Source organism: Wolffia australiana, chromosome 4, assembly GCF_029677425.1.
Source record: "Wolffia australiana isolate 7733 chromosome 4, ASM2967742v1".
NCBI lineage: Eukaryota > Viridiplantae > Streptophyta > Magnoliopsida > Alismatales > Araceae > Wolffia > Wolffia australiana.
This window is the reverse complement of record NC_135838.1, coordinates 12,242,957-12,314,485: the sequence shown is the minus strand read 5'-3', so window position 1 is coordinate 12,314,485 and position 71,529 is coordinate 12,242,957. Positions and strand designations below refer to the sequence as shown.

The following is a 71,529-nucleotide window of genomic DNA, read 5'->3' as shown; positions in this document are numbered from 1 at the left end:
TTCAAGAACAAGTTTAAAAAGCAAATTAAAAACTTATAACTTTCAATGGTGAACCAATATATGTTGACTTCCAAAGCATCACCTGGGTCCTTCATGGCCAATTCCTTGGGGAGAACTTTCAAAAGTGAATTTTCCCTTCTTTCCGACCTCCATTTAAAAATCCAATCACCTGGATCTCTGCGCCATATCATTTCTAGGATAATAATTTGCTCATTATGTCATCGTAGATTGTGATGCCATAATAAGCCAATAATGTCCTTTTTTAATGCATCCACTCATTCGCCCAAATTTTGAGCAAACGAGCAAATAAATAAATAAAAACATATAATACTATTTTAAATGCCAAATAAATAAAAATATATTCTTCAAATTCTAAAAATCATTACTTGGCTAAATAATGGTCAGAAAATTATAAAAATATGCATAAAATTCCAGAAAATTTGTTAAACCCTTACCAACCACTAGCCAATTATTTTATACCCTGTAAAAAATATTTCTTAAATGCACTGAGGTTAAATACCATGTAAAAAAAATACTAAAAATTATAAAAAATCATAAAATCACAGTGCAAGTCATTTATGTCCATTTATGTATGATAACATGCAAATATGGCCAATAAAACACACATATGTAACGTAATATACATCAATTTAACATTATAATTTGTAAGTTATCATAACCCCCCCCCCCACTTAAATCATTGCTAGTCCCTTAGCAATGTACCATTGTTACTTTAGATGACTTCTGCATCCATCAAGCCTCATTCATTTTCATGAAGTGTTAGAGATATCAATAACATGCTCAAAAGGAACTCCCCTTGATAATTTGGGTTCCACCTTGTCAGGAATATTGGCGACATCCCTCTTGGTTTGGGTAGAGCTAACGAAATTAGATAGAAAGATGTACTTCTCTATAGATTTCACACTATGATCTAAATGTTCCTCACTGCACTCTTTAAGTTGTGGACCTCTCACCTCTCATATAAAGGTCACTCTATTCCGGGTAGCAACTACTTTATGTTCAAATTCTCCCACTAAGTTTCCTCCTACTTTGTGATTAAAGCTAGGCATTCGCTGCCTCCCATTTAGCACAGAATATCAAACATTGTATAAGGGAAATATTCTGATGAGGTTTACATCAGAAACAATGACATGGGTAAGGGAATAAGAAAGAACGAAGGAATGCTCAAAGGAAAGGAGATGGATTGGGAGATGATGGTTTCACAATGGAAATATCCTTTCAAGTTGCCTTCTCCCAAGACTTAGACGAATGAGGTGGATATAGAAAGAAATGAAATCATATGTGATGCCCTCACTAGATTTAATGAGAAATACCTTGTATCAAGATTGATGTACTAGCATGCCTATCACAAAACAATCCCCCTTTTTTTTTACTCGTCAGGTTTTTCTTGAAGTTGAGGACCCTTTTCTTCTTCTTCTTCTTCTTTTTTTGTAAGGGGTAAAGAACATACTAAACCATCGTGTATAAGAAGAGGGTGATCATTGACTGTAGCAAGGGAATTATGTAAAATCATGGAAGAGAAGAGGAGGTATTAAGAAGTTGAAGAGTGAAATTAGACAGAAGTGGTGATAGAGATGGGATAAAGATGATCCCGTAGAAAGGGAGATAGAGTGGCTTGGGAGATGGCTACCATCCATGAAAGGCTGTGGGTTAGAAAAAATTCCAAATAAATGGAAAGGTGTATGGCATATGGAATAGCAAATGGAATGGCAAAGTGGATGGAGAATCAAGGAAAGGAAAATTCTGTGCTTTAAGACTTGGAGAAATGCCTATTATCCACCCTAAAGTAGAATTGACTCGATAAAAGAATAAAATGTTCAAGTAGGATCGGCTGAATGAATGGTTGCATGGTGGGGGTCCTCAATTCACTCAACTCTCTACCTTTTTGAGTCATAGTGCTTCAATCCTTTGATTTTCCTATACCCTTCACACCCACTAGCCATTTGGAAATTGACTCCCACATTATCCAAAGTCACGGTTTGTTTTATCCTTGCATGATCATGATGCGCTATAAAGCCCAACTTCCATACAAATGTAATTAATATTAATGGACGAAGAAGATCTCCTAAAGGTGGGTTTCAGTTTGTTGATGGGATTTATGAGGCAAAGACCCCAAAACAAATGTTTGCAATTCTAAAAACATGAAATGTTCTACCCCCCCCCCCCCACTAAACTATGCAGTGTCCTCAATGAATATGTATAAACATAAACATAATTCAGAAGTTAATTACAAACCTGCGTAGGTGTGATCCTTGAGTTTTGAAAGGCTTACTAATGTTGAGCCGACATCTCGTTGTTATTATTTAAGAATCGTGTTTCTTCTTGTTTATTCCTGGAAATTAAAATCAAAACAAAATGGCAAGCTAGGGAAATATATTAGTTCCCATTATTTATGAAAGTAAAGTGAAATCAAAGAAAATTATAATTAAAGAAAGAAACATTATAATTTGGAAGTTATCACTCCAGTGAACGGATCACTTATACAACCACATGAATCAACCTGATTGATACTAAGGTCTAATATCATTCAGGGACACATATGGATCACTTTATTTGAAATATTTCTCCAAAGAACACTCACTATCTGTGTAGTGTCTCCATACTAATTAAATAGGTAGGATCAAATAACGTTATTCTGCCCAGATAATTTGGTGTATGTCTTGACTATCCATTAAATAGGAAAATTTGGGATACATTTGATCCCTCTATTTTAATCTCATTATAATTCACAAGGTCATTGCAGGTATTCATGGAGTTTATTATAAACATTACAGGAGAATAATAATGAAGAAATATTTCATTCAATGAATTTAAATAAAAACATGATGTTGTGATTGGCTTGACTCGGCCACATAATATCCACAAAAATGTCCCCTTACCAAATATTACTGTAATATTATTATGATTATGAATGTCTGAAAGCTTTTGATTGTCTCTAACACCACTACTTAAGACCAAATTCATAAACTAAATTATACTCTAGTTCAGATAGATGTGTGTATATGCTAAATTTTTATTCATATTAATATGTCTGCATGTCTTTGGATTCTGATAAATTTACATATCATGCCACTTTATTTATAATGAGCATGTAGTTTTTTTGCACTCAACTCGTTTAAAATATAGAATGCACAATCTTCAGCTCGTGGAATTCTAGGTCCCATGATGACACTAAACTTCACCTCATTACCAGTCCCAATGCATTCTGATACCCCTTTTTCATTCCATCATTAGTTCAGATGGATCAAGGCCCTTGGAGTTCAGCTTGAGGAGTAGCATAGAGGAAAAAATGGAATTCAACTCAGCATTGATGTAATAGGTCTCAAATCAGATTTAAATTAGCGCACATAATAGGTTTCAAACTGGAATGATTAAATGATAGGTTTCATGTTTGACTTTAACAAGCTTAGAAAAACCATTAACATAATGCAATACAAGTCACCTAATTATAAACAAAAAATATAACTATAAATTTTAGAATAATATTTAAAATTTTATACATAAATGCATCAATAAATATACATCACATGTAATTTTAGGATTGAAAATCAGTAACACAAATCTCTCTTTTCAGTCCTCTTTCTCCTCTTCTTTTTTTTCCTTTCTTCACTTATCTGCATACTAGGGCGACAAGTTAAACTTCTAAGATTTGGAGGAATGTGGCTCAAGCACTTGAAGCTGCACATAGAATGGTAAAGTTTCTCATATGTCTGCATCTCAGTTAGTCTGCATCTCAATTGCTCTCGGTGGGAAAATTTTAGATTTAAAGAGAGATTGCGAGGTGCGGGCGGGGATCGGGGGCCTGGCGTGCGGGCATCGTCAGAGGAATGCTACCTGGTTGATCCTGCCAGTAGTCATACGCTTGTCTCAAAGATTAAGCCATGCATGTGTAAGTATGAACAAATTCAGACTGTAAAACTGCGAATGGCTCATTAAATCAGTTATAGTTTGTTGACACTTGATACATCTGCGATCTCTTTCTCTGAGTCTATTTGTGTAATTTGATCTGATGTAATTCATAATGTTTGACGGCCCACCACTGGACATATTGTCATGGCCTTAAGTGGGGGTGATGTCACATATAGAACCACTAATTTAGGGCCATGACAAGGCATTTTATGTTATTTTATTTTGTTTTGTGTTAAGTTTTCATTTTATAAATACTCCTATAATTAGGAGACTTTGAATTAGGGTTTTGACTTTTATAATCTCTCTTTTTCTTTCCTCTAGTGGCATCCCTCGTCAGTCTTCCCTCTTTCCTCAATACATATCAAGGGGGGTTATTTCTCTGTCAACTCAACATTATGCCACCACCTGTCAGGTATGTCCATTCGTCTTACTCTTAGGTAAGTACATCAAAAAATCTATTTTTGGTCATCAGATTTCTAGGTTGCATAACTCTCTTCCCATTTCTCTCTCTTTCCATTTCTCTCCCTTCTTATATCTCTCTGTCTTTTTATCTCTCCCCATGTCTCTTTCCATCACTTGCATTATTGTAATCTCTCTTTAAATCTATCCTAGTCTTTTTCAACCTCTCTCTCTAAATCTATTGCAATCTCTTTTAATCTAATATAATTCACTCTCAATATTTATCTCTGTAATCTCACATTCTCTCCGTCTATCTTGTTCATCCTTCATCTCTCTCTGAAGCTCTCTCTCATTTTCTTTAATTCTTTCTCTTAATATATCATTCTCTCTGTGTCAATCTTGTTCATCATCCATTTCTCTCTAAAAGTATCTTTCAAACTCTCTTAATATATCACTCTCTTTGTCAACCTCATTCATAGTTCAAGTATGTCTTTTAAGTGGGTGGACTTTGATGATGAAGCAGAATGGGAGGGATGACGGATGGCACCTAAAATGTTCATCCATTTCTAATCGTCAGCCGTACATCCTAGCCAGTTTCCATCCATTCAATGTATGAAGCAACTAGACGGGACGGATTTTTTGTCCTGAGACAAAATAACCATCCCACCTGCTTCCATGCTAGGGTTTGCCATTCAATGCCATCAGATAATCAACAAAACAAATTTTGGATACTGATATCTGGATATTGGTTCTTTTGTAAAGAGACATTATCCCATAGACTGTTTTAACAAATAAATTTTAACAAATAGTTTGATAGACTGTTTTTCTGTAGTCTGCTTCTCTATGAGACTTATTGCACACTTCAATATAGTTTAATCCTGGCTAGGCTAAGAGGTTATCTGCTAACATCAGCCATGGTCGTCTCACCTTGGTTCTTGAGTGGGCTGTTTTTCCAATTAATTTTGTCCATTGTTGACCAGGCTTGTTACATGTGGAGGTGAAGTGGGAACTCATATACACAATAGTGATAATACATGATTCAAAATTAACCTAATTACACGATGAACTAGTATTGTTGTATTAGAATAAATTAACATAATTATAATTATATATATATATTCATAGACTTAAGACAGTGAAGGTTCACTAAATTAGTTAGTTATTTATATTTTTCCCTACTCACATGAAAAAATATGTAAATACATTTTAAATAATAAGTTGGATGTCAGAAAAAGCTGCTACCCACCGCCAATTTCCGATATCGTCATCCACTAGTCAATATCGGAACAGATAACATTATTCGCTATCATCATCCAGTTTCGGGATATCGGTGAAGGAAAATATCCCATTTCCAGCTACCGATATCCCGTTCAGCATCCGTCCTGATATCGTCATCCGACACCAGTTTTTGGACAGGCAAGAACTAGTCCATGCACTAGGTCCCCTTAAATCCAGGTAATCGTGTCTTTAAATTCAGCCACCAGATTCTTTTTTTTCTTGAGGCTGTCGTTAAATCTGGTAATTTATACTCTCTCCTTCTTCGAACAGAGAGAGAGTGAGGGAGAGAGAGAGATGGCGAACGCAATTTCTCCGCTCTCTTCCTCCTGCTCGTCCTCTCGGCTTCCTGTAGTTCGTTCTCCTCCATGGCGCGCACAGGGAGGGCGATGCGTTCAATATCGAAACCTCGGGAGAGCCTCTCCTCGAATGATGGCGTCTTCCGTTGATGAGGTGGACGTAAAGAAGATTTCAGATGGGAAAGCCACAGTTGAGAAAGTTGTTGAGAAGGCCGAATTTCAGACTGGGTGATTCTTTCATTTCGTTTTTATGCTTTCCGCGTTTATGGGTTTGCTATGTTTTTTCTTAATTTTCTTCTCGATCAATATTTGGTTGCTTTTTGGGGAATTTTATGTCTTGCGAGGACGAGATTGTGTTTGTGGAATTCGTCGTATGATCTTATTCCATTCATTATATTTTCAAGTTTATTATAGGCAGGTATCATCCCAGTTCATCGTATAATGCAATGGTTTAGATTCGTGCTCAAATTTGCTCGTAATGTCATCAATGTCTTGATTGTTATCATTTTATTTATCTTAATTTTTATTTTTGTCTTCGCCACAGCGCGTGGAACTGGAGAGGTTATCCTATTCGCTATCAATTCGCCGGAGATTCGGGTCCCGCGTTAGTGTTAATTCATGGTTTTGGGGCGAATAGGTGAGCGTCCCAATTTCATGCTCGTTTCATTGATGGGAATTACTCCTTTACTCTTCCTTAATCGTCAATTCTCTGAAACTTCATAAGGCACAAAATCGTTTTAACTTCTTTGGCTGCCTGTTCTACTTGGGCGGAACTTCTGCGCTCTTCGTTTTAGGCGCATTGAAATATTGATTATCTGGAGTATGAGGGGGGATATTAATTCTCAACTCATCATGTTCACTACTATCTATTTAGTGCAAGTCCTCTCGAAAGACATCTTAATCACTTGGATCTTTGAACAATTTTAATCATTTTTTATCTAATTCCACAGATCTGAACCGACTCTTTGACATGTATGGAATAAAACCTTCTGAGACGGCATTAGTGATGAGAGCATTTTTGTCATTTTCTGGAGCTTTTCTTTTTATTTATTTTTTATAATGTCCCTAAGATTCGTTTGTTTAAATCTTTCTTTTTGCAGTGATCATTGGCGTAAGAATATTCCGTACCTTGCTAAAACTCATAGAGTTTTTGCCATTGATCTTATCGGCTATGGTTACTCTGGAAAGCCAAACCCCCGAGACGTCGGCGTTGATACATTTTATACCTTTGATACATGGGCATCTCAAATTAATGACTTTTGTACCGATGTCGTGAAAGAACAAGCATTCTTTATATGTAATTCGATTGGAGGTACATTTGTCTGCTTTTCAAAATGATTTAGTCCCCATAAGATTTTAGGTAGATTTGCCTCACGCTCTCTTTTCAGGAGTCGTTGGTCTTCAGGCTGCGATTGCAGATCCAAAATTATGTAGGGGGCTTGTTGTTTTGAACATATCCCTGCGGATGCTTCATATCAAGAAGCAGCCATGGATTGCAAGACCGTTTATAAGATCATTCCAGAACCTTCTTAGGTAACTATGTGGTCTGTTTTTTTCCTTGAATTGTAGTATTTTATTTACCCAATGAGAAACTTAACTGCAAGAAAACCCACAAATCAGGGACACTGTTCTGGGAAAGTTCTTCTTCAACTCTGTGGCCAGACCGGAGTCCGTAAAGAACATTCTCACCCAGGTAGCTCATCTAAAAGCTTCATAAATATTCTATTCTACAGATGTTGATATAATTTTTTCGACCCTCTTTCAGTGTTATCACGACCCTTCCAAGGTCACCGACGAGCTAGTGCAGAGCATTCTTCAGCCAGGACTCGAGCCAGGGGCTGCAGAAGTCTTCCTTGAGTTTATCTGTTACTCGGGAGGCCCTCTGCCTGAAGAACTCTTCCCCCAAGTGAAGGTAACTTCCTTGGTGCTCTTTGCAAAACTGTTTATCATCCCAGTGAATTACCTTCTTCTGTGGTTTCAGTGCCCTGTTCTGGTGGCCTGGGGTGAGAAGGATCCATGGGAGCCCATTGAGCTGGGCAGGGCCTATGGGGACTTTGACACAGTTGAGGACTTTGTTGTTCTCCCTAATGTTGGACATTGCCCGCAGGTCTCTTTCTCTCTCTATAAATATCAGTCTATCTTTCCATCCATCCATCCCTCTGTCAATCCACCCATCCCTACATCCTATTGTCTGTCTGTCTGTCCATCCGCTGGACTTTCCACCCCTCGATCGCTCCATTTGTATGTCTTCCTGTCTGTCCATCTGGTTGCCCGTCCATCCCTCCATTTGTATGTCTCTCAGTCCATCTATCCTCTTGCATGCCCACCTGTACATCCATTTATCCCTTTGACCATCCACCCATCCATCCATCACTCTTGTGCATCCATACAACCATCTTTCGTTCCATCTACCCATTCATCCACCCACCCATCCATCTATTCCTTTGTCCATCCACCCATCCATCCATTATTCATTTATCTATTCAACCATCCCGCAATCCATCCACCCTTCCGTGCATCCATGCATCCATCCTTCTGTCCATCAATCCTTCCGCATCCACCCATTCATCCCTCCATCTATACGTGAGTCCATCCACCAATTATCTGCCCCCCCCCCTTCCATCCATCCATCCATCCATCTGCAAGTCTGTCTGTCCATCAATCCATCCATTCATCTATGTTTCCATCTCATTGTTTGTTAAGAAACCTCTGTTTGTGCTGCAGGACGAGGCCCCCGAACTGGTCAACCCTCTCGTGGAGTCATTTGTCAAACGACATCAGAAACTTCCGTAGACAGAACAACTTCACACACCTTAGTCAAAATATACACATACAGATATTGAGAATATAAGTTAAACATCTCCTTGTACATTCTTTGTCCACAAGGTTTATGATTTCTCATCTACTTCACAGACTATCTGTTACAGGGGAAGGTGCTGTATAGGGAGAAGATGGCCTCTTAGATTCTCACTTCTCTCTTATTCATGATTTACTGTGAAGGTCATGTCAAAGAGAAAAAATTGTGATGCTGACGAACAAGCTTGAGATGAACTTTCCCCAGAAAGAATGAAGGAGATGGCCATAATTTTTAAGGTTAAAGAAGTTGAAATGCTCTGCACAAGATTCCTGATGAAGCTACTGACTCGGAATGAGGTAATGCATCCACATGGACAAAGAAACTGGCGGCGACGATCATGTAGCACAGAACAAGAAGCATCCCTTTGCAGTAATTGGAGTTCCCTTCCTGGAGACAGTGCAGAAAATATTTCATAATTCCACTGTCTTTCGTTAATTTGAAACCCAAAAACAAATAAGGGAAATACAGTAGTAGAATGGAGATGTGTCAGAAAAAGTAAGATCTCATCATCAAACATGGAGAATGATAATTAAGAATCCAGCAATCAGCCTGAATTATCTGGTTTTGAGGAAAAATCAAGAATATAATTGTGGCGGAACCATGATAGAGGATTGAAAATAGCTTTGAACTTTAGACAGATTAATCTAATCAGCTGACTCAATTTAGATCCGGCAAAGTTAACTAAGCTTTCGTGGGAATGGTGGATAATTATGATCAACTCTAGATTAGGATTGCACCATACAATATGAGATATTTCAGGTTATCAATGAAAAAAAGGAAAAGAGAACCACCTAAAAGAGAACACGCATTTTCATTGCACGACTTACACGGTACAAAAAACAAGGATTTTCCGTTGGACATATCAAAAAGATAGTAAACGAAAGAAAAATATGCAAATCAGAAAAACATTGGACTCTATTAAAGTATTCAAAAGTTGACTAAATATTAAAATTTAGAAATCAAAAAGTTACCCATGAGCAATAACACAAGAAATCATCAGAAAATAAGAGGGAGTAACTCAAAACCTGAAGAAGGATGGCCACCACTACCACTGTGATGAACAACACCGCCGTCTCAAACAACTGAAAATTCAAGTCCATGGGGTGCCCTAACATCCATCCCACAAGCACCGCAAACGGAATCTATTCACATTAAATCAGACAATATATCGAACTAAAATTTTCATGAAAATATTTTAATTTTGCACTGTAGTAAAATGGACCAACCCCAAACATTGATATCTGGGTGGATGATCCAATTGCAATGCCAAGAGTTAGATCCTGCACATCAATAAGGTTATTATCAATAGAATTTAATCATATTCCATGAGGAATTATAATAAATTCACTCACAAGTTTTCCCTTCATGGCAAACATGATTGCCGACGCATGCTCAGAAGCATTTCCCACGACTGGCAGCAAAATTGTGCTGATAAATGCAACTGGCATGTTCCACTCTTCTGCGGCTCCCTGCCAGATAAACAGCCAGTTTTTAGCTCCATTTCTTCATTAAATCCATCAAATTCCATGTTTTACATTAATTATCACTTTTACAATCCAGTGATTCCTAAAATAAACCATTTGCGACCTCTATAGCATCCACCAGATACTCTGATATCACAGAGATCCACCCAGTAAAAATCCCAAGCCAAATGATAGCTTCCCACATGGAAATCTCCGAGACTCCTTCCTCGTTCGACTCCTCAATGCCTTCAACAGCTCCCTTGAATCCAATTTAAGAAAGAGAGATAAAGAGAGAAAGATTCAATTAAAGAGCAATTCATGATCATGAACAAGACAGCAATCCTCTCATACCTCGTTCTTTGAATCGGTTGGGCTTTGGTGGCTCTTCAGGTGGAAAACAAGATAACCCGCGTAGCCCATGAGCATAATTACGCTGCTAAATCTAGAGAGAGAGAGCTCTGAATCTCCAAAGTGAGCTTCTGTGCGGGTGGAGTGAAGAACAGCAGGAAGAAGAAGCGCCATGACTGCCATTAACAGCATCCCCGAGCTTAGGACGGCCGACGCCTGCGCAGAAAGACGACCAAATGAACCAATGAATGAATCAATGGAGAATTAAAGCACTGAAATTTTACAATGATGCTACCTTATTGAAGAACTGGGTCTTCTTCGTGACCACACCGCCGCTGAAGAAGGCGAATCCGAGAACAAGCAGCATGTTCGACAGGATCGATCCCAGCAGGGACTGTTGAACGATGCGGGTCATCCCGTTCTTGAGCGCGAAGATCGATATCACCACCTCCGTGGCGTTTCCGAATGTACAGTTAAGCAATCCCCCGACTGTGATTCTTGGGATTGCGTTAATAAACGTGGATCTTCATCAAGTATCTAGATTTTTAAGTTACAAGAACCCAGAAGAGACTTTGAGCTTCGGATGAATGAAAAAGATTTGACTCTCAGATGAATGAATAAGAACCCAGATAAGATCTGAAGCTTCCGGATGAATTAACTAGAACCCAGAAGAGATTTTAAGGTTCAGATAAATTCATAAGAGCCCGGAGAAGATTTCAATGAATTTGAACCCAGATGTGACTTGAAGCCTCATATGAATGAAAGGAATCCAAAAGAGATTTGAAGCCATTTGGTGAATTAGTTAGAGCCTAGATAAGATTTCAATGAATTGGAAACCAGAAAAGATTTTATGTCTCCAGATGAATTAAAGGAACCCATGAGAGAATTGAAGCCTTTTGATGAATTAATAAGAACCCAGACAAGATTTGAAGCCCCCAGATGGATTTGTAGGAATCTAGAAGAGATTTGAAGCCCACAGATCTACTAATAGGAACCCAGAAGGGATTTCACACATCTGGATGAATCAACAGGATCCCAGATAAAATTTGATCTTTTTAGCAGAATTAACAGGAAGATAGAGAAGATTTGGGGCATTACCGGTGGATCCGGTGAAGAAGGCGAGCTGTCTGTAACACAAGAACAATGATTATCGCAGGAACCAATAACTAATTCCAAGAGACGAAATGAAACTCACTCAGTGGAGTAACCAATGCGCTCGGCCACGGGAATCATGCCGAGCAAGCTAAGGATGAAGACCAGACCCTGAAGAAAATGTCAAGCTCTTGGGATACTTCGCATGCAAACTCCACCTTCTGAGAGCAGATACTCACACTATTCCGACTTAATCTGCTGGCGAGGATAGCCACTGGTCCGAGAGGTAACAAAAGATTGAGTCTGGGCGTGAAGATCACCGTCTTCAAGCTCCTGCAGAGGCCACCCCGGATGAAATTGGCTGCATGTCTTCGTTCATCTGCTGACAATGGTAGAAGCGGAGCTTCCCATGCTTTGTCAACTGTTCTTCTCTCGTCACCATTCTCCAACCCGGCAGCACATATCTGCAGAATTCAGAGAAGAAGATTCAGATGAACCACATTATCTGGAAAAACACAGAGTTTGAAACCATACCAGCGATGAATTCGAAGAACTGATGATAGTCATTGAGCTGGAGGTGACGAGAGAGAAGAGAACGAGATAGTTGAGTTTAGATACACCGACATGCAGAGAGAGAGAGAGAGAGAGAGAGAGAGAGAGAGAGAGACTCCGATTATTTTTAATATCGTTCTATAAAGATGGCGCCAGCACCTATCAGCCAGTGAAGATGGTCCCACTCTCTGTCAATTTTAAGATGTCGTTTTCTATGTAAATATCGGAAGCAAGAAACGATCCTGGAGTAAGAGAGAATGCTCACTTGGATAGAAATATAAACCTGCTCCTAGGAGACTGTATTAGGTGAAGCCCACGGTTTTGGTTCTCGCTTATTGTTGAAACATTTTGATGGAGACACTACCGAACTCTGACTTAGAGGCAGGTGAACTTTGCTTTCAGCAGAAGTAAAATTCCTTGCCCTCCAAACAAGGATGCTATCCAGAAGCCATTCAATAGCTGTTATTGGGCCATTAGAGTTCTATGAACCGTTGAGTTCTTCCTCACATTGCTGCCTCCACTAAAGAGAAAATGATGGGTTACATTATTGAACCCATGCATGGGGGAGTTTTGCCTCTAGAGTAAAATAATTGATATAATCATCACTAAAGTAAGAATATTCTGTTTTTGGACACTAAATAAATTAATCAACCGTCTTTTCATTGATGGATTGGTAGACCACTTTCTTATTATCCATCATCCTTATATTCCATAGAGGGAAGAGTTTGTACTTAGTACACCCTAATCTTGCTCTAGTCCCCAGGGAGTATGATGTATTTTATGATATTTTCTTAATCTGAATGATTCAAATAGTTTACTTCATTTTGATTGGTTAGGAATTATTAGGACTGCCAGAAAGGCTTGCTTATCAAAATCCAACAAGATTAAGGTAAACCTAGTTTAATCATGGATGCATATATTTCATGATGGTATATGATAGCGAATGATAAAAAATAGCCAATAAGTCCATTAATGCATGAAAGATTCAATTTTAAATCCAATTATTATTATGAAATACTTAGAAACTACGATGTTAAAAAGCAAAAGATTATTAACAAGCCAAATTAGATGATTGGATATCATGATTAAGGCCTCATGCTCTTATGGATAGATTAAGAAGCAAAAAATATCGTGCTTAATGATTGATGAAAAAATATTCTCACTCAAGGATAGACAATAATATTCTTTAAGTTAATAAATTTTCGTTCAGGGATTTATTTCTCACAGCAATTGAATTTAGTAGAGAAAACTCAACATCCAATGAGCTATTATCATTGCATGTTACAAGACTCAATATTGGTATAAATCATTAATGATCCAATTTATATAAAAATATCATTTCTTGATTTAATATGTAAGATTGATGAATAAGTATTTTTTAACATTTAATCAATAAAATCTGAAGTCAAGAGTTGTGATATTATATTTAACATATTACATGTAAAATTTACATTTGATAGATAATCTATAAGAAATTTACAAGCTGATTTAAGATTTTTGACAAACATACATACATATATAAATTTGAATTTTACCTTGAATTATCTTACAAACAGATTGCTTTTTTAGATTATTTCTGTATCTTAAAACTTAACCAATGATTATATGTTATTTTGTTAAAGCATTGGTATAGAAAATAGATTATTATAGCAGATAGAAATTAGCTCTCGATTATATTAACCATGGCTCTCAATAAACCAGGAGGAACAGTGAGTTGTTGTTCATGTAAAAAGGGCTAGGATGTCAAGTGGATTGAGGAAAAGTAACAAAAATCAATGGGTGGAGTGGAGCAAATTGAATGAATAAATTTCAACATATGCACATTTTTCCCTATATTAAAGAGATAGTGTTTACATGTCTAGGACCATCGTTAAATCATAAAATTAGTTGACGAAATAAGTAGACATTGCATAACTTTCTAAAGCCATGTAATCCACCTATACTAAAATAGTCCTTTGTTTCATTTTCCACTTACATTCATTGAATAATAAGGGGTGTTGCCATTTCATATCTCTATCAAATTTTATCTATAATCCATCACTTTCACAAAAGTTATACTTTCACGTTGATAAGTATTACTCCTGTAAATTTTTTATTTAACTTAGAGTAATTGATATTTCAAATTTAGGAGTTTCACATCAATTTTCCTATTTAGTTTTTGTATATGATATTAGGTCACATAATGGGCTAATCCTCGGGGATGCAGAAATTTATTTTTGGAATTCAATAAATGGTAGAAATAGTATTGGAATGGAGAAATATAATTTAACAAGTATAGAGTTATAACTTGTTATTCAATTAAGTATTATTTATGTGCGAGCCCCTGGGGAAGAAATATGAATGAATAAAATTTCTAATAAGTTTCCTTATTTAATTGAATATTTTAAACAAAAGAAACAGATAAATGTCAAATAAAAATGTGCATGATATACGTTAGGTAGGTAAGGGGCCCAGCGCAGAAAAGCCTTAGCAAGCGAAGACGCGACGAGCATGAAGATGAAGACGAGCGTGAAGATGAAGATTCAGACGAGTGAGCGGCCCGACGCGCGACGGAGCGAAGTCAAAGAATGTTACGAAGTCAAAGGCGCTCAGGAGCGATGAAACGTTATCCAGCGGATAAATGAAGTCAAAGAAACGATGAATGATTTATAAGAAGTGTAGAAGTAAAGATTAAGAATGTAATAACTTAAGGTTCAGCATCTTCGCTCCGTCAGTCGCGTCTGAATCTTAATATTCACTGCTTCCGCGCCTTGAGTATTTGTCTCTATCTCGCGAAACTCATACTTGACATAGGTGGGCTGGATGCCGGCTCCTCTAGGGATCCTTCTCTTTTCATTCCCAGTATTCTTCTCCGGTCAAACCTTTGAATGCTGAACATTCGGTTCTGAAATAAATAGTTTGGATAGGGAACTTTTGTTTACAACTTTATCAAAGACTCCGTGAAGTATTTATTGGATTTTAATTTATGCTATTAATAAATAAAAAATAAGAATAACTATTTTCTTCTATAAATTTACTCAATGTTTTACTTTAAAAAAGAAAATAAATATTACTTGACCAGTGGTGCACAACAGTGGTCAGCGGCTGGGGTCAGCAGCAAGCAACATGGGGGGATAATCAGGGTGTGAGGTTGCTAGGAGCAAGGTCTCAAGGGATCGCCCAGGTTGAGGGCATTCAGATTCTTTCATTTTTTTTGTTTTCTGGTCAATCCCTTTCTCAACACAATATTTGGTATCAAGTAATGATAAATTACTCATATTTGCATGTTGTCAATCTTAAAATGATTAAATCCATTTTTTGAAAAAAATTCTGAATTTTCGATATTTTTTAGGATTTTTCTAACAATATATTCTAAAAGAATATAACTTTTGAGACAGAATATGTTTTTCGGAGAATTTTTTGATATTAAATTTGGAAAGACATGATTTTTATGAGTCAAAATATATATTTATACGTATTTTTTGGGCTTTTATTTTATTTAATATGAAATTTTAAATATTTTGGTTTTGTTATGACATAGGGTGATGTGGCGTGCCGATGCGCCACCACGTCAGGGTTGAGAAAGAGATTTTTTTTCATTGTTTTTTTTGTCCTTTTGTCATGTACATGTGGCACGGAATGCGAAAAGCCATCGAATACGAAAAGCCACAGAATACGAAAAGCGACGGAATATGAAAAGCTACGGAATAGGAAAAGCCACATAATACCACGTGCTTTGACTTCTTAACAGGCACGACATCGATGACATTGATGAGGAGAGAGAAGAAATTAAAGGCTAGGATTGCTTCAACTTCCAACAGCCATAACTTTTGATCTTCCCATCCTCTTTCTATCCATACCCTCTGATCTATAAATAGAGGCCTGGATCATTGTAAAAATCATCTTGAACTAGCTTCCTACTTTTGTGGGCTGATTGAAAGATAGTGAGTTTGAGAGATCCATCAAGAGTGTTCTCGGTGTCTTGGGTGTGTGGGAAGAGACATAAGAGAAGAGGGGGATCTTACCGGCACTTGCAAATTGCCGTGATCCTGGCAGAACGTAAGGATCTAAGGTAAGTGTCTTCGCCTTACATTGTTACTCTCCCAACATCATCGTTATCATAGTTATAATTTTTTATCAACATTTCATTTATCACCTCACTTGCTTACATCCCCATTCTCTCATCTCTCCATCCTTGCCATCGTACCACTCCATATCCAACCACTATCCTCGTTCATACCATTGTTCATCCTCATATCCATCACAAACACTTAATCTTCTCTTTAAGTTAAATTAGATTATAATTACGTATCTTTTATCGATATCACTAGCTCACGTCCTCAAATGTTGCTTTCGTCGATCCTCGTCCATCATCACCAGTATAAGAAAGTAATTCCTTAATCATCGTTCCATGTGGAGTCGATCCGTACTCATCACTAACTAAGTACTTTTAAGTACGGTTAAATATATTTTATTGAATAATCTCAATCACCAACGACAAATTTTAACCCTAAAATTGAGATTATCAGGTAATTAAGCTCAACTATAAATTTTATCACATAGTCGTGAATATAAACATGACGACTTTCACACTCAAAATCAACACAAAAAGTGGAAGAATGATGAAAACAAGATTTGGAGGGGCAGATTGAGGATTTTTTCTGAATTTTTAGAGACACAAACTACAAATCAATGAGGGTAATGGAGAGAAAATGCCATATTCTAGGGAGAGAAAGTGGTGAAATGGGGTGAATAAAGAGAGGAATCAGAGGAAAATGAGAGTAGATCAAAGTTCCAAAGGTCCTGATGATCGTATTTTGAGCAATGAATTCCTCATCCTGAACTTGGATCCTTATATTTTGCTAGGACCAAGATGTTTTCCCTGTAACAAGAGAATGAAGACTTCCAAACATTTACATCAACGATGTTGAACAATCAGGATCATGGAGAGCCTTCTCCCATTGGACGGTCACTGGTAAAGCATGTCTAGAATGAAAGAATGAGAAAGGAAGAGAATATTTATACATATGTATGATTATAAAAATACCTTTGACTCATGTTCTAGTTTCTGTCCATGCCATTTCCTCATATTTTCTGATTTATTGAAGTTCCCATGACTTCAATTTCATGCTTATCTTAGGAATGGAAGCTAGAGGGGTTAGTTGATGGATTCAGGATGTGACCAGCGCCCGGATAGCTACTCCTCTGAAGCTCAGAGCCCAAAATGATATATTTTATCTGAATAGCCCATTAATAAAAAGAAATTTCAAATTAGAAGGAGAGACCTCAGGAAAGAGAAAAACAGGCAGAAGGGAGAATAAGGAAAATTAAGAGATAGAGAGTCACATGACAAAACAAAGTGATAGGTCGAGAGAGATAAAACTGGGAGATAGAGAGAGATGAAAATTTGAGGGAAGTAAAGAAAAATAAAGAGCAAAAAAGATACCAGGAAAGTGACAGATGAATAAACTTAAGACAGAAGTATCGAAAGGCAGAAGAGAGACATACACATTTGGGAGATCCATAAAGAGAAAGAGAGACGAAGAGAGAAATAAATGGAGAATTTAGGACATATATTCTTTATTGGAGAATGAGAAAAGAGAATTTTGGAGGATACTAAGAGAGCTTAAGTCTTAAAGACAAAGAGTGGTAACATGCAGTATACTAATTTCATACATATTACATTTTTATTAGCACTAAAATAATTATAAGTACCTGTTACCAAAGTAAAAATGAAAAATATTTGTCTTTAACTTTTTGTTCCACATTTTTATGATTTTTTGGTATTTTTGGATTTTTCTTAAAATTATTGAGTGGGGAACATGAAGAAAAAGGCTCTAAAAATGCTCTCAGTTGCCTTTGCAGGCGTAAATCTCCAATTTCATAAAGTATTGTAACTATTTTTGGAAGAATAGAGGGCTTAGTCATAATTTTTCAGGAAAAATTGGAAAGATAATGAAATTATTAGAGGAATTTGTAAATATTTATAAGTCCGGCATCAAAATGAAGCTTCACAAAAGTAGAGGAATTTTTCTGAAAACTTTATTGAGAGAGAAAATGCCAAAATAATCCAATGCCCCAAATTACTCCAAATTCAAATATGGATATCTAAAGATCTAACTGTTGGATTGGACTCCAATTTTGATTCTAGTTCTTCAGTGTATCCTATTCCAACAGATACATCATCCAATAGAATCCTAAAAATACAGGAAAAAAGGAAAATCTAGCTGAAAAAGTGGAATTGTCTCACCCCTCTACTCTAGGTATAAAATTCTTAATTTTATCTCTCTTGTTCATTCCTGGATGCTTGAACAGAGTCTGCACTCATAGGGGAGCTCTCCTTGGATCAAAATATATCCTGGGATTGTATTTTATTTTCAGTGTCTTTCTTCAGTGTATTGATTTATGTTCTAATATCAGACATAAAGATACCCTGTAATGTGGATCTATTATCTATCTTTTAGACTTCTCTCAATCCCTACACTCTTCATCAATCCTTCTCGTTTAAAAACCATTTGTCGAGTACTCTCCCTATCTGATTTCATTTCTGACTCTAGATCTTCTTTTGAGGATCAGCTTGAACGACGTGAGGTCCTATATTATCTTCAAATTTTCTCATCTCGCCTACCTCCCTCTCCTCCATTCTTCGCCCTTATGATCTCTAAGGATCCACCCGTTGTTAGAAGGGAAATCAATAGAGAGCATCCCCATGTAATCTTGTCGATTTGATATTCTCTAAAGATCAGATCCAAGCAAGACTAAATCTATTAAAATTTTATTCAAGATAGCTTTAATTCAATCCTTGAACTGTGCCTCCAATGGATGACCCATCTAATCATCATGTACATCTTAATATAGAGGGTTCATTACAAATATTATTGTATAAGTTGATAACAAACAACAAAAGTAATTAACCAAGTTAATTAGAATAAATTTTATCTTATCAAGGAGACAGGCGAGTATATAATAATATTAATCAATATAATTTACTTTTGGAGTTCCTTTGTTAGAGTACATTATCAAGGATCATATGGTTGGGGTTCAAGTTCTGATTTCCACAAATAGACTACCAATACATATAATAAATAAATAAAAATATAAATATATTCTTAACATATTAACTATTTTGGTAAGAAAAATTTTATATAAAGAATTTTATTTTAATAAAGTAAATGATACATAAAAATAATAATCATATATTCATGTATAATAAAATATCCGCATAAGATGTATAAATAATGACATAGATATCATAGAGTATATCATTAACTACATTGGTAAAAGTGTACAAATCCAAAAGTAAGAAAAAACTAGAAAAGATTACACACTTGAAAATGAATTTCAGATGTTTTCCTATGAGAAAAAACGTTCAGGGGAATAATAAGGCATTTTAAAGACAGATAGGGAAGTATACTGGGTATTTGTTGGGATATTTTACTTACAAGGAATTGAAAATATATATATATAAATGTTTATCAAACTATCAACTTTTGTAAAAGTTAAACTTTGAATTTTCCCATGTATTAAATTTAAATACATAAGGGAGACTAGTGTGACCTATGTTTCCAAAGTTACAGTTAATAAAAAATAATAATTAACAATATATTGAAATAAAGATGATACAAATGTTGGATCAAATCTATCTAATTATTTTCAGAAATTCTAACCTTCAATAGATAACTAATAAAAAATTGCACAATATTTACGGAATTTATCTACCCAGAAAACAAAAACTAGTGAATTTTAATAAAAGAATTTGAGATATATTAGTATTAAAGTAGAAAACGGTTATTATACATAAATTTTGAATAGGGTAGGTATATATGCACTAGGTTGTACTCTTATGGTTTTCTATCATCCAAGACTATTTTATGAGACAGATACTTTACCCCCATGCCCTATCCTGGTGATTAATAAGCTGATTTTCATAATCAAAATAGTCATTGTTTCAATGAGACATGAAATAAAACTTATTGTTCACCTGAGGTACTTCATATTGAGTATGACAATAAGAAGTCCATCCACTGAGAGGAATGTTGAATCAATCTGAATATTCTGTTCTGTAAAAGAGAGATGATTAAGAGTGAGATAGAAGATATAAATTGAGAGAAAATAAAAAAATCAAGAATATACCGATCTTCTGTCGAAGGTCAACATAGTTTAGATCAAGGATGGAACAAGATACTCTTCAGGGAAATGTAACTGATATAGAAGTAATGCTCAAATGGAAATATCCTATCTAAATTCTATGTGATCGAACATGATTAATTATGCTTCCTCCAACATTCACTTAATCAAAAACTTTTACATTTCACCCAGGTCAAGGTGACTTGAAGCCATCAAGATAAACTGAGAGATAAAGGAACATATCACTGAAATAGAAGTTTAAACAATAACTTGATAGCTAGCTGGCCTCTTTTCTACAGTCTAACCATTGTTAGAGGAAAATATTAAAGATGCGGGTACTGCAAAGCGTACAGGTATGACGACACATGGGGGTATCCGTACCCATGTGGGTCATAAGCATGGGAAGGTGCCGGAGGCGGATGTGATTGTGTCGGCGACGGTGAGTAATGGTGTGCGTGATGCGCGTAGGGCAGGTGTGCCGGTGAATATTGATAACCCAAAGTGTACTCTTGCGGAGGCAGATATGTCTGCGATGGTGGGTAGTGTCGTGGGGTTGGTGGGGTAAAGATTGTCCCACAAGTCTGGCTCATTCCATAAACAGTGGCATCAACCGGCTCAGGAGACTGATACTGCCAGGATAGACGCCGGCGGGGGCATCTTGGTCCCTAAAGTGTCGTAGAATTGCAAAAGCATGATTCCCTATCCTCCGGATAGGTGTCTGGGTCATCATCGTCTGAGTAAGTGCCGGGACAATGGGTATATTGATCTTCTCAAGGAACATCGTAAGTGTCGGGGACATTCTCCCATTCTGAATCGGACGTGTAGTCTCCACGGGCTATGCTACGTGTCAAAACCATTGTCCTAGCCAGATACTACATATAGGATAAGGGTTCCTATGATGATGAAATGACAAGTTATATGTATGCATGTGCTATGAATTTGAATTATGTGATGCGTGTAATCAAGTGTGGAAACGAGAAAAAAATTTGACCCACGGTGCTAAGCGCAGAGGTTAACATGATCGGCTGTGATAGCAATAAGATATAACACGAGGGACGTCGGGATAGAACGGCTTGTGTTACACCACAGGGAGGAAGGTAGTCATGTCCTGCAATAGAGACGAATAATGCTGATGTAATGTGAATGATAATGCGACAATAAAATCCATGAGAAGTATAAATTTGACGTCAATGTAACCCAGGACCATTAGACTACGATAAACGTGACCAGGGAATGACACTAGGCTCCTGATGACCCAGATGACAGGTTGAGGGCCGACAGTGCAAGTATGCATATTGCTGTTCGAGTGTACACCGTTCGATGCGCCAACCAAGGTCGTGCCGGTAGAAACCTATCCCACTATATGTTATTCCTATCTATCACTAACCTAATCCCGGCAGTGGAGAGATGCTCAGGAGGTACTGAAAACAATATCTTAATGCGTAAAAGGAAGACGTGTGAGCGTACCAGATTCTTTATGGCCATGACGTATGTATCACCAACAACGGGGTGTTGCCGAGCAGCACTGTCGCACGTCAAAGGAGGGCGCTGACGAGCGGCTACTGAAGAGTGGCGGCAACAGGCGTGACGGCAGCGGGTGCAACGGCATCAGACACAACAACGGCGGGCATGACGGTGAGGCGTGGTAGCACCTGCGGCGACGAGGCACAGTGGCAAGTGCGGTGGCAATGGACAGCAGCAAGGCGCGTCAATGGTCGTCATGGCAATGCACAGCGGCCAGTTACAACGGCCCCGGCTGGCTGGCTACGGCTACAGCGCTTGTGGCTCAGGTTTTGGCACCCGCAGCTAGGGTGCGGCGCTTGCAACTAGGGCTGTCGCGCCCATGGTTAGGCTGTGGCACCCACGACTAGGGCTGCGTCACCCGCGGCTAGGAGTGCCGTGCTTGTGGCTGTGGTTGCGGTGCCCTCTACGGTTGCGGCACCCGCGGTTGAGGCTGGGGCGGCTGCGACACCCGTAGTTGTGGCTGCGACGCCCGTGGCTAGCTTCAGCGTCTATGCCGACGGCAGATGCACGGGTGGTCGAGCAGCATGGGCGATCGAGCAACGGGGCAATTATGAGCAGCAGAGGCGACAGTGGCGTTAGTCATTGGCAGGAACAGCACGTCGCTGGCGGCGGTAGCTAGGGTTTCTCAGCAAGAGAGAGAGAGAGGGGAATCCCTCTCACGTGATGGCAATTCTGTGATTTTGGGGAAAACTAAATAACCTCTAAATTAAAGGGGAAATCCTTCAAAAATAACCTTTTTTCAAAATTCTTCACCCCTTTTTTCTATGGGTAAATATGGGCCTTCCCGTTTGAAATAAAGGAAAGAATGCCCACTAAAGGGTCCTAGGGCCCCCTAATAGGAGGGAGACCCACTAACACGCCCACGCATGGGCTCACACTCGCACAAACATGTAGGTATGTACAGTAGCCCAAACACATGCGAACAAACAAACGCAAACACATTCTAGGCCTACTAAGCAAGGAAAATATATGGAAAGATAATATCAAACCTCTATGGCCCTTTAATGATGCCGAGTACTTTGAAGGCCAAGTCTAGTGCGTCAGCCCTCGCTGAGGGAGTGGTTGAGATCAGGTCTTCGAAACTAGATGGTCTCCCATCATTAGGACATGTGGGCAACACATTAGGGATACCTATTGATGGAAGAGGGACTCTAAGTGATCCCAAATAGAGGTGTATCTAAGTGAAAGCCCCATGGATTATCGAGTGTAAATATATATTATAATCTATGCAAAAACACTTAAAAGCAGTGGATATCCTGGTTCCAGTAAACCTAGGTCTATCAATACGAACTTAAAACCAGGGACAAACTAAAAAAACAGCTATGTTTATCAATACTATATCAAATCAAGACCAAATGGACTCAAGCTCTGAGATAGATGCACTATATTGTGTTTATGTAGCAACGGGACATAAATGTTTGACGGTGGCACAATTTTCTAAATTCTGTCAGAAGCAAATGATTAGAATATTTATCATTTTATAATTCACTGCTTTGGATCCAGCTCATTTCCAATTTGGTTTTTTTTCAACTCCTAAGTATTGGACCTTGTTTAAATCTTACTTTCAAACCCAATTTGGTTTTTTATTTAACTTAAAGATAGTTGTTATATCTTTGAATGTTAGGCCCCTAACTAGGCGGCATTCCCTGCCCAAAGGCATGTATGCTTGTTGGGAGGGCCTGTTTCCATTGGACTCATAATCTGTAATGACTAAGTTCTATTTAGTGCTTCAACGCACTAAGGGTGGTGACACCCAACCTGATCTTTCAAGCCCTTGCCCCCAAAGTGGTGATACACTACCGATGGTGTGCATTCCCGTTCACACTTAGGCGGGATGGATTAGGCGAGTTCCATGCATGCTGGGCGCGCGGACTGACAAAAGCCACGCGTGGGCGCCCAGCGCCACGCACCAGAGCCAAGTCCCATGCGCAGGTGCAAAAGACTCGCGCAGGCACCAAGCGTCGCGCGTGGGTGAGGGATGCATAGTCCAGGCAGTAGTATCACGGGGCAGCGTTCGGAGTTATGTGGGCAGCCACGCAGCAGCTGCGGAGGCCTCGCGCGCGTTGCGTGTGTGAGGCACGGGCGGGAGACATCCCGCTAGGAAACTAAGGCTATTGGTGCACAGTATGCGTCGAGACGACTTGGGGGCACGTGGCGTCCCCGCGGTAGTGTTGGGCGCATGGCCCCAGCTTGGGGAGCCGAGCACGGTGGCGTCCAAGTGGATCGAGTGAAATCTCTCAGCGCGAGCACTGTGGCATGTGTGATTTCCTAGAGGCTAGAGTGGCGTGTGTGATCGTCAGGCCCACAGGAGCGCGGCGCCTAGCCCGGGGCCACGCGTGTAGTGGTAGTGCAAGTGGGCACGCGCGTAGGGTTGCAGGCCTCAAGGCGCAGTGGCACCCTTACCAAGGCGTGTGGTGCCTCGTCTCGTTACTTTGGTATCAAACCTGGTCTTCCCCCATGTAACGTTCATGACTACGATGTAACCTTTTATGATATTAATGCAATGACCCTATTCCTCGACGTGGCTATGTCCCCTCCCTTTCCTCTAACCCCTTCTATGCGATCTTAAGCTATAGCAAGAAACTTCCATAGTAGGAGAACAAGGCTGCTTAGTGTTCTGCTCCAAGCACTAAGGCCGGCACGTACCAGATTCGAGCAATTGTCCTAGCTCAGAATTTGACTGAATGACATCGGATGATAGAGAGGTTATCTAGTGGATAAATACAAGAATTAAAGTAAAATGCTGAGCCTGTTTTAGTTTTTTTAAGAACCAATACCCAAGGTGCTCCCTTGTTAAGCCAATTCCTAGTACAAGTGGCTAGCCGTAATAGGTGCATGGGCTATCAATCCTTAAGTAGTATACCGGTCATTATGGAGGAGCAGTTGATGTAGTCATGTCTAGTCTTCATCTATCAGGTGTTTTATCAATTTTAAATTCTCTCAATTTCATAACTATCTCTAACATGTGGGGGCGCATAAAGACTATTCATAGCTTTTCCCTTTTATGAGGTCTATTCTAGTGAAAGCATTCTTCGTTTTAGTATCACTTCCTGTAATGGAATAAGTAAAAACAGCAGAATTTAGTGATTAATATATGAATTTAAGAACACTATATTTTTCCCTGACATGCTTTGATTATCAAATATGATTTGGAAAGAAAAATTATTAGATTGAAACTAACTATTATATTAATTTAAAACTTATCAATCATTAAATTTGAAATTTCAAATGTATGTCTGAAAATTATTTTTTCAAAATTCTTATTTTAAATTATTTTATGAATGACTTCTTTTACAGATACTAAAAACCTTTCGAACTAATTTCTCAAATTTTGAGTATTTTTTTATTAAGAATAGAATGATAAGGATTAAATTATTTATCATTTGAATCGTGGGAATAATAAATGTAGTATTTTATATGATATATACGAGCTGAATCTTTAATAAAGACATGAATCAATTTGATAGGGAAACTTGAACTATATCCATGATATCTTAGGGGGTCAACTACGTAAAGGACATATCACTGCAAGCATAGCTTGATGATGTTAGTGGGCTGATGCTCTGATGTTCCTTATAGATAAGACTACATATGTGGTAAGCAGATTGGCTATTGTGTATCAGGGTACATATCAGAGTACATATCTATAATGTTTCACGATACTATAGGAAGGGAAAAACTTTAAGGATTTTCTATAATTGAAGTACCCCTAGAAATACAAGGGATTATATATGTTTTTTTTCATTTACCCCACATATGTGTGTGTTTGTTTCATTTACTGAATATATTCATACATCTATTTCTCCCCTAAAAATTCATTTTCTGATTAAATTAGTCAGAGTTATGGCTCCTCTAGTAGGACTAGATTTAGTAGCCATGAATAAAAAGTATTCTAGATTGAAGAAAGAGACCAGATCGATGGATATTTATATTTATTAAATAGGGGGATGAAATACAAAGATCCATGTTTAATCAAACTTTAGTAAAGGAAATGCTTTTTACTTCACTTAGGATCAGGATTTTAATTCTAATGATCCAATAGTCTTTAAACATGTATTGAAGATTTTACAGTGATCAATACGGATGTAACACGACGGGCATCGGGATCGGATGGCTCGTGTTACACCACAAGGAGGGCAACCTCAATCATGTAATGTAGTGGATATGACTAATGTAAACGTAATGCAAGTGATGATGCAACGATAAAATCACTGAGAAGTATAAATCCGGCATCAACAGACACCAAAGACCACTAGGCTATAGTAAGTGTGACCTAGGAATGCCACTAGGCTCCCAATGACCTGAACGACTATTGCTGCTCATTCGAGCACCGTTCAAAGTGCCAACCAAGATCGTATCTGTAGAAACCTATTCTCACTGATGTTTTCCTATCTATCACTAACCTAACCCCGCCGCTAGAGACACGCTCAAGAGGCACTGAAAGAAATAATTGAACGCTTGAGAGGGATGAAGTGTGAGCGTACCCGATTCGTGATGGCTAGGCTGACTTTTATTTGAGCTATAGCGAGTCTGGCAGGCAACCCCTGGAAAGCGATCGGGTGATGATGAGCAATGACGAGGCACTAACGAACAACGACAACAAGGGGAACAGCAAAGGCGGTGATTTGCGTGGTGGCAGCCTCGATGAGTGTGACGGTGGCGACGACAGTGAGATAGTAGAGTGGCGCAAGCTCAGGGAGGGGCAGTCGAAGTGGTGGCATAAGCGGTAGCAGGCGCGGCAACAGGCGCAACGGCGGTAGGGCGCAGCGGCGCAGAGGCAGCAGAGTGACGTGGCATGGATGCGCAAAAGTAAGTAGGGCTCGACGGTTAGGCGACAACAGGGTACTGCAGTTGTGGCCGGGGGCGGGTGCGGTGACCATGCGTTGTTGCGGCGGCCAAGGGCACCTACAGCGACTCTAGCGGCTGCGGGCTGATCTAGTGGCCACGGGCTGCTGCGGTGGCCATGGGCGGCTTAGGGCAAGGGCGACCGCAGGGCAATCAAGGGCGGCTCGGGGCAGCCAAGGGTGGCTGCGGGGCGGCCGAGAGGCGGCCTCGGCATCGGCCGCGGGGGCGGTCGAGAGCAAGCCGTGTCGCCTGCCGCGAGGGCAGTCGCGGCACTAGCTGCAAGGGCGGCCGTAGGGCCGGCCGCGAGGGCGGCCGTGGGGCCGCCTGCCAAGCTGCCGAGAGGCAGCCACGGCACCGGCCGCGAGGGCGGCCACAGGGCTGGCCGTCAAGCAACCGAGAGGCGGCCGCGATGTCAGCCGCAAGGGCGGCTGCGGGGCCGACCCGGCTCGGCGGCCACTGAGCTGCCGAGGCGGCCACTGCGTCGGCTAAGAGGGCGGCCGCGGGGTCAGCGGGGGGGCGGCGGTCGCTGGACGGCCTCAGGCGGCGGTCGAGGGGAAAGGACCGATGGGCGAAGGCCAAAGGGTGAGGGTAAGGGAGACGTCGGCTAGAGCTCTGGCGAAGACGGCGGCAGCGGCGGTTCCTGGTGAAGGGGATGGCAGTTTCCGGCGAACTCTAGGGTTTTTTTCTCTCTCTATTTTTGCAGTGGCATTTTCATAAATATATCAAAAACTCAAAAAAACACTAAAAATACAGGACAATCACCAAAAACTCACATTTTTCAATTGTTTCTTATCTTCTCTTCCTATGGGTCAAATATGGGCCTCCCCCTTAGAAATAAAGTGGGAGAAGGTCCAATTAAAAGTAATTAGGGTCCCCTTACAGGAGAGAGAGGCACATGAACACAAACGTGTAGGTTCATACAGCGGTCAAAACACATGCGACTAAACAAAAAAAATAAACACATACACGGCCGACATACATACTAAACAAAGAAAATGCAAGGAAAGATAACGTCAAACCTTTATGGCCTGTTGACGAGGCTGGATACTCCGAAGGTTGGGTCTCGCACATGAGCCCTTGCTCGATGAACTGGTTCGACGAGGTCTTCGAAGCTGGATGGTCCCCCATCAAATACTATTTAAACATGTATTATAAGGATCCATATTCAAAGTATTCTCGAGTCAGACATTAAATTATCTTTTAAAAATAACACTATCTAATCTTACATGATTGATCATGTGGTCATTAGTGTTGAGCCACTATATATCCATGGGGGTTGTTTTTTGGAAAAGAGTTCATTAAATTGATCAATTGGAATCCATGAATGTTATAATACTTAAATGTAAATAAAGTTGGTTCATATTATATTCTTGTAAGTGGTCCTTATATCTAAGACACCAAAGACATCTTGTAGATGGATATTATATTTTGAAATTGAATTATCAGCCCCAAACCACAAGATTCATATAATTATTAGCTTAAATATAGCAACAAGTAGACAATAGTCTTGGATGGTCAATTTGGGATCCTCCGCCATCAATATAAGAGGAGATTAACTCGAGGAAGATAAATTAAGTATCTGGCCATAGTTGTATGAATATTTCACAAAACATTCTCCAATGATCTATAATGTTCATTAGTACTAACAATAATGATGTATTAGAGTTAAACTGTTAACCACACATAATGTCATAATAGGAGTCTCCTGCAAAGGAAAGATTATATATGAACAATAACCAATGATCATAAGGTCTCATAAGAGACTTTATTAACTAATTTGTATCTAATTGTGCATAAGGTGTAGTTTGACAACCCCACAGGCCGGAAACTTGACATATGATTACATTAAATCGATCCATGATAAAATGAGGCATATGTCGATAAGGTTTCCTAATAAATGTTAGTAGGTATAAAAATTATTAACTAGACAAATACATCATCCTAGAGGGTCACAAACACAAGATTCATGGATATTAGTTTAAATTAGATGCTTTTTTGTAAAAAATTATATATTTAGTCTAAATTAACTGGGCACCTGGTTTAGATGCATACGCCTGCCAAATCAGGGCAACCCCCATTTTCCTCCTTTCGTTAGAATCCTCATCCTCATGAGACTGATGATGGAACATACTTCATTCCAATTGTCATGTATATATGTATAGAGGCTTAACACATGAACAACTTGGAGAAACTCTTCTGGGAGCAAAGTGAGAATGGAATTAATTCTACAAAAAGTGATGAGATCAAAAGGTGATGATTTTATTTCTTATTGTGTGAATATTCTTTTACAATTAATGAAGCCCCTAGAGGACTCAGCAGTTATCCATAGGTCTCGAGAATAAGTATGATCATGGTGTTGGACTTGAAGACTATGACTGGCTCCCCTCCCCCACCGTAGGAGAGAATTATGAATGAAAATCATCCCTGTTGTGGCTGGTTTGTATAAATGCTGACACTTGGGACTACTTGCCCCACAATAGGGCAGAGCTTCATCTAGTGTTGTGTTGTGGGGATAAAGAACTTACGAGGCGGAGGATAATAGGACTTGCACCCCTTCTTTATTGAGGAATTGCCCACAAAGATGCATTTAATATATCGTGGATCTTGCTAAATGATTGATGGATAATTTTCATGAATACAGACAACATAACTTAAAGTCCAATGAAAAATTTAGATATTAAGGTTTACATGGGAAAAGTGACTTGGTAGCTTATCTGGGGAACTCAAATAATTGAAGTTTCTGGGAATTACCTGATTACTTAGATGCAAACTGTTCAATATTGCACCCCTGTAGTATGCTTTAAGTACTTGCATTAGCCATAATAAAGTTCTTGCCATGGCCACAATATATTCATCACTCCTCTTGGCATTTCCATTTTGTTGTGGTGCAAGGACAGACGAGGGTTCATGATAATCTCTTTCATATCAATAATGGTTTTTAACTTCAGAATTAAATAAATGCAATATTGTCCAATTTAAACCGCTGTATAGGTGTATTGAATTACACTTCGATCATTTCACCTATTGCTTGCACAACCCTGGGCTTTGCCTTCTGCAAGGAATCAAAGGAGGCAGACTGGTTTTTTATTACGAGATTCGCTTCATTTTGGTAAGTTGACAAGCGTCACACAAAAATTAAAACATCTAAATCAGCAAACAGGGGAATAATTGAAACTACAGATATCCCCATCAACAAGGGTGGAGAAGAATCCTCTTCCCCTAGATGTATGATCATCCCCACTCCTCAAAATAGTTCTCTCTTAAGTTTTGGAATTATTCATTCCAGAGTGAGTTTCTTTTACAATAAACTTCATTTGTGTCTTAAACTTATTTTTCCTGAATGTTATCCCGCAATATCACAATGTAAAGGATAATATTCTATTGTCTGAAACACTCAGAAGAATAATTCATTATTCAAAATCAATTGTTTCATGTTTGAAGTTAAAAAACGAATTAATGTCCAAGTGTTTAAAACAGGTATTTTGACAAAATTATAGTTCTAACACTTTAACTTTCCACTATTCCCCTCCACTGCCAATATAATGAGAACAATGATAACCTCGAAATTTTAATGAGAAAAAACATAAACCAAAAATGCCTTATGATTTAGCAAACCCAACGGTGGTATGCATGTGGCCCACAGTATTTCTAGCAAAATACGTAAACCTGAATGAAGCAAAGAACCCATGATCTTACACAGCAGGAACGGAAATAAAATATTCTCTTGCAAGTTTACACATGACTAGAAAAAAAGATTCCTTTGGTCGGGCAAAAATCCAATCTAGCAGAATAGTGAGTTCAACTTTTGGATTATATAAATGTGTCAAACAGGAATATGCTGAATGGCACTGTTATTTATACAGTGACGTGGAACAGGTGTTAAGAACAATAGGAAGAAAGAGAAAATCATACCCTATCTTTTCAATTTTTAACACCTCAAAGCAGACAGAGATCACTGAAAAATAGAGCTTTGATCCAGTGTGTCATACTAGAGCATGGTTGTAATCATGGTAATAAAAGGTCTTGTAGATGAAGCGAGATAGCCATCTGGAAGCCAAGAAGCAGAGGACAGCCAGACCAAATATGCCAGCTCGAGTAGCTGCTGATGACAGAAAGCTCTGCTTAACTGCCGCAAGCCCTGCGATCAGAGCCACAGAAGCAATCTGCAGAGAAGTTTCAAGGATTCTAAGCCCCATCAGCGCCCGAAGGCAGCTGTTGCAGTTCACAGTATGTGACCAGTATCTGGGAAAGGACAAGGAAATAGGAACATCAAGATTCAAACACTAGGAAGAAAATATGAATTCTTGGGTTTTTTCTTTGAAGATGTGGTAGAGTTTGGCCGACGATGACAAATTCATTTTCATCACCCCCAAATTGCACCATCATTGTCATTTATGTTTGGGCTAGAACTAGTGATGATGATGATGATTCCCCATAAACAGATGGATAGTGATGACTATGACAGCTTTTGGACACCGGACAACAATGATGGTACCATGATTAAATGTCCCAGATTAGCTTGGAAACATATAGATTAAAATGACAATGATGATTCATCCACTGATAGATGACAGTGATGATGACGATGACAGTTGTTCAAAATCAGATGATGATGACGATGATGACTCTTGAAAACAGGATGTGATGCCTATAACTATTCACCATCATAATTGGTATCGCCATCATCCATTCCTCATCCCATTGTTGATGCAAACCATAAAACAAAGACCAGAGATTTCGTCAACTAAATAATAAATGGGTTTTAAATAACTTTCGATGTAGCCTGGTTTCTTGAAGCAGAGGGCGAGGAGAAGCAGAGAGTAAAAGAGAAGAGAAGGAAAGAGTAGATGAAAGACAGAAAAGAAGCTCACTTTCCATTAACACAATATAGGTATTTATACAATCCATTTATAACGGCTAGTTTGACTAGCCCTAACAGCTAGTTTGACTAGCCGTTATGTGTCCGATTTAAATAAATCGTATAATAGGCCCATAAGTATTAGGCCCATTAGTGATAATCTATTTATATAATTTATATAATAATTTATACATTCAACAATAACAAATCTAGAAGAAAACAGGTCTTTCATGCTCTCAGATAAGAAACTGGAACCAGCAAGGATTTTCTTCGATGAAAGCGAGCAAATAATTCATTAGCTTGAGGGTTTCACCTGTCCATTAGCTGTTCTCTTGAAGGGGTGGGGGGAAGCTGCGTACCAAATTTCGGTCCCCAGTTTATTTGATGGTTAGAATATTTCTTCAACCATTTCCTGAAGGCAACTACAAGGCCATCTGACTTTGTCGGTACAAAGCATGCTTTTTGCCAGTTGGCAACGCCGATTTCAGCAATCTTACGTTCCTGTTGTAATCATAGGAGAGTATAAAAGTGATTTGCTGGCATTGACAGGGATTTATGCCAAACAATTAATTAAAAGCCTTATAACTGTAAAATTTTTCATCCTAACTTCAAATGAATGATGAGTCTGAAACTAATAATAAAATGGAATGGGAATAGCCTACGTCAATGTAGGTCTTTATTTCTTAAAAGATACATCACTTAATTGAAGCTTTTTTTTGAAAAAAATTGAAGCTTTAAATAAATCTTAGGCACCTCTCAGTCTCTTTTCATTTTTCAGAACATTTTAGTTCACCATAGAACTCGGAAAAGTTATTATTCAAAAAAATGATAATTGTCTCTCAGTGCAGATGCCACATGGCACATCAACAGCCTTCTATACGAGCTTCATTGAGAAATATCCTAAAGTGTAGAAAATAAGATGGATAAACAACAGTTATCATACTGTATTAGCGAAACAAAACACAAAAATAATTTCTCTGAGATTTTAACTGCTATAAGCAAGGATTACCTCCACGTGAAGGAGATTCAGATCTGAGTCTATAATGAGATTTTGGCCAATATGCATAACCCATCGCGGGATAATCTTATCCACCCAAACTGCAAAGTTTCGAGGAAACACCCAAATCAAGCGGCTCCTTCCTGGACTGACCGGTATGCAAATGAATACCATAACGAGTCTTCTTTTTGCTGGCATGGTACAGGCTGACAGTTCCTAAATTGTAGAGATAAAGAAAGTCAAGATCAAGAAAATAGAAGAAAATGAGTAAAGATAACATTCCAAACCTCTTCAGTTAACTTCAGTCCGTCAATGTCGCTAATGGTGCTCAAATCTGGAAGGAAACGAAAAAGAACTGGCGGTGTAAAGTTGCTGTAGCGTGTCTCTTGCTTCCCAGTGAATCCGGAAAGATCATGCTTCAATATGGTTATATTTATGGGTTTTCCCCCCTCTCGGTCTCTGGTAGTATGGAATATAATTCAGTCAAAAGCAAACTAGAAGATTGATTGTAACAGGTATAAGTCGGGAATCGATCTTCAATTGGATCAAATTATTTTGAACAGATTCAAACAGTTTGAACAAGTCAAACTGAGAGAGAGAAAGAGAATGCAAGAACGGCAAGAGAGAGAGAGAGAGGCTCAGAAAGATGAAGCGAGAGAGCTAGAGACAACATGAAAGATAGAGAAATAGAGGGAGTGAGAGAGAGAGAGAGACTGAGTAAGAGAATGCAAGAAAGGCAGGAGAGAGAGAGGCTCAGAGATAGAACAAGAGAGCTAGAGAGCACACATGGGATAAAGAAATTGAGGGACAGTGAGAGAGAGAGACTGAGAGAGAGAATGCAAGAAAGGCAAGAGAGAGAGAGGGGCTCAGAGAAAGAGCAAGAGAGCCAGAGAGAACACGAGATATAGAGAAATAGAGGGACAGCAAGAGAGAGAGGGAGAGACCATGCGAGAAGGCATGAGAGAGAAGGAGAGAGAGAATAAGAGAAACTGAGTGAAAGAGACAGTTAGCAAGAGAAACTGAGTGAAAGAGACAGAGCGAGAGAGACAGAGAGAGAGAGAGAGAGAGAGTTAAAGTGAGAAACTGTGTGAGAGAGATGGGAAGCAAGAGATAGAGTGAGAGTGAGTTAGAGAGAGAAAGGAAACATTGTGTGTGTGAGAGGGAAGAAGAATGAGTCTGAGTGAGAGAGAGAGAGGGAGAACAAGAGAGAGAGAGAGACACAGCATGAGAGAGTGAGTGTCTCTGAGTGAGAAAGAGAGAGAGAGAAAGAGAGAGAAACCGATTGAGAGAACGAGTGCGACTCAGTGAGAGAGAGAGAGAGAAACAAAAATTTTGAGTGAGAGAGAGAGAGCAAGTCTGAGTGTGAGAGAGAGGGAGAACAAGAGAGAGGGGGGGAAACAAGAGAGAGAGAAAGAAACTGATTGAGAGTGAGAGTGAGACTCAGTGAGAGAGAGAGAGACAGAAAGTCTGAGTAACAGAGAGGGAGAACGAGAGAGAGAGAGAGAGGGAGAGAAACTGCGTGAAAGATCGAGCGAGTCTGAGTGAGAGAGAGACACCAACTGAGTGACAGAGATAGAGAGAGAAAAACTGAGTGAGAGAGAGAGCCAGTCTGAGTGTCAGAGAGAGACAGCAAGTCTGAGTGACGCAGAGAGAGGGAGAACAAGAGAGACAGAGAAACTGAGTGAGAGAGAGAGTGAGTCTGAGTGATAGAGAGAGAGAGAGACAGCAAGTCAGAGTGACAGAGAGAGAGGGAAAACAAGAGAGACAGAGAAAATGAGTGAGAGAGATAGAGGGCGAGTCTGAGTGTGAGAGAGAGAGAAATTAAGTGAGAGGCAGAGCAAGTCTGAGTGAGGGAGAGAGAGGGAGAACAAGAGAGATAGAGACTGAGTGAGGGAGAACAAGAGAGAGACTGATTGCGAGAGAAAGAGGGAGAACAAGAGAGAGAGAGAGAGAAAGGGAGAACAAGAGACCGAGACTGAGTGAGAGAGAGAGGAAGAGACTGAGTGAGAGAGAGAGAACAAGAGACAGAAAGTACGGCAATGACAGTTGTAGGAAATTGCTGTCGATACAGGCTTTCCCACTTAATTTTTGCAAATATAAATTAATATTTATTTTCATTTTTTGGTCGACTAATTCCATCTAATTCGAATTGCAGAGTCTGAACCGATTTGATCCAGCTCACTCAATTTGTTCGAGTATAAGACCTGATAGTTTAAGATGATCTGACCCAATTGTTAGATCGTGTTCTCAATCAGATAATGGGCTTTGATGATTGTGGACTGGCTTAGGTTGATTGAATGCTCGATCCAATCAATCTTTTGAACAATCTGATCGAATCCCTGAGGTTCTACATGAGAAATGGGTCGAGAGAGAGATATTGACTGTAAGATCTTCGCAACAATAGGATGGCTCAATGCTAATGCTGCAGTTAACGTCATCTGAAGAAGGCTAGAGTGGGAGAGGAGAGACGATGGCCAGGGAGAGGGAAGGAGATAAAACCCAATTCTTCATTTGACTATTCTAGGGTTTGGTACTCATCAATGTCAACATTATCATCAACACCATCAACCCTTGTTGATGTTCAAGATGACTTGGACACTGATGAATGTTCTGCAGTTGATGATGACAATGAAATTGATGGTCAATGTTGATGATGACAGAGTATCCCAAACAGCCAATGCCGTCCGCTAGCATCATCCGATCAACTTTGTAAAATTTGTAATTAAAATACATCAACCCCGCCTACCTCAACATCATCATCAACGTCAACCGGCCTACTTGACATTGATGAGACATAAAGATCGTATCACTCCGATAAAATGGGGATTGTATCATTCAGATTACATGAGAAACCATTATTTGCATAATTTGTTTAAATAATCTGACATGGAAAAGATTTATAAGATACCTCTTATCATTCTTTGGCTTCGGCATCCCCATAAGTCCATAGTGTGCGTAGCTAACGTGGGCAGGATCCATGAGATTTTCAATCAATACTTCATAACTGAAACAATGGAAAAGTAAAAGTCAAATTTGCAGTTCGTGAAAATTCCCTCATATCAAGAGGCATACCCATATGGCAAATCTCTGGTCCCTATGAAACCGGAATATGAGGGATCATCACACTCTGGAATGTTGGGGGGCCTTTTCTTCGTCAAAATATCCTTAAATTTTGGGTCACTGTTCGGCCAGAACCAAAGAATATTGTTCTGCACGCAACTCGGGTAAGGAATTGCGCATGCCTTCTTCGAACTGTGCACCTAAAAATCCAACAGATTACAATTCAATCACAATTTTTTTCACAAAATCGAGTAGAAATCGATCGTGAACTGAAAAGAGAAGGGGAGGAGAACCGGAGGGCCTTCTGCTGGAGCCTGAGGGATGAACTTGCAGTCCCCTTTGCCGTCGAAGCACCATCCATGGTAGACGCACTGCAATCGACCCCACTGATCGATCCGCCCCTCGGAGAGAGGCGCCAACCGATGTGGGCAAAGATCGTTGAAGACCTGCCATTTCTCTTCCGATCGATCCCACCAGACAACCACATCGAGCCCAAGAACCGTCTTTCCATGGGGTACCCTTTTGTCGAGGTCGCAAATGGCCGCCACTGGATACCAGTGATCAAACCAGTCGAATTGCTCGCCCACGGCCGCTTCTTCGCCCTCGGTTTCGATCGAATTTTCGAAGTTGGGAACGAAGGCCGGATTGGTGGGTCTGGAGGAGACGGCGTGGGGAAGAAATCTGAGCTTCGACCCACTTCGGATTTCAGCCGAATTTGAGCGAAAAGGGGTTATGGGTCGGTGAAGAAGAGATGGGGAGGAAGATTTCGCGAAGGAAGGGACTCCGGGGGAGCACGCGCAGAGATGAAGAGCTTCCATGGCCGTCTGCTGTGAAGCTTGGATCGGAGAACAGCTCGAGGGAGCTGCAGTTCACCAGACCCACGAGTGTTCTTCGAGCTGTGCGAGAATGGCCCACTAATTGAGGGGAAACTTTGTCGAGATTTGTCCATGCGTACGTGAGGACGAGAAAAAACGAAGAAATAATCAATGAATTGCATGGACGAGCGTGCATTTAACATTCGTCTCTGTTTCTCTTCTCTTTTTTCCACCACTAGTGGGGCCCGCTGGCAATGCTCGCTTGGGGTGGAGAGAGAAGAGAGAGGAAGCAGGTCTGTCCTCATCTTGGGAGAGAGGAAAATCAGTATCTCGAATTCTTTAAATCATAAATGTTATCAATAAATTATCGCCAGATTTTGAGAAACTTCAAAATTCAACAAAAAGGATAAACCTGTACAGAGAGAGAAGAGAGAGAAAGCAGGGCCGTCCTTATTCTGGGAGATTAGAAAAAAATCTCATCTTCAGCCACTCAGCAAACCACACAGAACTGAAGCTCATAGACGGACGACGGAGAAGAAAACAATCGGAGGCTCTTTCGTTTGGGTTGCATGCCGGGGGTAGCATAGACGACGGGTGACGGAACAAACCTCACCTGGTCCCTCTGCAACAATGTCGTCCATTCCTTCTTCGCCTCCAAGTTTCTCGCCGTAGGCACCGACAGCGAAACTCTGTAATTCAGATCCCCCAAGAGAATTATCCGGCTGCCACGGTAACAAAAATAATTCGAAATAAAGTAGACTATAATATTATGATCTGTATCGGGTGTAGTTTGTGTCTTGATTTGGCAAATGTTTCTCACTTGGGGTCGAGGGTTTGCCTTGCGCCGGCGGAGGAAGACGGGGGCGAGAGAGGATCTTGATACTTAAATATCAAGATGCATGCAACGTCTTGGCAGCGACGCGGTTGCACTGCCGCTCGCTGATTTTCTTTTTAGAATCTGAATCCAATACAGAATATAGCAGATGAATTGGAAATCTTGAATCCAATACACAATAGATTTTCGTGATTCAAGCGCAGATTTCCGTAGAACTTGAAGATTTTATAAAATCGAAAATAGATTTTTGATTTTTGATTTCATATTAGATTTTCGAATACAGGATTTTTTTTGTGTATTTGTAGACGTTGATTCAGAAGAATTCCATAGATTTCCGTAGATCTAGAATTCCGTACATAACCATAGGTCTGAAATACACAATCAAATGAAATCCAGATTGAATTTAAGGAGCAGATAATCATATCTAATATTAACAGTAATCAACGGCAACGAATGTAAAATTCACAGATGGATCTAAAATTCTCAATAATCAGATGAAATCCAGATTGAATTTAAATATTTAAAGAACAGATAATCAGATATAAAATTCACAATACTCAATATGTCTAAAAGTCACAATCAGATAAAAATCACAATAATTAGATGAATCAACATCTACGATTACACAATCGAGGATCGTATATTCAAAAATCGTAAAGGAAATTGAAATTCTAAAATTTATTTTTGAATTTACGAAGTCTTTGAAATCTACAGAAATCTGCGCTCCAAAATCGGAAATCAATTGTGTATTGCGCTCCAAAATCAGAAAATACGAAGTAGTGATAAAAATGAGAGCAATAGAGACGATCGGAATTTCTGCAATTTTGGATTGATTTCAGAAAATACGAAGTAGGGATAGAGATGAGACCAATAAGAGAATTTCAGGACATTCGAAGAAAATAGATTAATTTCAGGCCACAATCGGAATTTTGACAAAGTCCACAAAATATATTATTTTCAGAAATAGATTCAAAATAGATTTAAAATCCCAATCAATTATAAAACACCCCCACGTTTAGCTTTCCCAATTGATAGAAAACCATATGGAGCACTACCTCTAACAGAGAAGTGGAGACGTTCATACAGTTTCAGAAAATATGAGGTAGGGATAGAGATGAGAGCAATAGAGGCGATCGGAATTTCTGATTGGATAAATTTCAGAAGATACTAAGTAGGGATAGAGATGAGACCAATTAGGGAATTTTGGGGCATTCGAAGAAAATAGATTTATTTCAGGTCACGATCTGAATTTTGATACAGTCCATAAAATACATTATTTCAGAAATAGATTCAAAATTCAACAGCATCTGCCGTTGATCCATTTTCAAAAGAAAATTCAAAAAAAATTTGAAACATTTTCAGCAGAAACATTGCGAGCAGAAAAGTATTTGCTTAAGGCGACGATCAGAAAATAGATTATTTGATTCAGCAGAAAACTCTAACAAATTCCAAGCGATTGCAATTTCACAAAATAGATTCAAAAGTCAACAGCTTCTGCCATTGATCCATTTTCAGCAGAAAATAGATTCAAAATTCATTAATTTCATTAAAATACATTTTCAGCAGAAAATAGATTCAAAAAGTTTATTAATTTCATTAAAATACATTAATTTCATAAAATAGATTCAAAAGTCAACAGCATCTGCCTTTTTAGCAGAAAATAGATTCAAAATTCATTAATTTCATTAAAATACATTAATTTCAGAAAATAGATTCAAAATTCAATAGCATCTGCCGTTGATCCATTTTCAGCAGAAAATAGATTCAAAATTCATTAATTTCATTCAAAAACATTCAAATTTTCATGAATAAGAGAGAAATACAGAGAGCATGAGTAAGAGAGAAATAGAGAGATAGAGCGTGATTAAGAGAGCAATAGAGAGAGAGAACGTGATTGAGAGAGAAATGGAGAAAGAGATCGTGATTGAGAGAGTAAGAGAGAGAGAAAGAGAGAGCGTGATCAAGATAGAAATAGAGAGAGAGTGAGTGAGTGATTAAGAGAGATATATAGAGAGAGAAAGGGAGAGCATGACTAAGACAGGAATAGAGAGAGAGCATGATTAAGAGAGAAATGAAGAGAGAGAGAGACAGAGAGATTTTGAGAGCGAGACAGGGAGATTAAGATAGAAATATAAATACCATAAGAGTGAAATTAGATATATCAAGAGATAGATAACATCAGAGGAGAGAGGGCAAGCGACAAAGAAACATCTCTCTATCTGTCTCTTTCTCCTTTGATCCATTTTCAGAATTCAACAACATATGCCGCTGATCTATTTTCAGCAGAAAATAAATTCAAATTTCATTAATTTCATTAAAATACATTAATTTCAGAAAATAGATTCCAAATTCAACAGCATCTGCCGTTGATCCATTTTCAGCAGAAAATAGATTCAAAATTCATTAACTTCATTGAAATACATTCAAATTTTCATGAAGAAGAGAGAAAAGAGAGTGTGATTAAGAGAGCAATGGAGAGAGAGTGTGTGATTAAGAGAGAAATAGAGAGAGAGAGAGAGAGAAATAGAGAGCATGATCAAGATAGAAATAGAGAGAGAGTGATTAAGAGAGATACATAGAGAGAGAAAGGGAGAGCATGATTAAGACAGGAATAGAGAGAGAGTGACTAAGAGAGAAATAAAGAGAGAGAGAGAGAGAGAGAGATTTTGAGAGCGAGACATGGAGATTAAGATAGAAATATAGATAGCATGAGAGCGAAATCAGATAGATCAAGAGATAGATAGCATTGAGGAGAGAGGGCGAGCGAGACAGGGAGATGGTCCATTTTTAGCAGAAAATAGATTCAAATTTCATTAATTTCATTAAAATACATTCAAATTTTCATTAAAATACATTCAAATTTTCATTAAAATACATTTTCAGCAGAAAATAGATTCAAAATTCATTAATTTCATTAAAATACATTAATTTCAGAAAATAGATTCAAATTTCAACGGCATCTTCCGTAGATCCATTTTCAGCAGAAAACATATTCAAAATTCATTACTTTCACTAAAATACATTCAAATTTTGGTATAAATAATTTGGTCAAAATTCAACAGCATCTGCCGTTGATCCATTTTTAGAAGAAAATAGATTCAAAAATATATTCATTTTCAAAATTCAATGGCATACTTTGATGAAATGCTTTAATTTTGAAGGGGATCCAAGCAACGGGGATGAAACGTGGGTCAACAGAGAGAGAGAAGAGAAGAGAGAGAACAGATGAAATTCTTTACCACTCCAAAGCATTGCTCACTCCCGCCCACCTCGTTCTTCCTCTAAATCTGTCGATTGTCGTTTTGAGAGTATCCGGCCCTATTTCTCTTCAGTTCCTGATGTAGTGCAGAACCTCCATTTTTCTTCTCATATCCCCGTTTCTTGGATCTCCTTCAATGCTTCGATGCTTTGATGCTTCGAGGACTCTTGATATGGTAGTTCATAACCACCATTTTTCTTCTCATATCCCCTTTGATGCTTCTCTCTCTTGTGCACAATGTAACCTCCCAAACAAAGGCTTCAAGCTCTCACTCTCTCTCTTCTCTCTCAATATCTCTCCTCTATCTCACTCTCTCTCTTCTCTCTCACTCTTTTGTCAGCTAATCAGAGTCCAGAAGGGTACATGTATTCCTATTATAGTAGTAGAGATTCATCTCTGGTTCTCTTCTCTTCGTCACCCCATCTCCCTCCCTTTTCTTCCTTGAGAGATGAAAGCTTTCATCATCCAGCCCATTTCTGGTTATCGGACCTAATACAAGTAATTGGCCCATATGTGTTAATTTTTTAGTTCTTCACGTGGGATGCAGTATATTTTGATTTGACAGTTGTAGGATGTATAGTTTTGAAGAAGATCAATGTAGGTTTGTCCAAAACTTCACATTTACTTTCTCTGACTATCAAAGTTGCAGCATATTCATAGATAGACCAGTACCTTGATGAAAGAAGATCAGTTTACAATACCGCTTGGCATGGTTTTTGTCTAGGCTACCTGTTTCTAGACGTATCGGATTTGTTTGATATGGTCATTTCCAAAGGTCTTCCTTCTGCCATTTCCAAGCCTTTTTAGTTTTTCTAGTGACCAGAAATCTCATTTTTCTCATTTTTAATAATTGTTAGTTGTGCTAGGATGGAAACAGTAGTTTTGTATGTTTCATTGTCTTCTCTAGGTTATCTAGTGTGATGTAGATGTCATTAATGTTTAAGTATATGCTTTTTATTTTTGAAGCCCTTTATTTTTGGGCATTTAGAAGTCCCACCCCTCATTTATTCCATGTTTGTTAAATACTTGCTATATATTTGGGACTCCAAAAATTTTAATCTAGGAAAATAAATTTTCAACTTAGGAAAAGAAAAGAGACAATATTTTAAGACACCATTTCAAACCACCTAATTATTGTTTTTTCACTATTACTTGTGATGTAACACAAAGGACGCCGGAATCAAACGGCTCATGTTATGCCACAGGGAGGGTGGGGGAGTCATGTCAGGCAAAAGAGATGAATAATGTGGGTGAAATGCAAATGATAATACAGTGATCAAATCAATGAAATGTATAAAAATCGGTGTCGACGAACACCAACATCCACTAAGTCACGATAAGCAGGACCTGGGAATGCCGCTAGGCGCTCGATGAGCCAGACGACCAGTTGAAGGCCAATAGTGCAAGCACGGATATTGTCGCTAGTGCATGCACCTTCGACGTGCCAACCAAGGTCGTACCATTAGAAACCCATCCCACTGAATGTTATCCCTATCTATCGCCACCCTAACCCCGGCATGGAAAAATGTTTGGAGGCACTAAAAGAAATCATATTATGCCGAAAGCATAATTATAAGTGTACCTGCGAGATCTAGAGTCCGTTTGGTCGTGATGGTACTGATGAGAACCAATCAACGAGGGTGCAAGTCGTTGGGGCAAGCGAAGGCGCCAATACTCAGTAGTGTGATAGTCCTGGTGCAAGTGCCTACGTAAACGGTGGCCTCATGAGTAGCGACAGGGAGTGGGGTGACACATTGCTCGGCAGTAGTGGTAGGTGCACGACGCTTCTAGGTATGACTAAGGTGCAGGTAGGCGCACCCCTGGGCGAGGCGGTTGGCAGCCGCGAGGCCAGGGCCCATGGGTGGGGCAGCGAGGGCAGCGGCCGCGGGCAGGGCTGCAGCTGGCGGCCATGAGGGCAGCGGCCGCGGGCAGGGTCGTGGCTTGCTGTCGTGGGTGAAGCCGTAGCTTGCGACCGCACGCGGGGCTGCGACTAGCAGCCGAGAGTGCGGCAACCACCTGTGGGGCTGTGGCTTGCGGTCATCAAGACGATGGTCGCGGGTGGGGCCACGGCAGGCTATTGTTGGGGTCACAGGGCTGCGGGGCTGCGGGTGGAAGTGACAGGTGCGGCCACGGCAGATAAGGACTTTGATGAGGCCTACAAAATAAGGAAAAACAAGCAAAAGATAACGTCAAACCGTCGGGGCCTGTTGACAAGGCTGCGTACATTGAAGGCGGAATCTTGCACGTCAGTCCTCACTTAACAAACTGGTTGAGACAAGGTCTTCGAAGCTAGATGGTTCCCCATCAACTTGTTACAAAAATAATAAAGGTATTTCTTGACAGGAGGATTCATTATGCATCCCATGAAAAAAATGCACATGAGGCAAAAAATACTCAAACATGCATACATCATTGTCATAGGAGGAAGTGGAACTATATTTTCCCCTCTGCCCTCCCTCTTCGCAGTCTAATGGAACTAGGTCTGCACATAATTCAGCTCCGCCTTCATGATGCCTTCAGTCTAGTGACTTCATGTCATTATTAATATTTCCTCACTCTTTTCTGCTTCCATATCATGAGGAGTAAACCATATCTTTTGTTCCAAGGGAATGAAAATATTGTACTGGAAGTAATAAATTTATTATTGTATTATTTATTTAATTTATATTTTTCTTAGTATTAAGTTACAAATAATATAAATTGATCTTGGTAAAATTGTTCTGATTTACAAAAGCAAATAATATAAATCGATCTTTTAAGGATTAAATTTAGAAAACAAATATTAGTGTCTTATAGTAAGAAATCTAGTATAGTCTAATCTAAACTTTTATTTCAGGTTCATATATCAAATCGATTAGTATTAAATTTTAAAAATTTTACAAGTCGAATAGTTACGATAAAGCTTTAAAGGCATTTTAACAATATGCTTTAATATGTGTATGGATGAATGTTCAAACTAGTGCATGCATGAATAGGGATTGTGATCAAGAACAATAGGTCCTCAGTCAACTAGTTGACTGATGGCAAGTGAAGATAAAATCACACCCTTAGTTATATTAAAAAGGCTATTTAGTTTGGCCATATGGTGAACAAGTCAATTCATGTAATTAGAACTTGTAGTTTCTATGACATGAAGATAAACATATCCTCTAACCCTGTTTAAATACTTTTCTGAATTTGACTTAATTTGATTGGTTTAATAACTTCTTCAAATTCCTAATTGCTACCTTAGGGTATATAAGGCGAAATTTATTGATGATTAAATGAAAAATAGTCACATGAATATATTACTATCAAATGGTCATATCTTGCTTAAAATGATGTACTAAACATGCCTAAAAGTTTTAAATTATTTTAAAGCTGAGATTTTTGGCATAACAGCTAGTTTTTCCTCTTAACACTTGAGAGGTATTTTGAACTTGTGGAATTATTATGAGCTAAAATTTTAAAAAAAGTATTAATGTTTCATAAAAGCTATTATGCCCTTTTGGATATCTAAGTGCATAAGTATAATTTTGAGCCCTAATTTTGAACTCCCCTTCTTGCCCTTTGAAAATTGCAGTCGAAAATCTATAGAGATCTTTTAATCCCTGAAAAACTTTTCAAGCTATTTTCAGCATTTCTTCTAGAGGATATTTGTTTCTGACATTAATACAAGTCCATAGAACTTGGAACATGATTTTTGGTGCAGGTTGATTCAAGATCCAAAGGAGAGAAGGCTGGCCTCCGAATTTTGCACATCCTCAACACTATGATGAGTTTGACATATTTAACATAACTTTAATATTTATTTTAATTTTTTTTCACCTTTTACATAGTTTCTAACATCCATAAAAGTCCATAAATTTAGTCGCATCTTTTGGTTGAGATTTGAAATATTTATAGGGGTTTAAACTTGGATGTGGATGAATCCAATGTTCAACTAAGAATGGTTAAAGATTGATCAATGGAGCTTTATCTGATTCCATTTAGAATATTTTTTACGAGATAGCAATATTTTTTAATTGTGTTGCAGAATGATTCTATGTGGAATCATCTAGTTGTAAGCACCAAAGAATGAATGAATAAGATATTGTAGTTGTAAGCACCAAAGGCCAAACATGAATTAAAAAATTTCATCCAAAGAGAAACTTAGAGGAGAAGAATACAAGAGGAATGAATGATAACAAATAGGGAGGTATTGCTGCAGGGAATTCATAATCTCTTAAGTAATAAATTGTTTATGTAAAAATATTTATATTAAAATATATCAATTTAGGCCTTGTCTTGAATACTATTTAAGAAACTGTTATACGAAGTGTTGTTGAGCAGAAGATATTGTTTAAAAATATGCCGTTCTTGGAGGCCAAGTTGAAGTAGTTCAAGAGTTCCATGGCAGCTTTTAGGGATTTAGGACAATATAGCTTCATAGAATTTTCCTTTTTTGAATCCTTGTTCAGTCATATTTCCAAGTGATTTGCTTGGGGGACATTCACCCAAACACAGTTAGGGAACATCATCAACTCGAGACTGATATCCCTGAACAGCATTAAGGTTTTAGCCTAAGCTGTCAAAAAAAACAATTGTGTCTTCAATTTTCTCAACATCATTTCCTAGGTAAAAAAACCTAGGTTAATGGAAAAATAATATAGCTAGAGAACATAGTTCACCTCCCTTTTGGGTTATTCATTAGCCACTTAAATTCAAAATTTGTATTTCCTACCTTTTAAAAAAAGGCATTGAAATAGTTTCATCTGGATTATAAATAATTGAACAGTCGTTATTGTAGTATTAGGAATATTAAGTCATATTTAACAGATTCTTTACACATATGTTTGAAAATATTCAATGAAATATTATTAAAATTAATTTTAAATGACTAAATGTCTAAAGAAAAGATTGAACTTTAATATATTACTTTTGATTAATTTTATTTAGTTCGGATGAATTTAACTGACTTTGTAACATTTGGTTTACAAAAGTAAATGAAAGAACTTTGCTACACACCTCTTTCTCATCGCTCCACCACCCCCCCCCCACTTGTAAACTTGCACCTTTACTTGATTCCTGCTCTATCACTTCTTCAATCCAATGGTCACATGCTCCCAAAAACTTAATTTATCACTTCATATATGTGGTTTTTAAGCCTATCCTCTTTTTTAGGGCTTTCTTCAGACTATAAAAAATATATAAGTGTCTGACACGGACCTTACTCTGTTTTCATTTTTAAGTGGATAAGATAAGTGAGTGGTCTGAGGTGGAGTTAGGATTGTACATGCTTATGAATTGAATGAGATTCAAGCTTGGGGAATAATGAAATTGGCTGCTATTGTGAAAGGAATAGCATTAAATCTTGATAATTAGAATGAATGAATGATTGTCTTTGGCAGTGCTATAGATAGCAAAGAAGGAGATCTTTTCAAGCACTAGATCTTTTTAGGATGCCCCTGGGGGAAAGGCCATGTTAGGTGATGTAACGTGACAAAAGCCGGGATCGAAGGGTTCATGTTACACCACAAGGAGGACGAGGACAGTCATGTCATGCAGTGGAGACAAATAATGCTGACGTAATGCTAATGATAAGGCGACAATAAAATCCATGAGAAGTATAAATTCGACGTCGAAGTACACCAATGATCATTAGGCTACGGTAAGCATGACCAGGGAATGACACTAGGATCCCGATGATCAAGACTATGGGCTGAGGGTCGACGCTCTGAGTATGACTATTACTGCTCGGGTGTGCACCATTCAACGCGCCAACTAAGGTCATACCGATAGAACCCTATCCCACTAAACGTTATTCCTATCTATCACTAGCCTAACCCTGGCAGTGAAAACACGCCAGGGAGGTACTAAAAAAATAAATTAACGCATAAAAAGAAGATGTGTGAGTGTACCAGATTCATTATGGCCTTGATGTATGTATCTGATAGATATTTTGTGGCCGTAAAGCCAATCACACTACCATGTTTATTTAAGTTCATTGAATAAAATATTTGCGCTCATTATTATTCCTTGTGATGTTTATAATGAAGTCCATGAATACATGCAATGACTTAGTGAATTATGATGAGATCATAATACAGTGATCACTAGTCTTTAAACATGTATTCTAAATATTCCTATTCGATGGATAGTCGAGACGGACATCCAATTATCCGGATAGAATAGCACTAGATGATCCTACTTATACGATAAGTATAGCTGATCCTATAGCTATTAGTGTGGCGACACTAAGGACAGATAGTGGGTGCTCTTTGGAGAAAGAGTTCACTGAATTGATTCGTATGAATCCATGAATGGTATTATACCTAAATGTCAATCGAGTGATTCAAGTCACAGTTGTATAAGTGATCCACTGACCTGAGACACCAAGGACATCTCGTGGGTGGACAACTACGTTTTGACTATGACTTACGAGCCTCTAATCATGGGATTCAAATAAGTTATAGATCGGATGTAGTAAGAAGCTTACGGAGATGATTGAGTGGTCAAGATGGGGTCATCCGCCCTTGGTATAAGAGGAGATTGACTTAAGGAAGATAATGCAGAAAAATCCCTAGCCAGGGTAGTTAGGATATTGGACAAGGCATTCACCAATGATCCCCGTTACGCATCAGTACTAATCGAATGATGGATTAGGGTTTGATGATAAACTATACCCTAAGTTGTTTGAGAGTCTCGTGCGAATGATGGATTATACATATATAATAACTGATGATGGTAAAGGTTTCATGAGAGAGTTCGAGACTACTCGGTATCTTCTAGAGCACAAGGTGTAGCTTGGCACCCCACGGGCTAGAAACTTAACCTATCGATTGGGTTAAATCGACCCTTATTTAATTAATCTATACGTTGATATAGTTAATTAATAAGGTAGGTCAATAAATGTTATTGGGTCACTCAAGTTATTAACTAGAACGATACATGGGCCTAGAGGATCACACGCATAAGGTCATAAGGGAATTGATGGATATATTTTACTTTGTAGGGTTTTTGAGAAAAACCTTAAGTGAAATATAAAGAGGAAAAGGGGTCTCATTTTTAAGCACCCATGCAAGCATGATTTGAAAGCCCCCTCCTTTCTTCATTCTCTACATCAACCAAGGAGAGAGTCTCCAAGATGGTTTGAAGAGGAAGAGGTGGAGATCCAAACGCTGAATGATCGCGTGGATACTTCAAGAGATCGGACGCGTGAACAGCTTCGGAATAATCTCAAAGTGAGCATGTCCAGGATGGAATAAGCTCCCCAAAAATGTACACTCGATATTTTGTTTTAAAGATTGATTGTGAATCAATCGACACACTTCTGCATCCATGGAACGTGTTTTCCATGGCTGAACCAAGGCACCGAACCCAATAGTATCACCAACAATGGGGCACTGTTGAGGAGCACTATTGACCGACGGCAGACGGCAGCAGCTATGAGCGCTGAAGAGTGGCGGCGGCAAGCGCGACGGCGGCGGGCACAACGGTGGCAGGTGCAACGGCAGCGAGCATGGAGACATGGTGTGGCAGCAGGCATGGCAGCAAGGCATGGTGGCAAGTGAGGTGGCAAGGCACGACAGCGAGGCGCGGTGAGGAGCGCAACAGCAATGCACGACAACAAGCGCGGTAGCGGGTGTGTTGGTGAGGTGCGGTGGTTGGCTGCAACAACCCCGACTGGCTGGCTGCAGCCGGGGTGGCCACGACGGCAGCGGCGCTGCGGCTAGGGCTGTGGTGCCCCTACGCCTGTGACACCCGCGGCTACGATAGTGGCTCCCACTATGACTACATCACTCGTGACTGAGCTTGTAGTGCCTTCAACTAAGGCTACGGCACTCGCGGTTGTGGCTACGGTGGCTGCGGCGCATGAGTGGGTGGTCAAGCGGCATGGTGATCAATGAGCAATAGAGATGGCAGCAACGTCAGTTGCCAACGGTAGCGGCGCTTCGCCGACGACGGCGGCTAGGTTTCTTAGAGAGAGAAAGGGGGATCCCTCTCATGTGATGGCAGCTCTGTAATTTTGGGGAAAGCTAAAAAACACTAAATAACCTCTAAATTAAAGGGAAAATTCTTCAAAATTCACATTTTGTTTTCAAAATTATTCTTCCCTTTATGGGGGTCCCCCTCTTATAGGGGTAAATATGGGCCTTCCCCCTTAGAAATAAAGGGAAGAATGCCCACTTAAAGTGTCCTAGGGCCCTCTAATAGAAGAGAGACCCACTAACATGCCCACACATGGGCTTACACTCGCACAAATGTGTAGGTCCGTACAGCAGCCCAAACACATGCAAACAAACAAACACAAACACCTATGTGTTTGACATACAAGGCCTACTAAGCAAGGAAAATAGAAGGAAAGATAATGTCAAACCTCTGTGGCCCATTGACACGGCTGAGTACTTTGAAGACCTGGTTTTGCGTGTCAGTGCTTGCTCGACGAAGTGATTTATCGGGTTTTCAAAGTTAGATGGTCCCCCATCATCCTCCTAGGGTGGGGAAGCTTGGCTCTGTCGAGATTGAGACCACCTACATCTTTCTGAGGGTAGGTAATGCGGACGGGCTGTCAGAGTGTCATTCATCAGGGGGATGACCCTCCCACCAAATCAGGAACAATCGCCGTGTGACCCCTTTCCTTGAAACATTAGTTATCTCCCCCAGCACCTCCTCTACGATCTCATGCCTATGTGGGTTGTAAAATGGGGAGGGTGGACTAGCAAACTCACTCACAATTGAATGTAAACTATTGGGGCCAGAAGGTGACGGTTTTTTGTTGGAGAAAAGAGGCAGCATGGGATGGTACGACACAAGGTCTAACACGTTGATGATGGGACATATCCCCCAATCGGGGGGAATACTCGTAACGCATGCGATCTTCCCAACCACCTGGACTATCGAGAAAGGCCCGTCACCATGAGCACAAAGTGTCGTAGCAACCCTTAGAGAGTATCTCCCAGGCCTCAACCTATCCATAACCAAGTAGCCCTCACAATAACTAAGCGGGCGTTGATGTAAATTGGCTATGAGTTCATACTTCTCATGTTGGAATGCAATGTATGCATGAATGTTGTGACATGACTCTTTCATATGATGCGCGAATGGTACTCTGTAATCTGAGAGCCTAATATTCATGACTAAGGGTGTGCGGTCGGGAGGCTTGCATGGTATCTGGATGAAAACAGTCTCACATGGGACGTGTCTAATAGGGTGGTTCAAGTCAACTTAGAGGCAAATGCAGTCTTTGGGATGATAAGATCCCTGGTCCAAAGTTACTCCCCACGATGGAACATAGTAAGTTCCCAAAAATATGATCAAGAGCCCCTCGTAAAGCTCCAATGCTTGGGGGTATAGTTGCTGAGTGATGCGATGGTGTAGTCGGTGAGGCCTGTGCTAGGATGGCCTAAGGGGCCTGATGTGGGGCCGTAGGAGTGGCAAGTTGTGGAGCCAATGATAATGTCGGCAACAGGTTAGGCTGTTGGGCCGACGTGGAATAGACGGAGTAGGGGCACATTGTGAAGGAGCAGGTCTCGTAGACCTTGTCGTAGATGAATGCGACAATGTAGTGGTAGTAGCCCGCATGGGGGCGTTCTCGGAAGCCCTTGGTGGGCCAATAGGATATTAAGGAGCCTCTGTAGGAGTGGGACTCAGGGATCTCATTGTAGAAGCACGCGATGATATGGTAAGGGAAACCCGTGTGGGGGAGGTATCAGTGGCCCGTAGAGGGGCAGTAGGGACTCAAGGAGCCTCTGCAAGAGCGAGACTCAAGGATCTCGTCACAGAAGCGTGCGACAATACTGTAGGGAAAGCCTGCATAGGGGCGGTCTCAATGGCACGTGGAGGGGTAGTAGGGGTCCAAGAAGCTTTCGTAAGAGTGGGGCTCGTGGATCTCATCGCGAAACCAATCGATGGTGTAGCCTAATAAGCCCTTGTAGGGCTGGTAGGGGTGGCAGGCTCCACTGCCAGTGTAGTAGAAGAGTGACGATGGCAGGATTGTGTCTGCCAGATAAAATCATCTTGCCTGGCACTCGTCTGAATCCTAGCACGAGAATCATCCCCTATGTGTTCATGTGTTTGCGCATATCCTATGGAGACTCAGGGTCACGTGGAAATTGCAAGGTCTCTAGTGCAAGCTCAGCGGCCCTAGGAGGCCGAGTCAAGGTTGAAGGTCTCGTATGATTCGAATACCCCTTAGTATGATGTTCCTTAGATGCACTCTGAGTGATAGGCACTGGTGGTGTCGGTGGAGTAGACTGCTCGTATTGAACCGGGGGCGCAAATGACGTGTAAGGAGTGGGTGCTATCGGAGGCAGTGCGGGAGGGCCCAGGGCAGCATAATGCCCGGTCGACGGTCCCAGCTGATAAGCCTGCTGTGGCAGTGGTACATGACGCACCGACGGGAAATTGTATGCCGCATAAGGATCACGCGACGCGTGGGTCAGCACGAGCGCGTACGGGGGGTGATGTGCCAGAGGTGCATGAGGTACCCCATAAGGATATGGTGCAGGAGGGCCCTTCTGGGGGGCTTGTGCTATCTGGGGGTACGACAATGTCTGGGTCTCAGCTTGGTCATACGGGGCTTGTGCTATCTGGGGGGGCGGTGGGGAATACTGTCCCTCGTGTGTTTGGGATGTGTCTGCTCATTAGGCGTGGGGTACTAAGATGGGGTCAAGGGCATTAGTGTTGCTCCATAAGGTGCCGCCATTTTTTTAATATAAGGGTTAGAATTGATATGGAATGGAACTAAGGATGATTCAGCCGTCTTTGGATTTTATTTAAGTCATCAAATCGTCTCTTCTTCTCCAAGATGCTTGTGTATGATCCCTCGAGCTTTGGTTCTCTGGAAGTTATGATTAATAAGCTCCTATGGGTTGAAAACTCTGTTGCTCCTTTATTTGGTCCCATACTGGTATAACAACTGCTCAAGTGGACCTCATATTCCATGTCCCTATGTCAAATCCACAAAGGCAACAATCATTGGTCTGGTATACAAAGATCGGTCCATAATGAAAATCTGTTTTTCATTTTAATGTGTGTTCCCTGTAGGTAGTTGTGTAAAAAAATCAAAACTAAGACAAAGCCATATAATCCGTCTAAACATGAAATTAATCACTAAAATGTATGAGAATATGAATATGTAAACAAATAATATGCGCATTTAAATAAATTCACATGATACTGATGCATCCTTTTTTATGTTATCTTGTACCTCATTACTTAACCAAAAAAACCCAGATTTTAATTTTTTGACGGGAAAAGTAAATATTTATGTCCCGCTTGATACTTGCAGTTAAAACGAAATACGTTTAAAGTGGACATGGTTAATGAGAATTGATGGCAATCCTAGTTCATTTTCCATGTAAGAGAAGTTCCTCAGACTGAGAATAATTGAGCTCAAAACATAATTTGTCATGCAAATTTGGGCATCCCATGACATTTGGCTGACATGGATTAATGAATTGGTGATAAGAGAGAGATACAAATAAGCTTGAAAATATGAAGAATGAAGTTATAAAGGAGGATCACAAGGAAAATATATCACAAAGAGGAAGTTCGATAAACTTGGGGGTTAACATAACATGAATAACAGTCTAAATAACTTTGCTGTAATGGAATGGTGAGCAAATAATTGAAGGCTTTTAAGTGAGATAGGGTGTAATAGGGGAAAGAGTCGACAACAAAAGTTTTAGGTGGAGCAAGGGGAGGTTATTTTGCTTCGAACTTTAACAAATGACTAGTTTTTCCTCAAATAAAATCCCCCTAATGGAAGAGCCAGCAAAGAATGAAAGAGATAAGAGAGAGAGACAGAGAGAGAAAGAGATATGAGAGAGCGGGGGGACAGAGAGAGAGAGATGCGAGAGAGAGGGGGGGGTAGAGGGAGAAAGAGATACGAGAAAGGGGGGACAGAGAGAGAAAGAGATACGAGAGAGAGAAAAAGATACGAGGGAGAGAGGGGGGACAGAGAGAGAAAGAGATACGAGAGATAGAGAGGGGAACAGAGAGAGAAAGAGTAACGAGAGAGGGGCGACAGAGAGAGAAAGAGATACGAGAGATAGAGAGGGGGACAGAGAGAGAAAGAGTAATGAGAGAGACAGAGAGAGAGAGATAAGAGACAGAAAGAGATACGAGAAAGACGAGAGAAAAAGAGCGAGCGGGACGGAAATACAGAAAGTTAGAGAGAGAAACGAGACTGGAGAGAGGGAGACGGAGAGAAAGAAATAAGAGAGAAACGAAGGGGAGAGACAGAAAAAAAGAGGCGAAACGAGACGATAAACGAGAGAGAGAGAGAGAGAGAGAGAGAGAAACTAAACGAGAGCGACAGAGATGGACAAAAAACGCAAGCCGGCGATCAAGAGACAGAGAGAAAGAGATAGAGAGAGAGAAAGAGATAGAGAGACAAAAACCGCAAGCTGGCGATCAAGAGACAGAGAGAAAGAGATAGAGAGAGAGAAAGAGAGAGAGAGAGAGCTCCGGTTATATCGGAGCTCCGCCTTTCCCATTTGATGACCGTCAATTAAGGACCCGCCAACAACGCCAACGACTACCGAATGCCACGCCAATTATCTCAATACAAGTTGTCCTACACGAACATCACACCATCCCTTCTTCCTTACACCATCCTTCCCTCCCTGTCCATCCACCCTAAACTTCAAACTCTCTCTTCTACGGAAAAAAAACGAAGATTTCCACAACTATCAAACTCCCCCATGAAGGACGACGAACTCACTCTCTCCCTCTCCCTCTTTCCTTTCCAACCGGCCAAGCAAGAACCGAGAGTTCGACCATTCCCAGACTCGCCCAAAGAGGAAGACGAACTCACTCTCTCCCTCTCCTCCTTTCCCAAGCAAAACCACTCTCTCGGAGTTTATCGCAACGCCATTCGATCGTTCAAGACGCGTTCTTGCAGACGCAAACCGCGAATTTTGTTCAAGGAAGGGAAAGAAGAGACGATCGATCCGCCCTTTCCCTGGGCCACCGATCGTCGCGCTATTGTTCATAGAATCGACTATCTCCTTGCTCGGGGCTTAAGCGTTATCTCCGGAGAGGTTCAGTGCAAGCGGTGCGACTACAGGAAATCTATGGAGTTTAACCTGGAGGAGAAGTTTGCGCAAGTGGAGAAGTTCGTCGCAGAGAACAAGTACGAGATGGCCAATCGGGCGTCGCCTCGGTGGATGAACCCTAAATTGCCGAGTTGTAACGAGTGTGGGATTGAGAACTGCATGGAACCCGTGAAAGCGAAGAAGAAGCGGGATATCAACTGGCTATTCCTTCTCCTTGGAGAGATGTTGGGGGTTTGCTCTGTTGATCGGCTAAAGTATCTCTGCAAACACAACAATATTAACCGAACTGGATGCAAGGATTGGCTTCTCTATTATGCGTATCTTGGAATTTGCAAGCAGCTCAAGCCCATTGATCTATTCGAGACTATGTAATCAATGTTTTTTTTTCAATCCTTCTAACAGGGGAAACATTTCTTTATATACATACTGATCATTAGCCTATATTCGATCCATGATTGTCTTTTACCAAGTCTCTGTAATCATTTTTTTTTCTTTCTTCTAATGGGGAAACATTTATTTATATACATATTGATCTTGAACCTATATTTGATCCATGAATTTATTTTATCAAGACTCTATAATTTTGTTTTTTTTCTTGCTTCTAATGGGGAAAACATTTCTTTACATACATATCGATAATTAACCTATATTTGATCCATGATTTTCTTTTATCAAGTCTCTATAATCGTGTTTTTTCCTTGATTCCAATGGGAAAACATTTCTTTATATGCACACTGATCATTGACCTACATTTAGTCCATGATTTTCTTTTACCAAGTCTCTGTAATTTTGTTTTTTTTCTTCCTTCTACTGGGGAAACATTTCTTTATATACATATTTATCTTTAACCTATATTTGATCTATGATTTTCTTTTATCAAGTCTCTGTAATCAATGTTTTTTTCCCTTGCTTCTAATGGGTAAAAATTTCTGTATATACATATTGATCTTTAACCTATATTTGATCCCTGATTTTCTTTTATCAAGTTTCTAAAATCACTATTTTTTCCTTGATTCCAATGGGAAAACATTTCTTTATATGCATACTGATCATTAACCTATATTTGATCCATGATTTTCTTTTAATCAAGGTTTTTCCCTTGATTCCAACTGGAAAACATTTCTTTATGTGCATCCTGATCATTAACCTATATTTGATCCATGATTTGTTTTATCAAGTCTCTGTAATTTTGTTTTTTTTTCTTGCTTCTAATGGGGAAAAGCTTTTTTTATATACATATTGATCATTAACTTATACTTGATCCATGATTTCTCTTATCAAGTCTCTGTAATCATTTTTTTTCTTTATTCTAATGGGGAAATATTTCTTTATATACATATTGATCTTGAACCTATATTTGATCCATGAATTTATTTTATCAAGACTCTATAATTTTGTTTTTTTTCTTGCTTCTAATGGGGAAAACATTTCTTTACATACATATCGATAATTAACCTATATTTGATCCATGATTTTCTTTTATCAAGTCTCTATAATCGTGTTTTTTCCTTGATTCCAATGGGAAAACATTTCTTTATATGCACACTGATCATTGACCTACATTTAATCCATGATTTTCTTTTACCAAGTCTCTGTAATTTTGTTTTTTTTCTTCCTTCTACTGGGGAAACATTTCTTTATATACATATTTATCTTTAACCTATATTTGATCTATGATTTTCTTTTATCAAGTCTCTGTAATCAATGTTTTTTTCCCTTGCTTCTAATGGGCAAAAATTTCTGTATATACATATTGATCTTTAACCTATATTTGATCCCTGATTTTCTTTTATCAAGTTTCTAAAATCACTATTTTTTCCTTGATTCCAATGGGAAAACATTTCTTTATATGCATACTGATCATTAATCTATATTTAATCTATGATTTTCTTTTATCAAGTCTCTGTAATCAATGTTTTTTTTCCTTTCTTGTAATGGGGAAACATTTCTTTATATACATATTGATCATTAACCTATATTTTTTATCCAAAATTTCTTTTATAATGATCCCTACGGTGCCAGTGAACAAAGTCCTTCCCAAGGAAAATGCACAGAAACATGAATTATTCCATGGAGAAACGTCGGACAATAAATCTAAGTTTGACCAGAGAAGATAGAAAGAACAGACTGAATTAAAATAAAATAGCTATTTTAATAATCTTAGGGGCTATACAACCAACATCAGAAAGTTAGCAAGCCTTTCCAGAACAAGCTTTCGCTGTGTTATTAGCTTTCTATGTGAGCCCATCAATATCATCTCTATAGAGCTCTTGTGAAAGTCTATTAAAAAAGGGATTTTCAGAATGTTTTACGTTCACGAAAGGTGGTCATAAATTCTTTATTTTTTTATGATGTACAAGTCTCCTCAGTCCGAATATTATTATGTGGATCCTTAGATGTCAAATATGATTCAATATGGGTGATTTGAGATGTTGTCTTCTAACATGTTGTTTACCGAAGGATCCATAAAAAATTACTTCTCCAAGTTTAATAGACCTCGCCAACAACTTGCTTTCAGATTATTCTTTTTAAAACCAAAACTTTGATGATTCATGTATAGATACTTTTAAATCATGATAAAAGACCACTCAAAAGTTCTAATAATGTTTGATGGTAACGTATCATCTATAGACTGCTTGGTTCTCAAATCCCTTAATTATACAAACTAGAACAAAACCTACCATTTCTCATCACAAACATCTCTTTTTGGTCCTAGAAGTTACCTATGTCCATAATAATGATCTTTATGCTAGTTCACTTCCCCAAATCCCAAAACATGGTTTCAATTAAATATGTGGTAAATGCTCCATGAGGACAATAAAACAGTATTTCGCTCAATTAGCTATGAAATTCCAATTTCATAGAATTCAATTGTGGCATAAAATTTCAAAAAGCTACTTGAGACAATGTCGGAGCCACTTAATGTGATTATTCAACATGCATGGATCACCATCATTAGGGGGTTGAAAAGGAAGTATGCGAAGGATATATGCAAATATACCTCGGTCGTCTGAGGTACTTAGACAATTTTTTAATCATCATGAAGAATGACAAAGAGTAACATTCGAAGATCAATTGACTTTCCAACGCACCTTGATTGTGTCACTCTGGTTTGTTCTTACTTGATAGTAAGTGTATCAGCATCAAACGTTCCTTTCGCCGAAGTAACATATGCTCGGACAAGGAGCACAAAAGTTTTAACATTATTTCATTACCTGAAATTTATTTGTGATAGTTTGTGACTGGAAACATTTAAATGCAACGTGAACTAATGACTGGTAAATCTTAAACACAATAACCTTGTACAGAAACGTAGAATCTGCATCCATATCTAATCATTCTATGAGTACTTTGAAAATGGCACAAACCGCTTGAGACAAAAACCATGCATCCAGGATTTGGCATCAACGATGACGACATTTACGGATAGACGATAAGGAATTCATCATTCATTCTGCCGAAGAAGGAAGATATCTCAGAGTAGGGTTTGCACATCACCGAACACAGCGACAAGTTGGCAATTACAAAGACGATGATTAAATCATCATCCATCGTCCTAGAATATCAGATGGTGATGGTGATGCTGAATTAGCCATCTGGCGCCAACTCTGCAAGCATCACCTCTAATATGCGGGCTCTACAACTTATTAAATATTTTTCGATTTTTGCTCATGACCATAAGATCAAAATGGACATTTATTATCATGAAACCTTTCTTTCATTCCATGATAATCGCACCTCAAAATTAAATAAAACTTTTAAGAAAGAAATAAATAGAATCCGCTATAAAGACGTGACCTTTATTCTATGGTATTTGTACTTTTGAACGGGATTAGCTTTTTTTGAGGTATCGACCAACCCTTCCAGAAGAACAGTCTTTAGTATTCCAGACCCTTCCCTCAACGCTGTATCGATCTAAAATCCCAAAAAGCCATCAAATCAATAGTTACTTTCTATTATCCGAATAAAAATGCATCGTTAAATTAAGTTGAGATCTCTGGAAATGAGCCGCCAAAGATTCCAAACCTGATCACGGCCAGTGGCACTGAATTTCTGGAGGACGAATGCCTTTGGATCCATTTGCCCCGGTGGCTGCCCGATGCCTTCAAATTGTAAAACGTCTGTCAGATAAATTAAATCTAAGAAATATTACAAATTTGGGCCAGCTGAACCAACCAATCCTCAATCGTCCGAATTGTTTGTTGCCCCTAAAATTACAGACAACATTCTTCAAGCTGAAACAGTGTAAAACACAGGAAATGTTTAAGATTGAGGATGTAAAAAGCAGGCGATTATGATCAAGATTACATTGGATGATAAGTGAAGTGCCTACCCAATATGACGTCCATGGCCGCCTCCAAGCTGCAAACGCAGCACTCCACATGGAAGGGTCATATCATCAAATATCTGCGGAAAAAGAGGAGCATTTCTGAACTTCAGCAATGTAATGTTTTGAAGAAAAACTCATGACTGCGAGTATCAGGGTTTTAATTACCACAACAACACGATCTAACGGAAGCTTGTAGTAAGCTGCAAGAGGTCCAGCCTGAAGAGAAGAACAGCTGATTAAGGTAAGTTTCAGAACGTTGATTTCATACAAGTTAAATACGACAAATCTTATAATGATTTGAATAATCTCTGTGATTGAACTTCCAAATGGCATGATGAGGACATTTTGTATTGCCATTTCCATGGGATCAATTTCAGAATCTTTCCAAGAGTATTGTTAATCCTAGAGACCAAAAGAGGCATCGAACCTGATACTTGGATGATACAATCCCAACCCACTGTTAGGCTGTTTCTGTCAATTCAGTCCATAAAAGGTAATTTGGTCTTTTATTTTTCTAGTAGTTTCCCTTTAAATATATGTAGACATAAGCCGATGAGGAGGAAGCAGGAGACATTGCATAAGGGCCGACTAGGCAGGGGAGATTCTTCCTGACACAATATCTCAAGCGCCAATCTAAGCCTGTAGCTGCCATTGTAACCCCAAAATATTTCAATTTTATCATCATATTATCAAACCGTTCACACTATTTCCTTCAGTATATCATCCTTCCATGCAATACAAACACATTGGAAACACAAATGAACTTTGACAACAACGAAAACCAGCTTACAAGAAAAAGAAACTTACAAAAATAATAGCGAACACTGCTTCGGTTACCCATTATATTGTGGCATTTCGACAATTACTTTGAGCAACCGAACATTCAATCATCGTTTTCGCACATAATTTTTCATTTGTTTCACACTCTAACAAGAAGTGAATGCAGGAGTTTTCAAGACTTTTGACGCTCCAACTTATAAAAACACATTCTGTAAAACAAATTCCACGAAAATTTTCAGCGCAGCTAAAAAGAGCTGATCCACAAAAAAAGAGGTTTTTAGCTCAATGAAAACGAAATCATGACGAAAGATGAGAAATGAGGGGGTGATCGACCTAATTATAAACGGCCTGACCAATTTAACAAACGCCCGTTCAAAAAAACGACGCTGTTTGTATTATTCGTAAAGAAAGAAAAAAATGACAATCAAGAAAAGTAAAGATCACGAAGTCCGTTAACTCGAATAAGGCTGCTTAGGTTCTGGTTTCGATTTTCAGAAAAAACATGCACTTATCAGATTTGTCACAGAATAGTTCTAACTCAACCGCTCAACAACCATGTGAAGTAGGTGATAAACGACAGAATTAATTTTCAATAGTTTTTACTTAAAAAATGAAAAAAAGCAGCATACTGGGAGGAAATAAACACCGATAGATTGTGCGCGCCTTGACCAAAGAACTCAGACCGTTTTATGAGATCAAAGTACGATTTAAATGTGATTTTGACCTTTCACAGTTATCCATTTGACGATATTACACGCAGCCCCTAGCTTATTTGGAATCTTACCTCCACATAAATTCCCAATCTGAAATGTTACACATGAACTGAGTAATGGGCAGTTATATGTCAACAGATTTATAGTACTTTCTATTTTTATTTTCAGAGATGGAACAATATCACAGTAGGTACTCACAGATTCACCGCTCAAATTCATGTAAGTTTGCGGTTTGGCCAGAAGAACCGGGGTTCCGTCCACCAGTCCTAACAAACGCAAAATAAGACTGATATTTTCGCAGTTAAACATCTCGAACTACCTATTAGGCAAAAAAAAATTATCAACCGTCTCGATACCTTGGCCAAAAAAAGCCTTGCAGTGAATTGAAGCCATGGGGATACCAACTGAATTCGCAAAACAATCGATCATATCGAACCCGACCTGAAAATCCAAATCAACCCTTTGATTAGAAGAAATCTACTTGATACAATTGAGGAAAAACGAATACGGGGAATTACGTTGTGTCTAGTGCCCATGAACTTTTCCCCGGGGTTGCCGAGACCCACAAAAAGCCAAGGTTTTGGCATTGAAGGAGGAGAAGGCGATCGCTCCAGATTAGAGAACGTCGTAGCTGTGCTCAAACAACGCCCAGAAATGATATGGCGGGACGCTGACCGCCATTGGAGGAACTTCTTCATCCCGTCGCTCCTGCTCTCCCACCACCTCTGCTATGCGCGAGGAACAGCGACGATTTAGGCAATTCAACCGTCTACACTCGTATTTATTTGAACTGACTATGTCAGTCAAATTGAATTCAATTTTAACTTTCCGTGAAATCTAATATTCCCAATGTGAATTTAATTCAATTTTTAAAAAAAAGAATTTATTAGAACCGTCTATGTCAATTAAATTTTCAACTTGTTCTAGACATAGTTGGTCTGTTCTGTTCGTTTGAACCAAACAAAAAATTCGCAAAAAAGATCCGCACAGAGCCTTGTTCTTTGTTATGTTCTTTTTTGGTGCAAAAACGAACAAAATTTGCACATTCAAACAAAATTAGAACAAAATCCACACATTCGAACAAAATTAGAACAAACTTTGCACAAAGCCGAACAGAACAATATCAAACTTGTCAGACTTGTTCTCATATTCTTTAAAAGTATGATTTTCCTCATTAGTTTTGTTTCCATGCATTCATTGGAGTAGCCCATCTAGTAGGGATGTTGGTGTGACAAGTTCGGTGCAAAGTTGTTTTGCTTTAAAGACCCAATCAAGAGTTTATTTGTGTTTCGATAACTAGGAGAAACGTCATATTATTAGAGCCACGGTGATGGGATAGTCAATTGTTTTATATTATTTTCTTATATATGTTCATCGATTGTTTTCAGTTTTCATTTTTTATTTTCAGGATGAATTTTTTAAAAAAATTTCAATGTGCAAGTGGAAAATACTCCAATGCTTGATTCTTTGCCACCAAAAATTACAAATGAGATCTAGGATCCAATGTTTCTTCATCCAAACATGGAAGATAGTTCAATACAGTTAGGGAGAATAAATGGTTAAGATAAATTAAGGACACTACACCAGAAATATTGCTAACAATAAGGGATCAAATTGTGGTTTCAAGAGAAACTTGGCCCAATGTGCTTGAATCAATTGGCTAAATCCCAAATCAAAGGTTGGTTAAATACCCTTAAACTTTAAGTATATCTTCAGACGTCTAAAAGATAATTTAATTGTAACCCTCTACGCCCATGTACAAGTATGAATAGCAACTACAATGTACCTTTAACCTTGACTAGCCTTAAAACTACTTATCTATTTAAACCAACAAATATCTTATGTTCTTACCATGTGGGGCACCAAGCTGCACACTGTGACCTAAAAGATGCAAAGTATATAAACTCTCAAATGGAAAATTATTGTCACCAATACTTTTGTACCCACAGTCAAACATCTGCTTAATGCTCATAAGAAGGCAACACCTGTGCATTTGGAAATCATTAGAGAATTATTCTTTGATACTATTCAAAAAATAAATATACTGACATGCCTAAGGATTTCATTACATAACTTCAGTGAGCTTTCTCTTCAACCTAAGACAATTTGGAATTCAATTAATAGAAACATATTCGTCCAATTTAAAATGTCTTTGATGTTTTAAATGTAAGGCCCTTTTTCACAACCATGACATAAATCAACCAGATTAAAAGTTTGGTATAAAATCATTTAGAGATTCATGTTGACAGATTCAATGAACTCATTTCATTAAGAACATATGCTATATTACTCCTGGTTAGTATTCTCACACTATTGGCAACATGATCAATCTTACTCATCATATTTAAATAGTGTTATTATATTTAGATATTTTAATCCCTTCCACGAGTATTCCGTGAAGAAATATATTTGAAGTGGACGTTCAAATATTAATGATCTTGATGCTATAATCTCACGCATTTGGATAATGTATTCATGGACTTTGTTACAAGTGTCACGCATGCATTATGCACAGTATATTGTATAAGTCACAACTAAATGAGATAAGAGTTAAGCGAATAACCAGTCATATCTATTTTAATTAGTATATTTATCAATTATTAGAATAATAAGCACTTTCATGGAAGATAATTGTTAAGTCAATAAAGTATTAAATCAACAGATGGTAAAAGTGTTAAATAAATATTTATTAAATTTTTTCTTTCAAAAAAAAAATAGTTATTAATTTTTAAAGTACACGCTTAATACTAATTAGCTCAAAATTCTAATCTCATCTTACTTCACTTGTATGAAGAATGTATTCATGAACTTCATTACAAGCATCACACATGTATTATATGGAATCAATTTTATAAATCACAATTAAACGAATTAAGAGGTGAGTTACTAACTTTCCAGTCATAAGTTGCTACTCATTGAATAAATTTAATGTAAACAAATTATAAGAAACTAAATTCATAATTTGATTATAATACAACATCTCACTGTTTGCCATTACTAATTCTAATTTCGAGTACATTAGGTCATACTTGTGGATCAGCCATACTTGTGGATCACCTAAGCAGTAATATTTAAAAATATAACACTATCCTCAATCGACCCGGATGAGAAGAAATGATATTATATTATAAAAAATATAAATTAATACTAAGTAAAATTTTATTATTTATTAAAATAATGAGAGATTTGAGCAATTCATAATAATCAAGAAAGCCAGTAGTAAGTAATTTGGGCACTTCAAATTTCCGTGATGAACCTATTAAAAGCACAACCCATATTAAAAGCCTTGAACATAACCTTCATCCTACATAGAGTGGCTGTCTTGTTTGAGTTCACTAAGTCAGTTTGCAACACTATTAAGCAAATGTCGTCTATGTTGTACTAGTTCGATAATAAGTGATCATAAATCCTATTAATTAATAATTTACCAAGAGCAAAAACATACAACAGAGTCCAGGGATGAGCACGCAGTGTAGTGAAGAAATTCATTCACTTTCGGGTGAATTTCAACTGGAGTTGAGTAACGTAAGAAAATTATCACAGAAAACTTATCATGCACAAATCAGATGTGTTAAACACAAGTCTGGCAAACAGTGAGATGTTGTATCCCTCCAATTTATTGAATCCATCACGGTTTCATGGGTCAGATGCATGCAACATTATATCCTTTGTGACAAGCCAATAAAAAGCTTGAACCTTCAACTTCGGGTATTCATAAAGCTAAAATTTAGCATAGTATTATTTTCATGTATACATCTACAATAAATATCAAAGCATTGGGTCCTTCAATACTTCAATAGATTGACTAGAATCAATATCAAAGCACAGTAAAATTTAGTAAAGAATTATTTTCATGTATACATCTACAATAAATATCAAAGCATTGGGTCCTTCAATACTTCAATAGATTGACTAGAAGACTGACGTTACGACTACCCAAACCCATCTTCACACTACGCTTTTCGCTCCTTTGTAGTAACATTTGAAACTTAAGCAATTGATTGACACTAATTCAATAATAGGCAAGCCCCCAAATTCCAATATCATAAAACAATTATATACGACAAAGAGTTGATTCAAACAATCAAAATTCTAGACATAGTAAGATCGGGGACAGAGTAACAAAACTTGGTGTCTTAGCCAGACATGCATGAGAAACATAATAGAGAACACATACAAGAGAAAAATCAACGGAGACGCCGAGCTTCCCTCTCAGACTCGAGGAGGGTGAGGATGTCTCCTTCCCTAACTGGGCCCTTAACGTTCCTCATGATCAGGCGGTTCTGATCATCCAGAAACTTCACTCTCACTTGGGTCACCTGCCCTCTTGAACCCGTCCGGCCCATGACTTTGACTACCACAGCGAGCTTCACTTGGCTATCCATTCTGCCTGCGAAAAAAGGGGAGATTTTGATATCAAATTTGGTCCAAACTATAAACAGTTGAGTGTAATTGATGTTTCGTGGATTTCTTGGATGAAAGGAAGTGGAGAAGATTGGAGAAAACTGATCGGAAGAAAACCCAGTACATATCGTTGTCGGTTTTAGAACATTCAGCACTTTCAAGGCGTTGCATGAACACAAAATCAAGATTAAACCTAGATTATCAAAAGTTTCTGGGTATTATTGAGTAGCTCAAACACTCGTATCGAAACAGTGACATAGTGTAACAAAATAAAAAACAGCGAAAGGGATGAAAAGTCGGACGTCCATCCGTGATACTGAATCGATCTCGCTTCACATGAAAAAAATAATTACAGAAAAACAATAAAATAGGAAGAAACTGTAGGGCCAATCGAAAATAAACCGCCGCCAGAAAGCCTAGTATACGGAGCCTTCCCACAGATAGATTCGATGAAATTCAAGGATAACACACGATTTAAATTCAAACATCGCCTCTAGTATTCATCTCAATTTTCGTGACGACGCAGGGCAGGAAAAATCGTGAACGCAGTAAGATCAGCCTAAGTCCTGAATTTTGAGGAAAGGGAAGAACGAAGATCACAAAAATCATACCTGAGAATCGGAAGACTTGCAAGCAGCGAAGGAAGTTCGGCGGCCGGAGACGCGAAACTGAAACCCTAATCTGCAATTTATATCTCTCTTCTACCTCCGAGAAGTGTTAAGCACGTTGCAGCCTTCGTTTGATGGGCCTTTTATGGGCTTAAACCGTCAAGCCCGGCATACAAATAAAAATAAATAAACCAGTCAATTTTAGCAAAGGAATTGACACATTTGCCATAAGTTTCCTTCAGGAACTTCTTTCATTGATCAATGGATTTTAGACTATATCAACTCGGCCTTGTTTAAAATGTATCGTATCTCTAATTCTGACATGTTGATATCAGAATTCCAATGTTACTTTATGATGACATGAATACGTTTGAATTACTTGGGAAATGTGTATTAAAGCTAAATAATTGCTTTAAAAAACATTCGATAGAATGATTTGAGGTAAACTAAAAACACCTCGCTGTACCTTTCAAAACAAATGAAGCTGTTTTCAGTTTATAATTACTAGTGAACTACATTTGTCCCTTGGTTAAGATCCAATCAGTGTTACTGATTCGATGCGAATTTATACTTTTGGTGTGATTATGATATGGGGTTGATAAAATTCCTTTTATTTAGTCTATCAATATTTTTATACATTTTCCTTGAAATTAAGTGTTTATATGAATGTCATAAAAAGGGGGGTAATAAAGAGTAATGACACATCATAAATGCCTTAAGTTATGATTTTCCTGATTTTATAGAAACTATTGATTTTGTGACACCAAAACCACAAAATGATGTAATTCAATAGGTATTATTGATTTTTAGTGATGTTCAAGGTGTATTCAGTAAGTTGAAGACCTAAGAGTGATGAATGAGAAGAAGATGGGCCAACAATGGCCAATCTATAAGTTGGCACATAGCCCTACTAAGTACTAACCCTGGTGTTGTCTTCTATCATAAGTTATGTCTTAAATGATAATCATACAAGAAAACAATAAAGCATAAATAAATTCAGAATTTTTAAATTAGAAATACTTGATGATCATATGCGCTAGGGTAAAATTGATCAAGTTTCTTCAAGCGTCGTTGATGCCTAACCTCTAGAAATATATGCACGGTCCTTGGCATACTAGATCTCTGCATATTATTCTCAATAGTTGCTGCTACAGATTCTTTGGGATATTATCTCCAATCTACACATTAGAAGGGGTGTTTAAGGAGAAGAGATAAGAAGTGGGATGCCCAGGATGATACTTGCATTAGTACCTGTCAATAAGGACTTTGTGTCCCTTTTCATATTTCATATTTCCTCTCAAATAGTCTCAATGAAATCTCTGAAAAAAGTTAATCTCTGTTCATTGTAATTATTCATTCGTGTATAATATTTTCCAAATATTTAGCCTAATATGTCAAAGTGACAGATCAAACACCTGAGTTCAACCTAAATCTGAGTCAAAAAAATATAAAATGACTTCTGTTGTCAGTAAATAGCCCAAATAGACTCGCTTTAGTGCATTAATCCCCTATGACGATGGCAAATGATAGTCAAGAACTGTTTAATTTTGTTTCATATTAGACTAAGTCATGATGAAAAATTTTAAACTTAATTCTTCTTATTAAAACCCTATTGGTATTATAAAATGGTGAGTCTAGAGTCAAGAACATGGATTTTCGCCCAATGATTTTTTATTGTTGATGCAATTTTCCGCAAAGGGTGTACTAGTGTGAGGATAGAGTGCAGAATTGAACTAAAATGGTGACAAAAATCTTATAATGTCCCACGAAAAAAAATGTTGAAATGATAAAAATGCAACATGATTCATATTATTCGTCGATTATATTTTTTAGGGAAAACAATGATTTAAAATTGATGATCATGAATTCAGAAATTACCTTGTTGTTGTTGAAAACCTAAATATATTTGTTGGATCACCACTCCACATGATTCCTCACTTTGGTATTCCCTTGATTCAAACTTAATTTCCTCCTCCTCAGTTCACCAATTTTATAATTCTTGCATTCAATGAAAATGTCTACATCTCTCTTGCATTTTTATAATGTCCAAAGAAGAAAGGGCGAGTGACATTTTTAATTTGCAGAAAATAACCTGTCCATTCGATAAGAACCGAATGATCAGGATCTCACATGTTGTTGAAGTAGGTTGGCCATCACAGCCCTCTATGCAAACTCCACATATCCATTCAAATTGAAAGCTGAACATGAGCTCTAAATATTACCTGATTCATAATTTTCATGCTGATTCGGTGCTTCCTGAAAAAATCTAAAAGTGAACCTTACAAATATTTTTTTTTGAATTAAGAAACTCATTTATTCATTAGATTAAAGTTTCAAAATCCTATAAAAGTACCTAAAACTTAGAAAAATATTTAGATCACTCTCATGCTTTTTAATTTCTGTTTGATAATATTAAAATAGAAAGTTATATATTTATGCATGAGTGTTTTATATATGTATGAAATAAGAGATCCTATATACTATTTTAAATCACCCTAAAGTGCTCAATGATGATTATATATGATAAAAACGCTTTTTATCACATCCTATTTATTTCATAAGAGTAAATTTTATCTTACATGTTATATGTCATGGTACATTCATAATGCTTCTATACTTTTCAATGAAGTTATCTTCCTTTGATAATAATAGTAATTCAAATGTCATTTTCCTCATGAATTTTTATCGTCAGTGGACCCTATTTGAAAGCCTATTATGGTTAGCATATAAGTTTGTGTGATTCAAGGATTAGGCGGACATGACAGGTTGAACTCAACTAAGTATAATAACTTGTAAACTTCACTGGATAAGGTACATGTACTACATTTGGACAATCTCTAATTCAATGAGAATAAGACAAGGGCCTTGATACAACCCTTGAGCTCACAAGGGAAATGGTCTACATCCATAAGTGCCACTGAAGAACTCTCACAACATAAAGATCACTCAAAGAAGTTGAAAAGTCCCAAATATATAAGGAAGTAAAAAATAAGCATGGAATAAATGGGGGGTGGGTCTTATAAATGCCCGAAAATAAAGGGCTTCAAAAATAAAAACCAGATATGAAAACATTAATGACATAACCTAGTGAAGATAACTAAACATACAAAAATGATATTTCCATCCTAGCACAGATAACAAGCCTTAAAAGTGACAAAAATGAGGTTTCTGGTCACTAGCAAAACTAACAGTCTTGGAAATGGCAAAAGGAAGATATATAGAAATGGCCAAAGCAAATAAATCATATAGGTCCAGAAACAGGTAGCCTAGACAAAAACCATGCCAAATGATACGACAAACTGATCTTGTATCATTAAGGGACTAGCCTATGTATGAATATACTGCAAATTTTATAGTCAGAGAAGTTAGATGTGAAACTTTTGACAAACCTACACTGATCTTCTTCAAAACTATACAGCCCCCACGAAGAACGAAAAAATTAACACATATGGGCCAATTACTTGTATTAGGCCCAATAACCAGAAAACGGGCCAGATGATGAAATCTTTCATCAAGGACGAGAAGAGGGAGATGCAAAAATTCACACCATTTGTGCGAATTTTCGCTCGCACGAAAGGCACGGTGCGATATACGGTGCGAATGCGTGCGGTAATTCGCACCGCATATCTCACAAATTTACACAAAATAGGACCGCTCGCAATAGGTCTTTGTTCTTCCGGTCAATCTCCGTCCAGGATTTTGTTCTTGTATATGGCGCGGCGATTGTGTGTTAGCGCTTCGGTTTTTGAATTTTAATTATATTTTGAGACTGATTTTACCTGTTTTTCTAGTCGAATCTGAGATCTGAACTTAATTCCTGTTACTCTGCTTGAATTATCGGCAACGTTTTATATCCAGTTCGATTCTCGGGTGAGAATTGAAAAATTAACAACCGGGGCGCTCGCATCAGTTCTACTTTCGTCTGATCTATATCCGCCCAGGTTTTGGTGATTGAATCCACAGCCCCGATCTAATGCGAGCGCTTCGGTTTCAAATTTGAATTTTTTCAAGGGAAACACATGTAAATATGTGGCAAACTACTCCTGCTGATTTCCTCGTCAGAAACAATCTTCAACGATTTTTAAAAATCGGTCTCCCAAGTTCTTACTGCAATTAGAGCTAGACAAAAACGGATGAAGTTTTTGAACGGACGGAACAGTACTGAACGGACTTCCGTTCCATTATCTGTCCATGGAATTTTTTTCGTCCGTTTCGTCATTCATCACAGTTTCTTCATCTTCACAAGTCCGTCATCAGTCCCGTTCCGTCATTCGTCCCTTAGGAAAAACGGAACGGATAATGGACGTTTAGATGACGGAACGGGGGCCTTTTTTTAACATTCCCGACATCCACTGGTGGACCTTCTCATCTGCCCACCAGGCGGTGCCGACTCCTCCATAGCTGAATCGCAATGACGGATGACGGATGACGATTTTTTGAACCGCAATCGAGCGATTTTCAACGGAGTTTCAGCGGAAAAATAGCTGAATCGGGAATGGCGCAGCGATTTTGCTAAATAATCACCCAACCGATATCCGTCTGCCATTCGGTATCGGACAACCGATATCCGATATCCGGGAAAAAATGGGACGGTGTCGGATATCGGATATTGGTCGATATCCGTCTAGAAGGGGTTAGACGGATATCGGTATCAAATATGGGGGGGGGTGAGGACGAATAGGGTATCGGATATCGGTTTTTGATATCCGGATATTGGAACCGGTATCCAGATATCGGGACCGGTATCGACCAATAAAAATAAACTATATTTCACATTCTACCTGTTAGTTTTAAAAGCATTGTATGGTTTTCGATTTATGATCAATGCCCATTAATATGTAGTGTGCAATTTTTTTTTTCTCCCTTATGGGATAACAGGATTCAAAGTTATGTAAACTCTGAATCCTGTTATCCCACATGGAAGATATTAGAAAATTTTCTATGTATAAATTAAATGAGGCCGATAAATTATTTAATATTAAAATAATATTTATATCTATTATCGCTATATTTTAAGAGCGTTATATATATAAATTATTTAATTAATGGGATAAAGGGATTCCGAGTTTAACAGACAACCCGAATCCTTCTATCCCATATGGAAAAAATTAGAAATCCGCAACTAATACAGTTGAGATGTATGACCAAATAGAAATCGCTTCCGGTTCACCCGTGCCCACGTTATCTCTGCGAAATGCGGGATATCTAATAAATAAAATTATTTTTATTATAATTCGATGCTGATATCAGTTTTCGATATCCGCATCCGACATCCGATATCGTCATCTGCCCCATTGAGACGGAAACGGATGCCGACATCGATACGGATATCGGTATCGGATACCGACATCGGCACCGTAGCAACCGATATCCGATACTGATATCCGGTATCTGGATATCAAAAAAAATGGATGCCGGAAAATGCCTTTCCAGAATCGGAGACAGCATCCGGTACTGGTATCGGGATGGGCGAACCCTAATCAGTTCGTGCCAGAAAACGCATCATTTTTGTAGACTTTTTCTTCAATTTTTTTTTTCACGGAGTATCAACCCAAAGACTGACTTTTGCAGTTATTGTCTAATATATTTTTTAAATCTGTAGATCGGCGATGTTGATACGTTTTTAAGAAATCATCTCCGACGATCTTACTCCGAACTTCACATCGCAATCGAATATTTATTCGAAATAAAAGCTGTGGATCGGTGGGGGCGCAACAATTTTACGAATTAATCTCCTAAATATGTAACATAATCAAATTATTTTTCAAAAATTCCGCGGATCATCGTTGGCTCCTTGATTTCCAGAAACATTCTCGGAAATTCCCAGATTATGGGATAATCTTTGAAAAATCTATGGATCAGAGGAACTGAGAGAGAGGAAGAGGGGAGGGAAAGCAAATGAGAGCGACAGAGAGTGAGAGAGACAGGAAGAGGACCATCTCTAGATGGGATGACGAAGAGAATCTCTTCTCTAGGTCGAACCAGAGATGAATGGTGGAAAGGAGATAAGAGAAACAGAGACGAACGTTCAATGCACGCTCTTCCATGCAATTCATGGATTATTTCTTCGTTTTTTTCTCGTCCTCACGTGCACATGGACAAATCTCGACCAAGTTTCCCCTCAATTTGTGGGCCATTCTCGCGCAGCTCCAAGAACACTCGTGGGTCTGATGAACTGCAGTTCCTGCAGCTCCCACGAGCTGTTCTCCGATCCAAGCTTCACAGCAGACGGCCATGGACGGTTCTTGGGCTCGATGTGGTCGTCTGGTGGGATCGATCGGAAGAGAAATGGCAGGTCTTCAACGATTGTTGCCCACATCGGTTGGCGCTTCTCTCCGAGGGGCGGATCGATTAGTGGGGTCGATTGCAGTGCGTCTACCATGGATGGTGCTTCGACGGCAAAGGGAACTGCAAGCTCATCCCTCAGGCACCAGCTGACGGCCCTCCGGTTCTCCTCCCCTTCTCTTTTCAGTTCACGATCGATTTCTACTCAATTTCGTGAAAAAATGGTGATTGAATTGTAATCTGTGGGTTTTTTGGTGCATGCGCAATTCCTTACCCGAGTTGCATGCAGAACAATATTCTTTGGTTCTGGCCGAACAGTGACCCAAAATTTAAGGATATTTGACGAAGAAAAGGCCCCCCAACATTCCAGAGTGTGATGATGCGTCATATTCCGGTTTCATGGGGACCAGAGATTTGCCAATGGGTATGCCTCTTGTTTTTTGCTTTCTTTGTTATTAGTTGCCATAAGATGGCGATAGTGACACACGAGTTGTTTATTTTTTATAGTATTTTGCCAGGATCGTCAACCCCTGACAATGATATTTCTGTCATTTTCCTTTAGAGTACTTCCTTTTTGATAGAACTGTCATACTCTAAAGAGAATAGTCAACAACTCGTTGGATTGGCACCAATTTGGCCTACAACCACTGTTACTTCTCTCTCTCTCTCTCTCTGCCCAAGGTTTTTATCATAGTTTACCTTCTTGTGGTGTTTCCATTCTAGTATCCTGCTTTGGTGTCGAGAACACCATGTGAGACATTTGAGGGAATTTTCACGAACTGCAAATTTGAATTTTCACGAAGTATTGATGGACAATGTCATGGATCTTGCCCATGTTAGCTACACAAACTATGGACTTATGGGGATGCCGAA

The 71,529-nt window shown here is 38.8% G+C and overlaps 6 protein-coding genes across 12 annotated transcripts; 2 read left to right on the top strand and 4 right to left on the bottom strand.

The window, feature by feature from the left end:
* Positions 1–5,837: 5,837 nt before the first annotated feature.
* Positions 5,838–8,808, top strand: LOC144701973 (alpha/beta-Hydrolases superfamily protein). Its single transcript, XM_078573810.1, has 8 exons — positions 5,838–6,131; positions 6,448–6,540; positions 7,004–7,215; positions 7,292–7,436; positions 7,524–7,596; positions 7,669–7,815; positions 7,885–8,010; positions 8,628–8,808. The coding sequence occupies exons 1-8, from the start codon at positions 5,902–5,904 to the stop codon at positions 8,694–8,696; spliced, it is 1,095 nt and encodes a 364-aa protein (XP_078429936.1). The 5' UTR covers positions 5,838–5,901; the 3' UTR covers positions 8,697–8,808.
* LOC144701972 (vacuolar cation/proton exchanger 3-like) lies at positions 8,696–12,345 on the bottom strand. Of its 2 annotated transcripts, none has more exons than XM_078573809.1 (11): positions 12,198–12,345; positions 11,903–12,127; positions 11,767–11,834; positions 11,670–11,698; positions 10,867–11,060; positions 10,575–10,787; positions 10,348–10,482; positions 10,113–10,229; positions 9,987–10,040; positions 9,786–9,902; positions 8,696–9,147 (listed from the first exon to the last, which is right to left on the bottom strand). In XM_078573809.1, the coding sequence occupies exons 1-11, from the start codon at positions 12,228–12,230 to the stop codon at positions 8,998–9,000; spliced, it is 1,335 nt and encodes a 444-aa protein (XP_078429935.1). In that variant the 5' UTR covers positions 12,231–12,345; the 3' UTR covers positions 8,696–8,997. The 2 variants fall into 2 exon arrangements, 1 of the variants encoding a protein (XP_078429935.1); XR_013581158.1 differs by having other exon boundaries at positions 9,010–9,147; positions 9,786–9,868.
* An 18,127-nt stretch (positions 12,346–30,472) lies between these two features.
* ACD1-LIKE (ACD1-like protein) lies at positions 30,473–36,532 on the bottom strand. The gene is made up of 7 exons (XM_078573808.1): positions 35,899–36,532; positions 35,618–35,805; positions 35,454–35,549; positions 32,833–33,004; positions 32,558–32,761; positions 31,862–32,049; positions 30,473–30,932 (listed from the first exon to the last, which is right to left on the bottom strand). The coding sequence occupies exons 1-7, from the start codon at positions 36,421–36,423 to the stop codon at positions 30,674–30,676; spliced, it is 1,632 nt and encodes a 543-aa protein (XP_078429934.1). The 5' UTR covers positions 36,424–36,532; the 3' UTR covers positions 30,473–30,673.
* Positions 36,533–52,737: 16,205 nt separating this feature from the next.
* On the top strand, positions 52,738–54,430 carry LOC144702625 (uncharacterized). Its single transcript, XM_078574640.1, has one exon. The coding sequence runs from the start codon at positions 53,024–53,026 to the stop codon at positions 53,906–53,908; it is 885 nt and encodes a 294-aa protein (XP_078430766.1). The 5' UTR covers positions 52,738–53,023; the 3' UTR covers positions 53,909–54,430.
* A 2,004-nt stretch (positions 54,431–56,434) lies between these two features.
* On the bottom strand, positions 56,435–60,128 carry LOC144701969 (Peptidyl-tRNA hydrolase family protein). Of its 6 annotated transcripts, none has more exons than XR_013581156.1 (10): positions 59,878–60,128; positions 59,716–59,800; positions 59,558–59,625; positions 58,032–58,082; positions 57,870–57,943; positions 57,713–57,771; positions 57,563–57,639; positions 57,335–57,451; positions 56,836–56,990; positions 56,435–56,751 (listed from the first exon to the last, which is right to left on the bottom strand). XR_013581156.1 is itself a non-coding variant. In XM_078573804.1 (9 exons), exons 1-9 carry the CDS (start codon positions 60,055–60,057, stop codon positions 56,740–56,742), a joined length of 723 nt encoding a protein of 240 aa, XP_078429930.1. In that variant the 5' UTR covers positions 60,058–60,128; the 3' UTR covers positions 56,435–56,739. The 6 variants fall into 6 exon arrangements, 4 of the variants coding, with proteins under 4 accessions (XP_078429930.1, XP_078429932.1, XP_078429931.1 ...); XR_013581157.1 differs by having other exon boundaries at positions 56,905–56,990; XM_078573804.1 differs by lacking the exon at positions 56,836–56,990.
* Positions 60,129–63,375: 3,247 nt separating this feature from the next.
* On the bottom strand, positions 63,376–64,531 carry LOC144701968 (small ribosomal subunit protein eS28). Its single transcript, XM_078573802.1, has 2 exons — positions 64,375–64,531; positions 63,376–63,749 (listed from the first exon to the last, which is right to left on the bottom strand). The coding sequence occupies exon 2, from the start codon at positions 63,742–63,744 to the stop codon at positions 63,547–63,549; it is 198 nt and encodes a 65-aa protein (XP_078429928.1). The 5' UTR covers positions 63,745–63,749; positions 64,375–64,531; the 3' UTR covers positions 63,376–63,546.
* Positions 64,532–71,529: the final 6,998 nt, after the last annotated feature.

Coding starts and splice junctions, on each gene's coding strand:
- LOC144701973 (XM_078573810.1), top strand. CDS start 5,902: ATGGCGAACGCAATTTCTCCGCTCTCTTCCTCCTGCTCGTCCTCTCGG. Junction 7,216..7,291: donor TATATGTAATTCGATTGGAG/GTACATTTGTCT, acceptor CTCTCTTTTCAG/GAGTCGTTGGTCTTCAGGCT. Junction 7,437..7,523: donor TCATTCCAGAACCTTCTTAG/GTAACTATGTGG, acceptor CCCACAAATCAG/GGACACTGTTCTGGGAAAGT.
- LOC144701972 (XM_078573809.1), bottom strand. CDS start 12,230: ATGACTATCATCAGTTCTTCGAATTCATCGCTG. Junction 11,699..11,766: donor CGCATTGGTTACTCCACTGA/GTGAGTTTCATT, acceptor CTTGTGTTACAG/ACAGCTCGCCTTCTTCACCG. Junction 9,148..9,785: donor TGGTGGCCATCCTTCTTCAG/GTTTTGAGTTAC, acceptor CACTGTCTCCAG/GAAGGGAACTCCAATTACTG.
- ACD1-LIKE (XM_078573808.1), bottom strand. CDS start 36,423: ATGGAAGCTCTTCATCTCTGCGCGTGCTCCCCCGGAGTCCCTTCCTTC. Junction 35,550..35,617: donor ACCAGAGATTTGCCATATGG/GTATGCCTCTTG, acceptor CCATTGTTTCAG/TTATGAAGTATTGATTGAAA. Junction 33,005..35,453: donor AAGCCAAAGAATGATAAGAG/GTATCTTATAAA, acceptor CCATACTACCAG/AGACCGAGAGGGGGGAAAAC.
- LOC144702625 (XM_078574640.1), top strand. CDS start 53,024: ATGCCACGCCAATTATCTCAATACAAGTTGTCCTACACGAACATCACA.
- LOC144701969 (XM_078573803.1), bottom strand. CDS start 60,057: ATGAAGAAGTTCCTCCAATGGCGGTCAGCGTCCCGCCATATCATTTCT. Junction 58,083..59,557: donor TGAATTTGAGCGGTGAATCT/GTGAGTACCTAC, acceptor TCTTCTCTTCAG/GCTGGACCTCTTGCAGCTTA. Junction 57,772..57,869: donor GGCCATGGACGTCATATTGG/GTAGGCACTTCA, acceptor ACACTGTTTCAG/CTTGAAGAATGTTGTCTGTA.
- LOC144701968 (XM_078573802.1), bottom strand. CDS start 63,744: ATGGATAGCCAAGTGAAGCTCGCTGTGGTAGTCAAAGTCATGGGCCGG.